Here is a 60,000-nt window from a genome sequence, read left to right as displayed (position 1 = left end):
GGAACTGTATTAACAATATTTATTGGTAGAAGTTCTAGTGGGCTTTTTCCTTTATGATAATGCTCATCATTTTGATTTCGAAACGATTCATCACTTCTTAAAAGGAAATCAATTTCTAAGTATGCCATTCTGTGCTCTATGTATGTACCTTCTTGGATGCACGCGTTACAACCAAAATAGGCGTTGTGCCCTTTCACATTAAGCAAAAATGCTTTTGCTGGTGCATCACATACAAAATGACGTATTTCAAACTTTAATAAAATTCCATCACAACATAAACCAATGTTTAATAACTCCAAAAGTTCAGTATATGCCTATAGGTAAAACAAATTTTGAAAGAACCTTGCAATTTGTAATGGAAATTAAAATTGGTCAAAGTTGACTTTTTGAACTTCTAGAAATAGGAAGTCCATCAATATTGATTCCTAATTTTAATGTTGTACTGGCACTTACCTGGCATTTAAAATGTATTAAAAGAGGTTGAAGCATGTTTTTTAATCCTAAATGTATATAGTTTTCATTGCCAATATTATAAATTTCATGAACTTTAGGTGTATTCATAAGAGTTCGTACATCATTTGGCAAGTTTAAACCTTCGGAGTTTAGTATACTTAATAAATTATTTACACAGTTGTGTGGTACTTAAAAATGCAGTATCCAAGATCGTAGTTTATCTTTGATTGTAATATCTGGTTTAGTTTTAAGAGATAAATGGTTAAATGAATCATTAGAGGCAGTAAACGTAGGAATGTCATGATTGATCTGATAAGGAGAAGAGCTCAAAGTTTCATCAGATAAAAAATTATTGGATGTTAAACTTGAATCAACATCATCCAATATTGTTAAAGTGCTATTATTTTGTATTGCTACTAATGGGTCAGCAGAATACTCAAGCTGTGATTGCTGTTTTGGGACAGTGTGATATTTCAACAGTTTTTGTGAATTAACAGTATGTCTGAAATATTTCGATGATAACTATCTCAAGCTCTTCTTTCTTCGACCGATTTTCTAATTTGTTATAAAAATAAAAGTCAAAAGTTATTTAATTTAATTATATTTTTACTCAATCAATAATTATATTTTTTTACAAAGACTTGTTAGTTAGGTATTTAGTAAACAAAAATATTGTACTTATATAATAATTATTAAGATTAAAAAATAAATCTATAATATAATAAAACAAACAGGATAATTAATGGCACTTTCTCTTTCTTTTTATAACTTATTTTTTACTAATCAAACTATAACTTGAAATCAATCTTTTTTTGTTCTACTTAATCGAGTGTTTGCATATCTCAACCAATCTGATACGACCTTCTCATATTTCATATCTGTATAAATATTTTTGTTGGTCGACTCTTTAACAACTTCTATTAAAATCACAAACAAAAATGTTACTTATTAAAGAAATATTATTTCCCTACATATTTATTACTTTTTAAAACATTTAATATTTCTGAATTTCCCACTTTTGTGTTTATAATTTTTCCTCGTCCAGTCCACGAGCATTTTACTGCAAATTCATCAGAGAAGATTTTGCTCAAAGCTCTATTAGTGTTATTAGTGTGATTCTTTTGATCATTTCCTCCAATGGATTTAAAAATATATGCCTTTAAAAAACACTAACTTAATATTTATCCGAATTATTCATCATGATTATTAATTGTTACGTACCAATTTATCAACAAATGCTAAATCATTCAAAATAAATTCATTAACTTCATTAAATTTGTCTCTGCTATTTATTGGAAAATGGTTTAAGAAATCTGTATCCAAATAAGTACGCGTATTTTGTTTAGTATTTCCTTCTAAGCTATCTAATTTGGATAAGATACGATTGTGCACTAATTTAATTTCAATTTGCTCTTGTGAAATGTGATGCAGTAAATCCATTTGACTTGTATTATTATGATTTTCTACACTAGAACTTTGACTTTGAATATCATCAAATAAATTGAATGTAGAGATATGTGTACGTGGACTCAACTAGGTATAACATTAATAAATATTATTGATTGTATTTGGTTAATTGTATAAGGTGTATAAAAAATAAGTTAATAAAGATTGGGCCTCCACACAAGCTTTTTTATTCTAATTATTGTACTATAATGATAATGATAATAATTAATATGTATATTCATAGGAATGAATTCAGGTATCCATGTATTATTAACTAACTAAAATATTAAATATATTGAACATTTAAAATTGATTATTACCTCTTGTGTATCAGCATTAGATATTGGTAAATAATTGTTATTCCCTTGTAATATAGCTGTAGCAGCACTGTTCTCTGAAATATATTTTTCATTGCTTGTAGAAGGTTGATTAAAATTTTGAAGTTCAGTATAATCTTTTGAATTCTCCACATAATTTTGACACTGAATATTATCAAATACATTGAATGCAGTAATATTTGTACGTGGATTCATCTAGGTATAACATAAATAAATATTGATGATTGTATCTGGTAATTATGTAGAATAACTAACAATGTTTATCATTTTCATAATAAACATTGAAATTAACACGTTCGTGGTCACTTAGCTTTTTAATATTATTCATGTACCCTCCTCAAAACTTAATAGGTAATACTTATACCTATTACTGCTATAGTAGTTAGAAATAGAATAAGATATATAAGATAGATTTAATAGAATAAAATAGAATTGTTTATTTATTTGTGCCTAAACAAATGACTGAACATAACAGGTCAGTCACATTTCTAGTTTCATCTAATACTATTGAAAATAGTACTGTACTGCATGAGCAGTAATGCTCGATTCCGTTAGTTTTGTAAACAATGATAATAATTAATATGTATATTCATAGGTATGAATCCCTGTATGAATTTAGGTATCCATATATTATTAACTAACTAAAACATTAAATATATTGGACATTTAAAATTGATTATTACCTCTTGTGCATCAGCATTAGATATTGGTAAACAATTGTTATTCCCTTGTAATATAGCTGTAGCAGCACTGTTCTCTGAAATATATTTTTCATTGCTTGTGGAAGGTTGACTATAATTTTTAAGTTCTGTATATTTTTTGTTATTTGCCACAGCCAACACAGAGAAAGTATGATTATCTAGTATAAAAAAAATACTTTATCAATATGAAATGAGAATTTTAAATTGTCTATATCATTATTTTAATGCTAAAGATAATATAAATAAACTTTAATAAACTTCATAGAAGATACAATAAGTAATCAGAATAATACATTAAGAGGGCAACCTTGTATGATTAATAAGTAATAATAAAACTAATACTTCCTTCATCAGAACTGTCTAGAATTTGTTGATATTTTTTCTTTTTAACGAAACTTTCCACTTCTGTAGAAGAACTTGCGGACAAATTGTAATCAACTTTACGATGCCAGGCTTTTTTAAAATTAACTAGAAAATTTTTAACATTAATTATCTAGTTGCATACATTGAGAAAGGTATTAGTAAGGTAAAGTCATTGAATTATCAAAATGTTTAAATCATAACTAGCTACAAAATTCAGAATATCACAATTAATGAATTATCCAAAATATTAGATATTTAAGTAAATTATTTTGAAACAACTTACAATATTCCTTTCCATCGTCTAATAACTTAACTTTGAAGGCCTTCCACGTTTGCAATGGATCCATTGCAGCACAGATAATATCGCTAGTGACATTTTGCAGAGGTGGCCATTTCACAAATACATTATCATTATTTTTTAGATGTTAAAATCCATTTTTAGGTACAACACTATAAGTATTCGTTTCTTTAAATAATGCCATATACCAGGACATACGGCGGATCTAAAATTAAAATATAATAAGCTTATGTTATATTTAAATTTAAATGAATTTAAAACATACAATATCACAAGCAGTGCATGATTTAGGGGGAAATGTACCTCTTCTTTTATAAAAATATTTTAGTGTACCCCTTCTAATCATATAATAATCAATAATAAATTTAGATTATGAGGTACACATCTTTTGCTTACATTTTCACATCCCCTTCTATTTTTTTTAGTTTTCAAGCACTGATCACTAGGCAGTTAAAATTTAATTTACATCATTTAAAAGTTTAATAACTTGTGTTTTCTATTTTATTTTAAATTTTATAATTATTCTAAAACATATTTGTTATGATTCACAGGTGGCCTCTAAGGGGGGATAATTTATATTATATTAAAAGATAATCTGATATGTACAGTTATTATTTAGGTAGGTAGTTATATAGAATTATTCATCAGATTTTCTAAATTGTAAAGTGATTAAAAAAGTAACATTATCCATAATTACCTAAGTTAAGATTTAACAACTTTATAAAATTAATAACCATCAAAGAAAATACAGTTTAACATATATTTAGAAATTATATTTATTTAATGTTGTACCTAGTGTGTAGGTAGTACTAGGTACATCTATTATATTTACACATGACAAAATAGATCTATTTTATCATGTATTTAAATATCTGATATTTTGATTAAGGGAGACTAGATATACCTATACTCACTAAGGTACTTATATAAATAATGAAATTTATAAAAAATTGTTATCTACTTACCTTCGATTTAGTTTCTGCCATGTTTTGATGCTAATTGTAAAAATAACGGCACAAAGAAAAACGATAATTCGATTAATCATGCAAAATCTAAGTAAACAGCGTCTTAACTCTTAGGAGCGTCAGTTTAGTAAGGCGGTTAGCCGGCAGTGTCCAGACTTCCAGAGTCAGGAAAAGGAAATTATTGGTGGCGAAAACAATAATAATAATAACAATGATAATTCTCGATAACCGGCTGTTCTGGATATTTTCTATAAATATCTTTTTAATTATATTTTGTTTATAATTATATTTAATGTTATTGAACACGACAATTGATAATGGTAAATTATCATGCATATCATATGGTATATTAATATAATATTGTGTATACAGATATTTATGGAAATGTGACTTTCCAATATTAGAGCTTAGACATTAATAAGATATGACACAATTATAATATTTGAATAATTATTTGTATCGGCTAAATAAATAAATTGCGGACCTAAAAATAAAAATTATAATTCTATATCCAACAAATACCTATATATATATTATAATCATATAATATAATATATTTTTAGCTATTTTGTAATTTTATAGTAACAATGAAACATTATAATTTAGTTATAATGTAATATCTTTTCTGTATTACATAATTAACATCTAGATAATGTTATTTATTGACATATAATAGTTTATTTTTATGAAACAACTAGCTGACCCGACACGGCGTTGCCCGTGTGTTACTTTCTTTTTTTGCATTTTCGTATGCCGTGTGTTAATTTTTAATTTAATCTTATTGATAGTGCTAATATTACGTCGAATTCACGACGAAAGATTTGTAATGTGGCAGTTGTGCCCACATATTTTAAAAAATTCTCCTGAACAGAACCGTCACCTGGTGATAGGGCGTTGTGAATAAAAAATAATTAAATAAAACATATATAATGATTTAAAAGTAAGTAGTTATAGTTTTAACTGTTATAGTTTTATTTAATTATTTTTTATTCACATGTCCTCAATTGAAATCAATGCTTCATTGTAAATTTCTTCACTGATTTGTATATTTGGATTTCCCATTCTATTCTGTATTTGATACAAAATATCATCACACATATAATCTTTGTACTTGATCCACAAATCAATTGGGTTTGATGGGAAGCATGTAGATATGATTATAGAAAACAATGTTCGTATTTGATGAGCGTGTGATGATATTACAGCATCATTGAGAGTTTGATCCCAATGAGCGTCATTTTCAAGCAATTGCAAACGTTGACAGGCTTCTCTGTAGGATACACACAATTCACACATCAACAGTTCGTAACTGTTGGAATGATGTTGGGCCACGTACATTGACTAATAGCAGTCGTAAGTAAAAACATTCATCATTGCTTGGATGTACTGAATAAATCCGGCCAATCGCATCGGTGGAATATACATCTGTATATCCTGGAACTGGTTTTCCTTGTTTCCGTCGTATAAATCTCCTTGAGGATTGATTCCAGGTATAATATTTTGGCATTTCAGAATATAGCAATGTTTGTGCGAAATCATCGTTTTGGCATGTCTCAAAAAAACTGGTTAATGTAGTAGATGGTGGCTGAGCAGCTCTTTGTACTGCGTTCTGTGCTGTAAAATACACTCTTTGTTCATTTTCTAAATGTACAGCTAAGTGAACAACAGAAGGGTGTCTCTCATGAATAGGAAAGAAAATATTCGCCAACTGCTTCATTACTACTGACATAGCGGCCCATTTGGTATTGGGTAACTTCATCATTGGAATTCTCTGCACCAATTCCAATCACAGCCATATCACTCCCTTTGGTTACATATTTGCAAATGTATTTAATAGATTTCACTGAATGGCAAGATTCAACGTTGATGTGTGCTTTGAATGTCTTTGATAAAATGGGTGAATATGGAACAATCCAACGATTATCTATTTCAATATCTTGTTGATTTTCCATTGTCTGCTGTCGATCTGCGACGATACAATAGATAACCGTCATTACCAGTAATTGTTTCCGATATTAATGTCCGTGGATATCGTTTTGAACATTTACCATCCATCATACACGGTGAATTTTGATTAAGAGTTCCACAGGGACCATGTATCATGTTTTTTGATAACTACCTCATGCAATCCAGGATCTACTTGTACATTAGGGATTTCAGCTGATATCACTGCATCAACTTCATTTGGCCTTATATTTTCAACCAACCAAATCAAAATGTGTGCATGTGGCAATCCTCGTTTCTGCCACTCCACAGAATACATCCAGCAGCGTGTCTCACCAAACACATTATGTTTTACGATGAAATCCATTAAAGATTTCAACTTTTGTCTAAAGACTCTGGCTGTAATATCATGACGATCAATGGGTGATTGCCCAGAGAATAACTCCTGATTGATTTCTATCCATTGCGGATTGCATGTAAATGTGATGAACAAATCTGCTGTACCATAATGACGAACATACGACATGGCATCTTGAGCATATTCGTGCATATGCCGAGGGCTTCCGATGTATGTTGCTGGAAGAATAGTCATCCGACCGACATTCTGTGCATTTAAATCAGTATTAATCGCATCTCGAAGGTGAATATACTCTTCAGATCGGAGTTTGGTTTGATTCAACCTGATGAATGTTAATCTCTCCGTTTCAATTTTAACATACATGTCAACAACATATTTGTGATATAATCGCCGACATTTCAATATGTGATTATCTTCATTTTCCCGAATCATTAGGCGGTATGAATAATAGTTCATTGAACTGCATTTTTTGTTGGTTTCAGAACCTGTAAATAGATTTTGTTTTAATAACATTCAAATATAAAATTAAAATACATAATATAATGACTGAGATATTATCGCCATAGCTAAACTAATATTTTAGTTACCTGCAATGGGATTTATCATTTTTATTGAGAAATCGTAGCCATCTTCACCTTGCCAAAATATAATGGGATATTGCAGTGCATCATATGAGCGGTGTGTTTCCTTTATACGTTGTAATTGATCATTCCGACGACGTAAAACAATATCACGGGATTCCAAGTTTTCTCCAACTACAACGATAGCAACTTCATCAATAGTTGGTGCATTAAAACGTCTTGTATGTTGACCTGCAGGTGTTTTATCAGCTCTGATTACAATTTTGTGATTATCGGATGGCGTCAGATCCAGGGCAGTTTTAAACAATATAATCAATTGATTGTGTTGATGAAATAAAGTTTGTAATTGTTCTACAATAGACCTCTTTACTAAATTGTTATGTGCACAACGCAGATCAATTTCTTGTGGTGAATTGCCCATAAAATAAATTTGCAGGAATTTGTTGTCGCTATCTGACACTGGTAACAGTGAACTGCTCTGTGATATATTTGCCCTTGTATCTGTAAATAAAAAAAAAAATATTATGGTGTGGTATAAATTAATGGATTGTCGGTGATCAAACTTAAATAATATTTGATCTTAAAAAGTATATATTTAGTTTTAACTAATATCTATCAAATATAAAATATAATTAAAGTGTCACTGAAACTGAAACACCATATAATATGATGACTAAGTGATATATTTCGTAATGATTAAGAAATTGAAGATTAGTGACACATCTTAACTTTGGTGACAGAAAATTTTGTTCGCTAATAATTATGAGTAACTGCTATAATACATACCTTGAAAGTTGGCATAAAATTTTCCCGAACTACATTTGTTGCCCCAAATGAAGTCATTTGAAAGCAATTGTTATATTGTTGGATATTTGTCAAAAAGTGTATAGAATCTGTTCCTATTCCTGAAACCAACGAGTACAATGGTTCTGGTGGTGGATCCAATGGTATCAATTTCACTTTACCATTTGCGCAACACAATCCATTGGCTTCGTTTTTGTATTTTAATGCCTTACAGTGTGAGCAAACCGAGTTCATAGAACCAATAACAACACACTGGTAGTTACTGTAGTCAATTGACACATCGTAACTGAAAGCAGCTCGATTCAAACTTGCGCGATTATTAGTTGAATTTCGCGTTCGCGCTTCACGCGTTTGTGATATCCGAATTCTTTCACGTTCATTTCGGTCGTCACGTTCTTGAGGACTTTGGTTAGATCGGTAATTAGCTTGGTTGGTAGCATTTCGGGTTATTCTACCTAGATTGCTCCGTCGTATAGGAGGCATATCAAATATAAATTATTATGTTTTTAAGGTCTTCCCAGGAATTTTTTATTATATTTTATTCAAACAATTAAATTGAATAAATATTGTCTATAATATTTCCATGGCAACACAAAAATATTATAGTTTTAATTTATTTTTTATATTTTGACGGTATCGGGTTCAAATCAAAACCTTGCTATAACATTTTAAATAAATTATTTATTTTATTTAAATGGTTGCCATTGACTACCAAAAATAATTTAGTTTACTATTTGCTGGACAGATGGCGCCTCTGTAATTTCATCACCATCTCGTCATATTTCTCAAACCTGATAACTTTTTCAAATTTTTCGTCCGTAAGAACCTTCTCCTGGCAATTCCGAACAGTTGAAGAAAAAAATCAGCCAAATCGGTCCAGGGGTTGTTTAGTTATGCGAATACCAACACATTTTGCGATTCATTTTTATATATAAGATTATAGAACATCGCAATGATGTTAATTAGTTGTGTTTTTTTGTGATCTAAATTCAACATCACCACAATGTTGTGTAACTCCCATTGCACAGTGGGAATGATATAACACTTGAAATTTCGTAGAAAGCAGTTCACCAACATGAAAATCCTCCAACTTTGAGGTGAGAGTTAATTTTTTTATTTAATGATGCAATGTAAGGATCCAATAAATACCGACAACAATTAAACAGTCTCTTTTTAGTCAACATTCTAGAATGTTTATTGTTTTAAAACAATGACCAAAAAGTTTTGAAAATTTAATACAAGGTTCCTTATGAGTTTTTTTTATTGTAGCTAAAAAAAATTAAAAATCGTTAGTCACAATTTTTTTTTATAAGCGTTTTTAGTTCAAATTTTTACGAAATCTGTCGAAAACTCGAAAATTTGCAAGTAATTTTGAAGTTGAAAAACATAAAATTTGTTTCTTTTATAACTAAGTTTTGAAAATTTGGTACAAGGTTCTCCATACATTTTTCTTCAAATATCTGTAAAAAAAACTCTACCGGATTCAGACAAAAAATTTTTATGAGTGTTTGAAATTTAAATTTTTACAAAAACCGCGTTAAATAACAGTTTAGCCTCAAACGATTTTTGATATTTGTTATTATTCAAAAAGTATAAGTCGTAGATACTTGAAAATTTTACCAGTTATTAAGATTCGCGTTTTCTTTACGTGATTTAAATTTCAAAATATTTTGAGTTTTTTTGAGCTATTTATAGACAATTGAAATTTTCAATTTTTCTGAAAAAATATTTTTTAAGTGTCGATAAAATTTTTTTGGCCCTATCAAAGTACTTGAAAATTTAATACAAAGTTCCTCATATGTTATTCTTATAGTGATTAAAAAATTATAAGAATACATAGGCACAATTTTTTTTTATTAGCATTTGAAGTTCAAATTTTGACGAAAATTCATCAAAAGCATGAATATTTGCAAATTATTTGAAGTTGAAAAATCATAAAATTTTTGTGTTTATAACTAAGGATTAAAAATACAACACTAAGTTTTCCATAAGTTTACCTTCAAGTATCTATAGAGAAAACTCGAAGCATCATTATAGGAAAAATTTTAAGTGCGTTTGAATTTTAAATTTTAACGAAATAGCGTAACGATAACGATTTATCCTCAAACGATTTTAAATATTTGTTATTATTCAAAAAGTATAAGTCGTAGATACTTGAAAATTTTACCAGTTATTAAGATTAGCGTTTCTTTGCGTGATTTAATTTTCAAAATATTTTGACTTTTTTTGAGCTATTTATAGATAACTGAAATTTTCAATTTTTCTGAAAATTGTTTTTTTATGTGTCGATAAAATCTTTTTGGCCCTATCAAAATACTTGAAAATTTAATGTAAAGTTCCTCATAAGTTATTATTATAGTGATTAAAAAATTAAAAGAATACATAGGCACAATTTTTTTTTATTAGCATTTGAAGTTCAAATATTGACAAAAATTCGTTAAAACCATGAATATTTGCAAATTATTTTGTAGGTATATTTCATAAAAATTTTTGTATAAGTAGCTAAGAGTTGAAAATTAATACAAGGTTCCTTATGAGTTTTTTTTATTGTAGCTAAAAAAAATTAAAAATCGTTAGTCACAATTTTTTTTTATAAGCGTTTTTAGTTCAAATTTTTACGAAATCTGTCGAAAACTCGAAAATTTGCAAGTAATTTTGAAGTTGAAAAACATAAAATTTGTTTCTTTTATAACTAAGTTTTGAAAATTTGGTACAAGGTTCTCCATACATTTTTCTTCAAATATCTGTAAAAAAAACTCTACCGGATTCAGACAAAAAATTTTTATGAGTGTTTGAAATTTAAATTTTTACAAAAACCGCGTTAAATAACAGTTTAGCCTCAAACGATTTTTGATATTTGTTATTATTCAAAAAGTATAAGTCGTAGATACTTGAAAATTTTACCAGTTATTAAGATTCGCGTTTTCTTTACGTGATTTAAATTTCAAAATATTTTGAGTTTTTTTGAGCTATTTATAGACAATTGAAATTTTCAATTTTTCTGAAAAAATATTTTTTAAGTGTCGATAAAATTTTTTTGGCCCTATCAAAGTACTTGAAAATTTAATACAAAGTTCCTCATATGTTATTCTTATAGTGATTAAAAAATTATAAGAATACATAGGCACAATTTTTTTTTATTAGCATTTGAAGTTCAAATTTTGACGAAAATTCATCAAAAGCATGAATATTTGCAAATTATTTGAAGTTGAAAAATCATAAAATTTTTGTGTTTATAACTAAGGATTAAAAATACAACACTAAGTTTTCCATAAGTTTACCTTCAAGTATCTATAGAGAAAACTCGAAGCATCATTATAGGAAAAATTTTAAGTGCGTTTGAATTTTAAATTTTAACGAAATAGCGTAACGATAACGATTTATCCTCAAACGATTTTAAATATTTGTTATTATTCAAAAAGTATAAGTCGTAGATACTTGAAAATTTTACCAGTTATTAAGATTAGCGTTTCTTTGCGTGATTTAATTTTCAAAATATTTTGACTTTTTTTGAGCTATTTATAGATAACTGAAATTTTCAATTTTTCTGAAAATTGTTTTTTTATGTGTCGATAAAATCTTTTTGGCCCTATCAAAATACTTGAAAATTTAATGTAAAGTTCCTCATAAGTTATTATTATAGTGATTAAAAAATTAAAAGAATACATAGGCACAATTTTTTTTTATTAGCATTTGAAGTTCAAATATTGACAAAAATTCGTTAAAACCATGAATATTTGCAAATTATTTTGTAGGTATATTTCATAAAAATTTTTGTATAAGTAGCTAAGAGTTGAAAATTTAATACAAGGTTTTTCATAAGTTTAACTTACAATTATTATAAAAGAACTTAAATTTTGTTGTATTCAGGCCATTAAAACATAAACCACCTTTTTCACCAACCACTAGAAATTATATCCTAGGCTGACAAATCATCTTCGTTCAGAATCGTTTTTCGTATACAATGATAACTATCATTGGATTCAAATTTAACACTCCTATAATATATAATAATGATCCATACGGCACCTAATATACAGCAGAGCGGTACTCACTTGCCCGCTTTTTTTTCATTATTTGTTCTCATAATAAATTGTATATGCATTCCTAGCTATGCAGCTGTACAGCGTAGCTGTTACATAATATAAATTGATTTGTCATTTATATCTACCTATTTTGTTTTAAGTACCTGTAGTATTGCTGGTTTATTCAATTTATTTTTATTATTTTTATTAATTTGTATAAGACATGTACGTAAAAAAACGGTAAGTAATTTATAATAATATTTAAGTATTTTTTTTACCTTTAATAATAACAATAATAACCATAAGATTTTAATTAATTTTGTATTTTGTATTTAGGTGTGTATTGTGTAGTGTGATAAATTCTTTGTTTTAAAATACAATTATCATATTTAGAATAATTGTATTGTTATATTGTGTCCAAACTTCGTAAGTACCTATATTTTCTACTAATTAAAATGTGTATTTAATATTAATTTATATTAATTGTTGTAATAATAGATAAATTAAATTGTCTATATCATTATTATGGTAAATACTAAATAATATCCAGAGCCGTGCCGTGGGGGGCCTAGGGGACATGTGCCCCGGGCGCATGGTTAAAACTGTTTAAAGGGGGCGCCAAAAAATTTTTTTTAGAACATTAAAGGGCTAATAGTTTTAATTTTGCCCCAGGCGCTAAATCTTAACGGCACGGCTCTGAATTAATATCCTATCAATTGACAATTATCAGAGTTTTATATAATGCATTAAAACCATAGAGTAATATAGAGGCGGCGTTATATTGTGATGCTGAAGCGCAAACGAACGAGATTTTTAAGACGTGTAGTTTTTTGAAAAATCAAAAATATTGTAGTATACATTTTTTTTATGTAGCGTTGTCATGAATGGAATGTTGACACCCCAGTTCTCCTGGAGTGATAAGAATAAAAAAACTGATATTATGGATTGTAATCAGCTTCTGATTTTGATATTTTACCACTGTCAACTACCAACGGTATATTAACGTGACCATAATTTATTTTCCTCAAAGCCCATAAAATAAATTTCAAATTAATCAAATCAGATTCATTATGTACCCAATTAGAGTCTCACTCAGAGTAATTCATAGTAGGTATCAGTGCCGTAGACACGGGGGGGGGTTGAGGGGGTTCAAACCCCTCCCATTCACATTGTATATTGTGGAAAATATAGGTACCTACCAATGTCTAACTAGTACTTTATTTTAAAGTACTGAGGTTTTTTTTTTTTTTAGCATTAGATAATATTATAAAATAGGTATACAGTCATTCCAAATATCATAACAAAATAACTGACAAGACATGTCATATACATATTATAAATTTATAATCACAAAACAGACAAATATGTTGCATGTAATCAGCTGTGGTTGCATTAATTAGATAAGTGTTTAGCGTTATCCATTGAACTATATGATAACCATGATTTAAGATAGACAGGTTGCGCAACGAACCTATAGATTCTGAGGCGCAACGTTTCCATAGGAGAATTGCCAGTAAGAATTACAACTAGCGCTCAACCGGTCAAGTGGCCAATATTTTAACTAAAATATTTTATTCTTCAAACCACAACGACGCACATTAATTTGATTAATTTGATATTGATAGTAATTTTTTGAAATAAGGATTGAAGATTTCAAATTTTAAAATAATATTAGTATATTAGTTAGTACTGTTAGATTTTTTTATTAATTCAAATTAACTTGCTACAAGTTTTGACAGTTTCTTTTTTGTCCTGTTGATTTTTTTTTCTTTTTGGTTCACTATGTATGAATATTGCCTCATACGCATCACAATATACATGGTAAAAATGTCAGTCACAATTTCATGTTTATGGTCAGTACATGGAAACGATAAATTTGTAAGATGCAGTAAAAATTCGTTATAAGTATTTTCAAACACATCAACTGAACTTGCATGCTTACAAAAACATTTCTCTAGAACTTGTAATATTTTAAATAAGTTGTTATTTGGATAAATTAAAAACCCTCTATTTTTAAGGTTGACTAATTCTGATTCCTTCCCTTTGTTGCCAGTATCATTTTTTATACTTTTAATGCATAACTCGCATTTGGATTTTTTACATATCCGCTTAGCTAAATACCTACAGGATAAAAAAAAAACAGTTATTTACTTGTTATTTATTTATTTAAAAAGTATTTTTACCCTCCTAAATAGTACACAACACATTCAAAAACTGAACTTTTGGAATAATCATGTTCTAAAAATAAGTCCTCACAGTCCCAATTGCCCTCTTCAATTAATAAATCTAATTTACTTTTCATATTTTTTATTTTTTCTTCTCGCAATGATGAATTAGAATTAATGAGTTTTTTAAAGTCGCATATTTCCAATACAGGTTTTTGATCTGTAAAATATTTTCAAATTCCCTTATATTTTAAAATTTAAACCGAGATTTAATAATGGCTCATGATTTTATAAATATAAATTATTTACCTTCATTTGTTATACAGTTACCACTTTTTGGTGGTTTTATTAGTGAACTCACAGTTAACATCCTATACAGTTGCAAAAATGTTGGCGTAGAAGGGTGATCATTTGGACCAGATACCTGCCTTATTATTCCAAAAAATTTCTTAAAATAAAATTATAAATTATGATAAGTACCTATTAGTATATTACGTATTTTAAAATGTATTAAGCTTATGTATTATACTTCTAATTTATCTTGATTCATTTTAGCTGTTAACACAAATGAAAAATTACATTCATCCAGCAAATATTTTGAAAGTTCAATAGTCGAATTGATTGTCACTCTAAGCCCTTCAGCTGTTTGCTGTGTCAAAAATTCATTTGTAGTTATAAGTTCTTTTTGGACATTTAACTCCCAAGCATCTAACCATTCCATTGATTTTTCTAGAACCTGCATAAGTTTTAATAGGATTAGAACATATATTTATGTAATAATAATAATTCTAACAATTAACAAACAATTAACCACAAAACACAAAAGCATCATGCGTCACAAATATTTTACACATAATATTATATTATACACACAAACAAACATACATCTCCAGTATTTTACAAAACAAATAATCTCTTCTTCACTCAAAATGTAAAAGGTTCACGAGGATCTATCTCCCATATTCCCCGTGGTTAGGTTCCTTACGGGGGCGTCTAATTTTTATTTTGCACCTGGGCACAAAATGTCTAAATATGGCACTGACCACTGTCTATTTGTGCCTTTATTTGTTAATACAGTCCACTAGATAATACTTAAAGCTCCAAGTAAAACAAGTATCTCATGCAAACAATCATAGAGATTTTTGAATATAAAAGAAAACCTCAAAATCATAGGAGTTTTTTCTTATTCCTTCTGCAGGAAATTTACGATTCAATGTGTCGAACAAATTATTTAAGACTAATGTAAACTGTTCGGTTTCCTCCGAATCTTTAAGGTTTTGATATCTACTCCTATAAAATTGTATAGCTACAGCCATTGAGTTACTGAAAAGCTGAACATTAAAGTTTAATATTATTATATATTATTTAATTTTATGAAAATAGATTTTAACTACCTATTTAAACAGAATTCAATATAATAATTTATTAATAAAATATATTCATATATTTATTATAAATATGAAATTGAATTACCTGTGTAGCATACTTCACTTTCATTTTTGATAAATTAGTTAAGAAAATATGATTTTTTGTAATTTTAGGACAAACTTTTCCTAATAAATTTTCTTCGATTTTGTACACTTCAGTATAATGTTCCCACTTTACAAATGATTTTGACGGATGTAACTAAATTAATAAAAATATTGAGTATTAAAATAGAAAAAACATATTGAAAGCTTATTCATATAAATAAATAAATGTATAAAGAATGATTATCATCATAAATTTAAAATTATACATACTCTTAAACATTTTTTATCGTGTAAACGATTGCGGACTGTTTTAATTAGGTGAGGTCCGTCACTAAATACAAATACTTTTCTTTTATTGTCAAATGGGTTGCAGAAACTGTTTAAGGTATTGCCAATCTTCCCTGAAATGCCTAAATTATTCCACATTGTCCTATTTGTGCTGGCTCCATCAGACGTTAATCCAAAACTTGGGCTCCAGCATTTTCTAACAGCATTATGGCCTTGATCACCAATTTGGTTAAATCAAGTCCTAAAAAAAAAAATAAATAAAAAAGGTACAATTTTTTTAATTTTACAGTACTCAGCATTTTTCTAATCAGTGATAATTGTTATACCTTTTACTGGGCCTTTGGATGCAAAAACTGCGATGGGCTGTGAAAAGTTATCAGCAGACTTGACCACATGAAAACTAAGCCATGATCAGCTTTTTCAGTTTCTCTACTAGGGAGTTCTCCTCCAAAATCCTCTAAACCAGTATAGGTTAAAGTACGACTGTTGACTGATATACTAGAGCGTAAGAATACTTCATCAATGAGTAAAATTCCTTTTCTCTGTTTCTCAGTTTTGCTCAACATTTTCTTTTTCAACAGTTTAAAAAAATTCATATCAAATCCACATTCATTGTTAATTGCCAAAAGGTATTTTCTAACTGTTTTTATACATGGAAGTGGAAGTATACTTTGGTCCCTGAGAAATCTATAACCACTAGGGCTTCTGAAAGGTAAGGTATTAACTTATATAAAGTATACAATTACAATTTTTTATTTATATAATATACTTACCTAATTTGCAATATAAGACATAACGACATCCAGTTATCACTATATCTCAATTGATTTTTGCATTTAACTTTAGAAGCATTAAATATTTCATGCACCAAGTTTGATTGACATTCAGTTAAGTTTGATTTTTGAATTATTTCATTGAGTGTAGAAGTTTTGATATTTTTCATTTGAATTTTGATATTGTCCAGCTGTTGTTTTAAATTTTCAATTTTTTTATGAGCTCTTAAACATTTTTGCCGTATCATTTTTTTTGAGTTAAGAATTTTCCCAAATTTTCTTCTCTTGCTTGGTGTTAAAGGCACTCTTATAGGTTTACCAACGGATAACCGTTTTAATTTTTTAATAATTAACAATTTCAGTCGCTTACACCATACACATAATTCACTAATCAGAAAATTAATAATCAACAAATATTTAAGTAACTTTTTTTTCAAATATATTTTTGATTGAAACTACCTAATATTTACAAAATGTTTTAAAATAATAATGTATAAAAACATAAATTATTAGTAATTATGCTTTAATAATAATAGTTTAATTGAATGTATTATATTATTATACCTTGTTCCAGCTGTTACAATATTTAAACAATTTGAATGTTTCCAGTGGCCATTTGATTCCACAAATTGGGGGCCAAAAGAAGACATTATATTTTTATTAGGTTGTACTCCGTGACATACTTTTACTTTGTCAAATTCAATAAGTATATATTCTAAACTTAGTGTTAAACAACTATCTTTTATTCCAACATCTGAAGCTTTAATTTGTGTTCCATTAATATAAAACTCAGGCTGAGAATCTACAGATTATTTAACAAATATTAGTAGGTACTAAACAATTATTTTTTATACAAATGTAAATCTAATTTTTAGAATATTTTTATACCTTTAAATAAAACAATTGTTTTTCTACTATTCTTTTGTTGTATAAATTTAATGGGCTAAGTGTGAAATATGTCTTGGCTACTATAGATTCTATATTTCTTGTAATGTCACAAAACCAATTACTGGGAAGAGTACAATTTTCAGAGTTAATATCAAATGTCATAGTACTCTGTATGACTACTTCAGCAATTTGTTCAGTTGAATTATATGGCACCTAATAAGTAATGATATATTATACTTAAATATGGGGACGCAATATCTTAATAAATTGTGATTTAAATAATTATAATTCCACCAAACCTCAATACATGCACGTTTAACTAGCGGATCTAATTTATCGCCTTCTAATTCATCACCATTTCTCTTCTCTTTAGAGTAGTTATGATCATTTTTGATACCTATCATTATTGTATCATTTACCTGATAAATTGTATAATATATTGGTAAAAAGTTTATTAAAAATTATAAAGTTTTATACAATATTATATTAATATAAAATATATTTGATGTACAACATCAACAAACAGACCTGTTCAATAATTGTATCAACTTTATTTAAGAGAGTGACAGGTATGGCCTCGGGCTTTAATCGTAATTTCCTTAACCCAATCTAAAAAAATAGTCTTGATACACTTATGAATTAAAATGACATATCATTGTGTATGTTTAAAGTTAAGTAAAAAAAATAGGTACAAGATACTAGAAGAAATAGCAAGTTATTGTTTTGATAAATTTTAAAAATGGATAAACTAACTACAAACCCTTTCTATTCTAGTGGAACATACCGAAATTTGGTTGCTGCCTTCCCCAGACACCCATGTGGAAACAATATCAGACGGTCTAAAATGTTTCTCACATACCCTGGAATGCCTGTTTAATGAAATACCTATGGCTTTTTCCCAAATATCATGGCCATTTTTGGGAATGCCGAACTTAGTTTTAGCACTGTCGCAGCAACCAGGAACACAACATTTATTCGACACCATGATTGTTTAATAAAGTTAAATAAATAATGCATAGACAACTAGACAAGGGAATATTTTTTCCATAGAGTAATACTTTATCTCTATGCTGTTTTCTACCACTATTTAAGATAGACTTTCAAATCAGGATGATTCTAAATCAAAAATTGGCGGGTTAATAAATAATGTAAAGAATATTGATAAGTGAAAATGATATAAAATAGAATAGTTTGCTATTCAACCGCTGGAGCGTTAACTGTAATTCTCACAGTATGGAACAGCTGTTTCTGTATTGGAAACATTGGGCTTCAACAAAAATGTGGTTTTGTATAGAGCGTTGCGCAACCTGTCTATCTTAAATCATGATGATAACTAACTATATCATGTAGTTCAATGGCCTTATCACACATTGCAAATTATTGTACTATCTGATGTAGTGTTGTGTCCTTGTTTTTAACGTTTTATTTTAAATAAATTGTTGCTATTCCAGCATAGTATTGTCTATTTAATATTATTATTAATAAATACCTACTTCATACTTGAGTTGTCAATTATTGACATTATTATGTATACAAACACTAAAAAAAAAGAGTGCTATAACGAACTAATTTTCAAAATTTAATGTTGATACTGATGCCATTAGTGATAGAAGTGAAATTAGTTCCCAACCATCTCAATCTGCTGAATTATCTACTACTGTGCAAAACCAAGTAAGTTTTTAAATTAGTTGAATATTAAAGGTAGTAAGTAGTTATTATATATTTAACACATTCACATGCTACTGCGAACATTTTATTAATTTATTGCATTGTAGTGTTGTACAAACAAAATCTTATAGTTTCTATTATGCTTATGATATTTGCTTAATAATTATGCTTTTCTAAAGGTTTTTGAGTCTCGAATTAATGATATTGGATTATTTGTAAATGTTAATTCTGCTAATTGTAGTTTGACTGACGAGCAAAAGAATATGGTAAGTAATAAAATAAATTAGTTACAACAAAACAATATTATATTATTATCATCAGCATTCAGCATTTGATTTTTATGTTCTGATAACCTTTAATAGATACTTACTAATCCATGGGTTCCACCTACATCATATACATTCCCAATATTAGAGCAAAATAAGAAAAGAAAATTAAGATTTCAGCACCAGTGGTTTATTGCTTATAATTGGTTGGTTTATTCCGAGTTAAAAGAAGGCGCATTTTGCAAATTTTGCTTAGTATTTGCTACAACTGGTGGTATAGGCAAACAAAAATTAAGAGCGCTGACGCTTAAACCTTTTACGAATTGGAAAAAAGCTAAAGAAGTTTGTTTGAAATAATAATTGAATTAATTATATTTTTAAAAATTATAATTTTGAAATTTAACAGATATTCAATGAACATTCAAATTTTGATTACCACAAACTGTCTGTGATTAAAGCTGAAGGATTTTTGGATATTTATTCAAAAAAAAAATATCTATAATTAATGTCCTAGATAATGATAGGTTAGATAATTTAATTTACTTAATTCATCAAAACAATTATTTTCATGCTTGATAGCATCATACATATAGTAATTTAATAACTTACATTACTTATACCTAATATTACTTCTGTACTTCTGTAGAATAAAAACAATTAAACAAAACAGAGAGAAACTTATTCCAATTATAGAGTGCATTTTACTTTGCGGATACCAAGAAATTCCTTTAAGAGGTAGTTATGATTTTGGTCCAATTAATTTTAAAAGTAAGTTAATGAATTTTACAAAAAAGTTTAATTATTATTATTATTATTGTATTTTTTTTACATTTATTTTAGATTTGACCCAAAATGAAGGTAATTTTCGGGCCATTTTAAAGTATAAGACTAAAGACATTGAATTTTTAAGGTTACATTTTGAATCAGATACGCGAAACAAATATTTGAGTCCACACATTCAAAATGAGATAATAAACATATGCGGAGATATTTTAATTAAAAAAGTAATTAATAAAGTTAATGAGTCTAAATGTTTTTCTGTGTTGGCCGATGAGACCACTGATGTGTCTGTTTCGGAACAGTTGACAATATGCGTACCTTACTTAACTGGTACCGGTTCTAATATAGAAATAAATGAAGATTTTTGAAATTCTTTGAAATCAGTAGTTTAACTGGACAAGATTTAGTATCTGCAATTCTCAATGGTATGCACTTATTATAAAATAGTTAATCATATTTATATTATATATATAATTTTACTTTTAGGGCTAAATTCATGTGGGATAGATTGTGATTTTTTAATCGGCCAAGAGTATGATGGTGCAGCAAACATGGCTGGTCGTTTAAAAGGAGCTCAGACAATAATAAGATCTAAATATCCAAAAGCCCTATACGTCCACTGTGCAGCACATTCCCTAAATTTAGCTGTATCCTCAGCTTGTAACATTCAGTCAATAAGAAATTGCCTTGGAGTTATTGAAAAATGTTATTGCTTTTTCAACTTTCCTAAAAAAAAATAATGAACTCTTTGAAGTGATTGATAAAAGCGATTTGGAACCTAAGGTTAAAACGTTGAAAGGTTTGTGTGCGACGAGGTGGGTACAGAGATATGACGCCATCAATGACTTTACTGAGCTATTTCCATGTGTTGTAACTGCACTGGATAATATATCAGAATGGAAAGATGGTTCAACCACTGATGCTAGCATGTTGTTAAAGGCAATGGATTCTGAGTTTCTTATTTCACTTCAAGTAATAAAAGTATGTAACTTCATCTTTATTTTTTTTATTATGGTACATTAAAATATTATATTGATTTTTTCTTTTGTTGAGTAGGTTGTATTTTCATTTGGGTTACCATTATGTAAACAGTTGCAGAAAAAAAACATTGATTTAAAGGAGATGATCACTTTAGCAAATTTAAGTATCACTGTCCTTGAAAATTTAAGAGAAAATGTAGATGAAGAATTTAAAAAAATGTTTGAAGAAGCTCAAGTAAATATTTATTATTTGATTTAAATGATAATATTTTACATAATATCCATAAAAACAATTTTTATAATTTTACATGCTACTAGAAAATGGCTGAAATATTAAGCATGGAAATATCTGTTAAACGAATAACTCACCGACAAAAAAATATATCTAACTATTTATCATTAAATAATGACTTAATACCTGAAGATTATTATCGAATTTCTATATGCATCCCTTTTATTGAATCTTTTATATCACAAATAAAAGAAAGATTTTTAACTCATCAGAATATTTTTAAAGGTATAACAATCTTAAATTATATTAGGTATCTACTATAAATATATTTATAATTTATATACTTAAGCAATTAAAACAATATTTCAGGTTTTCAATGTTTGTTTGATGATACAAATTCATCAAATAATGCAGATTTTGAGTCTTTAATTAATTTTTATCTTCCTCATATTGATATTACCACAGCTACCTGTGAGCTACAAATTTGGAAAGAAAAAATGAAGCGCATGGTAACCAAGGATGATGAAATGTTGCCATCATATGCATTACATGCTATCAAGCATTGTGATCCAGTTATATTTACTAATATATTTGTTTTATTAAAAGTTCTATGTACACTTCCCGTCTCGACTGCAACATCAGAGAGATCCTTTTCTAGTTTAAAAAGAGTAAAATCCTATCTCAGAAATAGTATGAAAGAGGTAGATTATAATTAATTAAATATGTTGATTTATATTATATTTATTAGACTCTTTGTTGAACAGGATCGTCTTAATGGATTGGTGCTCCTGAGTTATTACAGGGATATTGAAATCACACCAGAAGAAATATTAGATGAAATGGCCAAAAAGCCGAGAAAAATAGATCTTCTGTTATAATTAAATTATACTATAGCCATTTTCAGTAGTACTAGTTGTAAATATATCGTGTTAACATATAATGTTTTAAATATTACTTCAATATAATTATGAACCCCCCCCCCCCATAAAAAAAACCTGTCTACGGCACTGGTAGGTATATACAATTTAAAGCACCCACGAATAATATTTTTAAATTACAATAATATCACTAAAATTGATATTTTTGGTTATTAATTTGGTAATTTCATCCAAATTTTAAATTAAAATAACTATTAAAATAAACTGTATTGGAATAGTTTTTAGATTTTTTTGCAGCAGAATTAAATTGGTACTTAAGTGGAATCTTGTTTTTAATTTTCAATTCTGAGCTATACAATTTAAACTTTTTATAAATTTTTAACAACTGAAGAATTTGTAAATTTTCAATTATAAATAAATTTTGTCAAAATTCGATCTTTCAATACTTATTAAAAAAAATTGTGACTATTTTTTTAAAAATATTTTTTAACTACTAGGTATTGTGACAATATATTAGAAGCCTTGTATTAAATTTTGAAGCTTGCCTTTTTTAAGCAAAAAATTGTATGTTACAAATAAATAAATGATAATATACTAACTTGTAATACCTCCTTATATAACAATGTAATGGTGTCGTATTGATGTAAAAAATAAATTTAAGCTATAAAATGAATCAGGGACCTTTTATTATATTTTCAAGCTTTATGACCCAACGAACGAATGAAATTTTATTGACCTTTACAGAAAAATAACTAAAAAAAAAAAAGGAAAACTTAAAATGTGAGTAAATAGCCCAAAAAAGATCAAAATATTTTGAAAATTTGATGTGAATAAAATAAAATAAATAATATAAACATTTAGTGAATAGTGCAAAATGAATATTCGTTTCAGAGTTTCACCAAAATCCAAAACTTTTTTTTCCGCTGCGCTTTTTAAAACTATGGGGAATTTTTTAATTTTGACCTCCTGAATGCATCAACTAGATTCAATTTCCTACTGGAAAAGATACTGCTGGAGTTAGAAATCGAAGCACTATTTCTACTACTTATAAACACACACAAAAAAAACAACATTGTAAAATCAATACATTCATCACTCCGCTTAGAATCTAAAATATTGAAAAATAAATAGGAACAACATTTTGTAGGTACACAAAATATAAAATAGTTAGATAACAGCATAGTTTAGTTAGCTTAGTTCTAACAACTAACTTCCCCAAACAGCCCCCCCAAGTCCTCTCCTATTTGCTACAACGACTATAAGCAAATTATTTTTCTCTTTTTCTATCGTAAGTTGTAACTAGGATTATTTGTTTGATTATCATTTTTACTTTAATTTTATGAAGCTCTAGTATGTTTTGTTTTCGCCCATGGGAAGATAACAAACAAACAAATGAAGTAAATAACTTAGGTCCATTAGATTGTGATACAGTACAGACATTAGAAGGGTGATATACGAAAGATAATTGTGTAGACATGGAAAAAGATTCAAAAAACGCAATTATAAATGAAAGTAGTAATGTAGAAGATAATGATTTATACATAACTGATTAACAATAAACAAATTGAAATATCTGTGTGTGTGTGTGTGTGTGTGTGTTGTTATGGGCTATGGGCTATGAGATATCTAAAAGATATCTACGAGATATCAAGGCTAAGTTAGTATGACCATGCCTCGTGTCGAGGGTAATGCGGATGCTGCTATGACCATGACACGTGTCGGGATAGTAAGCGCACCAATAATTATAATGCACTAATGATGCATTTGAGATGTTATTGCTCATTCTCAAATTCGTGTCCGAATTTGCAAACAACTACAAGGACACCTGGTTTCACCCAGAGCGGCAACTCGACGTAACAAGAGACGCACCACAAATATATAAGGGAGCCCGAAGACCAGCAACGGCAGATGTACCAAAGCTATCAACAACTGAGCACTTTCACGTCACTCAGCCACTTATTTTGTTTGTTACATGTATTTTATTTATATGCAATAAGACATACTTCGTTATTAAGTTAACTTTCATTCAAATTAACCATTTGGATTCAAATATGATACTGGCACGCAACAATTTGGCGTAGTCGGTAGGATTCACTTTTCAAGGAGGCAAACTGTCAAAGGCTACCATCAACAAGGAAGACTTGATCATTCTTCCTCGTGATAACTCCAGAAGAGAAGACCATTCAATTCAACGTTTGTAGAAGTATCAGACATGAGACAACATCAACGAACATCGCATTATTGTGAGTGAATAGTTAATTAAATTATTACCGGATATATGTTACAAAAGTAAAAACCTAAGAAGTATCATTTAAGTAACTGAATATATTTAAGTAGGTCGTAAAGAAACTATTTAGGATTTTTTTTTTTTTTTTTTGATTATTAAAGGGCAATTGATTTATTTGAATTATTATTGAGAATTATTTAAGGGCATATATTATTGAGTTATATTATTATAGTTGATTGTAAAACGTATCAAATGAGTGTGAAAGCAATTTATGGAGAACATAGGTACCTGGTACATCTCCTTTGCAAATAGCTAATCCATCGAATAAGACGTCTTTAGAAACTCCAGATTTTGAGTTTAGAAGTATTAAATAAACCCACATTTGATTGATTTGGAAAGCCCTAGTTAAAGCCCTAGCCCTACTGAAAGCCCGAAAAAAACGCCTAGTCTATTTAGAAGCCAAGTGAACGCCGAGCGCGAAATAAAACACAGCTATCGAGAAGTTTAAGCTTAGACCCTAAAAAAGGATTTACACGTACAAGGTTACGGACGATTTTGAACATACTGAGTTAACGTTCTGGGAGAAACCGCTTGTAAAGAAAATTCGGTTACCATAAAATTAGAGGAAGCACTTAAAGCTTATACCTATGTGTAACGGGAGAAGGACGTATCTCCGTTCATAAATGCATGTGATATGGCAGTAAATTTTGGTTGAGAACATGCACACCGACTTTAGTTAAATTATATAACAACTAGCGTTGGCGAATACAACTTGAAGAATATGATTATGAGATACGATATAAACCTGGGGTGCAAAATTCTAACGTAGATGCGTTAAGTCGTGTCGTATACGCCGATCAAATCGTACATATAGACATAAACACACAACAGAATTCAATATTACACTTTAGAGAATCTAAGCCCTAAGCAGTGGCCGAGTCACACGACCACTCACTCTCTGGTCTCTCTTTATTCATAAAATCATAACCCTATATATATATATCCATATCTTAACCTACTTACACATATTTATTGCTTACATGCTAAAAGTTATTACAATTATTGTTCTTATACCTATGTTAATTATTGTTTAAAATAGTGTCTATTTAAAAATGTTTACGTAGTGTATGTTTATAGTTAATACTTCCTATGTTCTAATTTTTATATTATTACAATATGCCGTGACTACGAATTTACAGTATTGCTTAATACAACAGTCCCCGTTGTTAAGAAAAAATATGTCCTCATATTTTAAATGGAAGGAATATTTTGATTAGTTGTTATCATAAAATATGTTTATGTTGCGTTTTTTTTTGTGGTAGTTTCTGTCTGAGTAGGCTTGTGTTGTTGTCATGTTTTATTCTTGCGTCGTTCTTTCATCTGTTGTTGTCCATCATGTGTCCCAAACCTGTTGTTCGTGTTTGTGCTAGGATTGTTCGACCTTTACGTGTTCGTTGCCATTATATTTTCATGGACGTAAATGATTTACATGATTTACGTGATGTGATTATTCGGTCTCTCGCGGTGTTGGATTACTATAACGACGCCAGTGATCTTTATATGTCCTACGTTCGCGGTCTGTACCACGTGGACATTAACTTGATCCGTCTGCGGCGTCTTCGTGGGGCACTTTGTTAATAATTCTATTTTATGTTTGTTTTATTTTGTTAAATTTTTGTGTAGAGTTCGAATGATGATTTTTATTTGACTGACGACTTTACTGTAATTTCATATTTTGTCGTATTGTATATTAGTTAGTATATACATAAATAATTTTCATAACCTTATTACACTCTTTTTTTTTTTATTTTTTTTTTATACAATTTTCGTTTACATCCACATATTTTGCATACAATTGAATGATTCTTATAAGCTAAACAATTTGTTTGTACTAGTTGTGTGCTAGTTTACAAGTGAAAAATTTTAATTATGTAATAGTCTTTCATTATTATTACATATATATAATATATATAGTAAATAAATATAGTATTAATTTTGATACAGTGATTATATATGAATTTTTTTTTTCTTTTAGCGATTTGTCTGTGTTGGAGGTTGCCGCTATTGAATTTGTCGTCCCTGTCGATTCCTGTGGATTTAGTTTTATTATTTTAATTTTAATATGAAATGTATGTATTTGTATTAGTTAACGTTGTATGTTTTAAGTTTAAATGTATCATCTAAGTGGAATAGGGGGGGGTAATTGGTGTGCTGTCATCATTAATTGTACTGCTATTATTATTGGATATATTTTATAGATGGTAAATAGTATGATTATGGTTAATATGGATAGCCATGTAATATACATAATATCTCCCAAAAAGTCATTTATTAGTCTTTGTGGCATTTTTTCTAAAACATTTCTTTGAAATATTCTTCGGGGTCTTTTATTTGTTTGTTTATATGAAAGTTTGGGACGTTTTTTTTCCAATCATGATTTAGTATTTCAGTTAAATTTGTGAAAAACATTTTGTCCTTTTGTTCTTCGTGTATAATTTTTAAAGATTTTAAAGTGGTCCAAGATATTGGTAACACTCGTTGTATTGTTAGTGTGTTTGTATTAATTAACTCGCAGGGATACATTTTTGGGATTATTACCTTTTTATTTTGTAATAGTTCGTGGTCACACGGTAGCTTTACTTTAATTAGTCCAGGGTGTTCATAATTAATTTTTAGTTCTTGTATTTCTGTGTTTTCCCCGATCCCGTTTCTAATAAATAATGTTGGTTGTGGATTTGTAACTGCGAAAGTATGAATGCCTATTTGTTTAATTATTGTATCGTCATTTTCGTCTTGTGTTACACATTGGAAGTAACAGTATTTGTTAATTTCGTTTAGGGGTGAATTTTTGAAAATTGATTCGACACATTTTGGCGTTAGTGATATATCTGAAGAAAATTTTGGAATGTAACATAAATCTGTAACAGGAGGGTCACAGTGTTGTAGACCTATTCCTGAAATGATCCTATGTTCATTATTTATTTTATTTACCGCTACGTATGTTTTTTCGGAATATATAATACACGTTGAATTATTTGATTTAAAATGGGCAGGGATATATTGAAAAAGTTTCCAATTGGTTTTTATTTCTCGGATCGGTATTTTTACTTTTACTAAAATCTCTGTTTTAGAAAATTGACATTCTGTTATTGGGATGTTGTAGTATGAAGAAATGTCGTCTGTTGAGATGGCTAATTCATATCCGTCCTTTTTTAATATTTTTGTTAATTTTCGTAAATCGTCATATAGTATGTTTACGTTAATGAGTCTTGGAGGAATTTTCCCTATTTTGCAGTGTAAGTGTGTACTTGATTCCCTTTCATAATTTATGAATTTTATTAACATTGTAATTACATAAAAAATGATTTCTTGTATCCCTTTAATCTCTTTATCTATTTTTGCATTTTCTAACAAACCGTTATCCCTTTCTTCTTCGTAAAATTGTTCCAAGCTTTTCTTTAGAATCTCTAATTTACCCGCCGTTATTGTTGTGTAGTTGTTAAGTTGGGTTGTAATAGTATTTAGATCTTTATGATCTGATACGAAAACATCTCTAAGTCTATCGGCTTGTTCCTTTAATTTTCTTCGTTAGTGTAAAAATGTTTTATTTGTTTTTCTGTAGCTATATTGCAACAGAAATTGTAAAAATCCCCAATGAATTGTATTCCCCTTCTTGTTCTATAGTTTTTGATTTTATTGTTACTTATTTCTTCTAGTTTTTCCATGTTTTTTTTATTTTTGTCTATGTTAGAGTTAAGAGTGTTTAACAATGAAGAACATTGTTTTAGAGTATGACAGTAAGTTGTGTTTTTGTTTTTACAATATTTTTCTACTTCCAATAAGTCATTTGAAAAGTTGGATTCTTCTGTTATTGTCTTTTGAGTGTATATTAAAGGGATGCTCTTATCGTAGGTAATCGCTTCCTTGATTTCATTGAAAAATGCCCCTGATGATACAGTGATACTCAGTGGCTCCATTGGACTACATGTTCTCAGGAAGAACATACATATTATTGTGTACTGAAACATATTCTAAAACGCAAAATGATTAAAAAAAAGGTGTTGTTACGCTCTTATTATTATTTAGTTATTATATTATGCTATAATTATTGTTAGTTCTTACTTATATTTTTTTTTTTTTATTTACAGTTGGTTTTTATTTAGTTAGTTAGAGAATGGTTTTAATCTTTGAACATGTATAATATCTGTGGTTTGTTTTCCATTCAATATTAATTCTATTTTGTAATTTACATCCGATATTTTCTTTACTACTTTAAATGGTCCTCTGTACTTATGAGCTAATTTTTTTGTTTTATTTGGCTCCTGAAAATGAAATTTTACTAATACCTGTTGACCTGGTTCAAAGGTAATTGTTCTATGGGTTTTGTCATAATCAAGTTTTTGTTTTTCCTGTTCTTTTTTTATTATTTCTGGTATTTCTTTACGAATTTCTTGTAGTTTTCTTAACGAATCGTTAATTTTGAAATTGTCACTAGTTGGTATAATTTTATTATCTATTGGTTGGTTTGCTTCCATACCGTGTAGTAAATAAAAAGGACTAACTTTAAGTCTAGAACTTGGACATGTATTATATGCAAATACAATCATTTTGTAATAGAGTACCCAATCTTTTTGATTTTTATGAACATAATGTGTAAGACTATTACATATTATTTTATTCATTAGTTCGGTCATACCGTTTGTTTGTGGGTGGTAAGCACTTGAGAATACTTGTGTAATACCTAAAAGTTTACATGTTTCTTCTACTTCTTTATTTTTAAAGTGAGTGCCTCTATCACTACAAAAATATTTGGGAACTCCATATGATGTTATCAATTCCATTAAAAATTTTATTGTTTCTGCCCCGGTTGCGTTTGCAACGGCTTTTGCAAAAGCCATTTTTGTTGCATTACATGTTGCTACTATTAAGTATTTTTTTCCATGAGATGGAGGAAGTGGTCCAAGATAGTCAAAGGTTAACCGTTGTAATGGTTTGCCTGAATCTATTGGTATCGGCTGTAATAATCCTGGAGTTTTTCCTATCGGATTTTTTACTAATTGACACGAAACACAAGAGTTAATAAATTTTGTAGTGTCTTTGATCATATTATTCCAATGGTATTTTAATTTAAGTTTTGCAAGTGTTTTTGTAATACCGAAATGTCCGCTAAATATTGATTCGTGATAGGCTTTTAAAATAGAATTAATTAAATTTTTTGGATTACTATAAGTTTGATCAGTTCATTTTTATTCCATTGTTTATAATAAAGTACGTTATCTATCACACAGTATCTTCGTGATTTTTTTTTATATTTGTCACTGCCTATACTTTTAAGACCTTTTAAAATATTTGAACAGAATTCGTCTTTAGACTGTTCAGTTTTTAAAATTTCTATAGACATTTCTTTTTCATTATTATCAATTTTTTCTATTTCTGTTAGGTGTATGGGAAATCTAGATAAGCTATCTGCTGCTAAGTTAGCTGAGCCTGGTTTATGTTTAATTACAAAATCATATTCAATTAATTTAAAAATACTTTTTGTTATCCTAGAAGATGGAGTTTTCATGTTTTTAAAATATTGTAAACTAGAATGGTCACTAAAAACTGTAAATGTTCTGCCTAACAAGTATTCTCTAAAATAATTTATTACAAATACTACAGCTGCCATTTCTAATTCTGTAGTTGAAAAATTTTTTTCCCCTCCTTTTAATTTTCTTGACGTATATCCTATAGGGTGTTTTTTTCCGTTTTCGTCTTCTTGTTCTAAAATGCCTCCTAGTCCTTCTAATGATGCATCAGTAGTAATAAAAATTTCTCTCCCGTCTTTAAAATGTGCTAATACCGGAGCCGAAGTAATGGCTTGTTTTAAATACTCAAAAGCGTGTTCTTGTTCTTTTTCCCATTTAAATCCTACATCTTTTTTTGTGATTTCTATGAGTGGGTTAGCTATTTTTGAAAAATTTTTAATATATTTCCTATAATATGAACAGAGTCCAATAAATGCTCTAACGTCCTTGATTTTTATTGGTTTTGGAAATAATTTTACGCGGCTTCTATATTTCGTTCTAATGGTTTTAAACCGTTTTTTGATATTTTGTGTCCTAACAATTCTATTTCTGATTGAAAAAAATGACATTTATTAGTTTTTAATTTTAAACCTGTCTCATTTAGTCTAATAAACATTTGTTCTAAATTATGTAATGCTTTTTCGAATTCGTCAGCAAAACAACATATATCATCTAAATATGCTACAATAGACCTATATAAATATTCGCTAAAAGTTTGATTGATAATTCTTTGAAAAATAGGCGCTGAATTTTTCCAGCCTTGTGGTATCCGTTTAAATTGAAATAACCCGAAATCTGTTGTAAAAGCTAATTTTGAGCGGTCTTCTTGTTTTACCGGAATTTGGAAATAGCCTTGTGCCATGTCTATTGTGGAAAAATATTTTGCTCCTTCTAACGCCCTAAATATATCTTGGGCGCGTGGTATTGGATGTCTATCACTTATTGTTTGTTCATTGAGTTTCCTAAAGTCTACCAAAAAACGATATTCTCCCTTTTGTTTTTTGGGTATAAGAAAAACTGGCGCTGCATAATTACTTTTGCTAGGTTCTATTATATCGGCTCTAATCATTTCGTCAATTAAAAGTCTAAGTTTTTCTCTTTGCGCGGGTGAAACTCTATAAGGTGCCTGAAATGTCGGATTTTCCGAACTTAATTTTACTTCACATTCTTCTACCTTTGCACAATTTAAATCAAGTTGATCAGAAGTAAATAAATGTTTATATTTGGATATTAAAATCAATACTTTTGCCTTTTGTTCTTTTGTTAAATCGTTTGATATTTGTATTACTGTCCCTTGTTTATCGGTTATTTCATTTGGAAAATTATTTATTGTAAAAACGTTAGTATTTTGTTGTATTTCACCTATTACCGTGCCTTCATATATTTTTGTGTATAAATTTGAAAAATTGTAAATTGGAATAGTTGTTTCATTTTTCTTTAAACTATTTGTTTCTAATTTTAAATAATTTTTTGACTTAAGCGATTCACTGGATTTATAATCATTTGTTCATTGTCTATTTTTATATCCGTTTTAATTTGTATATTAGTTATTACTTTCGGTGGAATTAAAATATCTTGAGTTACTATAATTTTTCCTACTATATTTTCTCTTTCTTTTCCTATGTTAGTTATCCCATTGTATTCAACCCATATTTTGTCCATTTTAATACTATCTCCCGTTTTAAAATTTATTGCTTTGTTATCAAAGTCTATAACTAAATTATATTTCAAACAAAAATTATTACCTAATAAAAATTCGCATGTTAAACCTTTGATTACGTAAGCCTTAATTTCGTATTCCGTTCCTAATATGTTTATTTAGTTGTGTCGTACCCATATTTTCTAGAATAGAGTTGTCAGCTCCTGTAATAGTTGTTTGTTTTTCTGGTGTTATTAAATTTTTATTTTTTATGAAAGAATACTCAATACAAGATATATTTGAACCTGTGTCTATTATTGCTTGTTTTTTTTTATTTTGAAATTGTATTTCTATGGATAAAACCTGGTTTTTCTTTTTAATGTTATCTAATTTTGTTAATAATTCATTTTTATTTTGTCCGAGGTTGTTTTCAAGTTCTTTTTTATATTGGTTAATTTTTTCTATGTGACCTATTTGTATATTATCATACCAGTTTTTTACAAAAAGTATATGTTGTTCTTTTTCTTTATTTGCTATTTCAGTAAACTGTTTTTTTTCTTCCCGAGTTTGTTGTCCGATTTTTGCTTCAAACCCGGTCTCTCTTAGTTTTTTACATTATCACACTGTGTTGCATAGTGTCCTCTTCTCTCACATTTATAACACGTTATATTTTCCATTTCACCTCTCATTTCTTTTTGTTTATCTTTATTTCTATATTGTTCCGGTGTCCTCGATCTGCTTTGTCTATCTCGACTATCTTGTCTCTTATAATTATCTCTTTGTGATTCTCTAGTGTAACTTTGTTCACGTGAGTCTGGTCTCTCTCTTGAATATGATCTATCTCTATTTCTACGCTGATTATCTCTCGAAAAAGATCGGTTTCTATTATATCTTCTTGAATCCCTGCTTGATTCTCGCGATCTTCCTGGGTATGGACTTTTGTATCTATATTCTGGTTTCCTATAGTAATCTTTATTTCTATTATAATCACGGCCTCTTGTCTCATTATTTCTATAGTAACTCTTGTCTTCATAATCGTCATAATATCTATTTTCTCTAAAATCTACAGATCTATTTGTATTCTTTCCCAGCATATTCATTCTTTTAACTTCTTCCGTAAGTTGTTCTATTTTTAATAATAAGTTTTCAGTGTGTTCCTCGTTCTTTTTTATTTCTTTATTTTTATGAAACTCTTGTAATTTAGTCACTTGTAAATTTAGTAAGTCAGTGTAATTGTTAATTGTCGGGCCTCTGTTATTAATTCTATGTTGCATAAGTTCGTATTTTTTTAGATTTTCTTTTAATTTTTTTAAAGTTGTATTATCTTGCATAGAAATTGTATGTAAAATATTCTCTTTTAGTCCTTTTAAAATGTAAATGCATATATCCTCTTCTTTCATGTGAGTTTCAATTTGTCTGCACAAACTTTCGATCTCAGTCATGAAACTTGTTGCTGACTCTGATTCTCCCTGTCTCCTATTTTCTAAATTTGTCTTTAAAATGGTAGTGTAATCAATAGGTAGATATTGATCAATAAACGCATCCTCTATCTCTTTCCATGTCCAGTTTGTTTTTAAATTATTTAAATTGTCTAAGAAATTGCTCGCAGTTCCTTTTACAAACATTGGTAAAAATTTTAGTTTATCTTTTTCGTCCCAGTTATTAAAGTCAGTTATCATAGAATATTGTTTTAAGAATTTTTTTACGTCCTCATTGCCTGTAAAATAGTCGGGTGTCATTTGTAAATTTCTTTTTCTGTCGGTCATGTTTTGTAAAATTTTTAACTCGTTAGATGATTGTTTTTTTTTATTTTTATCGTCGAATGACACTTCTTTATTTTTTTTGTTGTCAGAAGTAATATGATTTTCACAAGTATTATTGCTAATTTTTAAAGTATTTAAATTGTTTTCTTTTTCTGAATTTTCTGGGAGAATATTCTTATCTTTGTTATGGAAACTTTTATTTAAAATGTTAAACCTATCGAAATTGTCACTACTGTTTCCTTCTGTGTTTTGTTCGTTAAAATTTAATGATTCATATATGTTGTCAGAGTTATTTATGTATTGATTTTTATCGTTATTTATAATTTTTTCGATTGTATTAGTTATGTCCTGAGCTTTGGTATTGATATTTTCATATAATTGTTTTGATTTCTCTACTTCCTCTTTCGTTTTTAAGTTATAATAGTCATTCTCTTCCTCTGAATTTTCCTCAAGCTCAATACCTTCTATTTTGATTCTATTTTCCACTGAGATATTAATTACAGCCTGTTTTTCTCTTTCTGTTAAAGTTTCTCTAATATCGTCAAGTTCTATGTTACCTTTAAAATATTTTGATAAACGAGCTCTCAATTCTCGAACTGTTCCTGTTGATTTTAAATTTTGTGATATACAAATGTCAATTAACTCAGGTTTTTTTTTATTGTAAATCTCTGTTAACGTTGTTATTGAAAATTCTAAGATGTTATTTTTGCTCATGTCCTTTAAAATTTAAAATTTTTATCCATTCGAAAAAAAAAATTTTACAGTATGAAGAATTTTTGGAATTATTTTTCTAGTATAATGGGTACTCTAATATAAAAAAAAAATATTATGTGTGCAACAACAAAAAAAAATTTTCTTTGAAGTAAAATTGAGTATACTTACCCCTGTTGATGTTCTCGATATCGCTCTGAACGATGTTGCTGTCGAGATTGACCGCGTTCTGGATTCAGGGAACTTCCTCTGCTTTCCGTCAAATGCTTCAATAATGTCGTTGAATTTGACTGTGTTAGAAGAAGAAAACGTTCTTCCTAGCTTGTTGTCGAAAATCAACTTCGAAAAAACTTCTCAAATCCGTACAGTCAATATATACAGTCAATCGTATACACAAATATATACGCGCAGACTTGGTTTCGTAAAATAACGAAAATAAAATGTTCGTATGTTCAGACAATTGTACACACAAAAATGTAAAAACACACACACACACACACAATTTAAACTTCGGTAGGTAACGAGCCTTAGTTGGGCGCCACTTTGTCGTATACGCCGATCAAATCGTACATATAGACATAAACACACAACAGAATTCAATATTACACTTTAGAGAATCTAAGCCCTAAGCAGTGGCCGAGTCACACGACCACTCACTCTCTGGTCTCTCTTTATTCATAAAATCATAACCCTATATATATATATCCATATCTTAACCTACTTACACATATTTATTGCTTACATGCTAAAAGTTATTACAATTATTGTTCTTATACCTATGTTAATTATTGTTTAAAATAGTGTCTATTTAAAAATGTTTACGTAGTGTATGTTTATAGTTAATACTTCCTATGTTCTAATTTTTATATTATTACAATATGCCGTGACTACGAATTTACAGTATTGCTTAATACAACAGTCGTGTGTATTCGATATAAGAAATTAAAAGCGAGTCCTAACCCAACATCGCGGTTTAAGATAGTACTAAATCTTTTTTTTAGATTCTGAACGAAGTGATGAATGTATTGATTTTACAATGGTGTGTGTGTTTTTTTTTTTTTTTGTGTCTGTGTACAGCATAACTAGTCGAAATAATGCTCCAATTTCAAACTATGGGGGTGGTTTCCGATGTAAAAGTAAATATCCTTGGTGCATTATAGAGTAAAGGTTAACATTTTCCAACAGTTTTCAAAAATCGAGAAAAACAAAAAAAATAGAAACAAAAACAAAAAAAATGACGAAAAACGGCAATTTTTCGCAAACCAGTTTTCGATCGACCAAATCGATTTTTTTTATGGTTGTAATTCAAAAACTAATCATTGAAAATACTTGAAATTTTCACCAAATGTTAATGTCAGTAGTATCCGTATATAGTTAAATTTTCAAAAAATTTTGATTTTTTTGAGTTATTTATAGACCACTGAATTTTCGATTTTTTTGAGAAATTTTTTTTAAAGTGTCGATAAAAATTTTTGGATGACCAAAAAGTTTTGAAAATTTAATACAAGGTTCCTTATGAGTTTTTTTTATTGTAGCTAAAAAAAATTAAAAATCGTTAGTCACAATTTTTTTTTATAAGCGTTTTTAGTTCAAATTTTTACGAAATCTGTCGAAAACGCGAAAATTTGCAAGTAATTTTGAAGTTGAAAAATCATAAAATTTTTTGGTGTTTATAACTAAGGATTAAAATACAACACTAAGTTTTCCATAAGTTTACCTTCAAGTATCTATAGAGAAAACTCGAAGCATCATTATAGGAAAAATTTTAAGTGCGTTTGAATTTTAAATTTTAACGAAATAGCGTAACGATAACGGTTTAGCCTCAAACGATTTTTGATATTTGTTATAATTCAAAAAGTATAAGTCGTAGATACTTGAAAATTTACCAGTTATTAAGATTCTCGTTTTCTTTACGTGATTTAATTTTCAAAATATTTTGACTTTTTTTGAGCTATTTATAGACACTGATATTTTCAATTTTTCTGAAAATTGTTTTTTTATGTTTCGATAAAATCTTTTTGGCCCTATCAAAATACTTGAAAATTTAATGCAAAGTTCTTCATAAGTTATTATTATAGTGATTAAAAGATTATAAGAATACATCGGCACAATTTTTTTTTATTAGCATTTGAAGTTCAAATTTTGAAGAAAATTCGTTAAGATTATGAATATTTGCAAATTATTTTGTAGGTATAATTCATAAAAATGTTTGTATAGGTAGCTAAGAGTTGAAAATTTAATACAAGATTTTTCATAAGTTTAGCTTACAATATTATAAAAGAACTTAAATTTTGGTGTATTTCAGGCCATTAAAACATAAACCACCACCTTTTTCACCAACAACTGGAAATTATATCCTGGCTGACAAATCATCTTCGTTCAGAATCGTTTTTCGTATACAATGATAACTATCATTGGATTCAAATTTAACACTCCTATAATATATAATAATGATCCATCGGCACCTAATGTACAGCAGAGCGGTACTCACTTTCCCGTTTTTTTTATAAATATATATATATATATTTTTCAGTCGGATAATGCTAATAATGGGTTCGATCAAAATGACGGGTCAGATTTTTTCGACACAATACCAATATCATCATCGACATACACTCATTACCCCGCAACAATGCGTAAAACAAAGCGTCGACTTTTTTAATAATTGTATGAAATAATTTATGTGAAAAAAAAACATGATATATTAAAAAAAAATATTTTTATTTATTAAATTAATATTAAGGTTTACAATATATTTACAAGATTATTTAATATTGAAAAAAAAAATATTTACAATATTTACAAGGTTCTCACTTCTCCATTAAATGGATTATAAGTTATAATTTGATCGTGTAATATTAAACAATAAGCTGAAGTGGAAGCGGGAAAAGCTTCATCGGTTTCAATTTCAATCCTGAGATCGACAGTTGGTGTTTTTATGTTATAGTTCTGTCTGCTCATGTCAACAATTATAATCGGTGAAAGATTTTTGAAACTCGGTGTATGCGTGGTATAATGTACCAATTTTATTCTTTGTAAAGTCGCATTGGAAATCTTCATAGGGGAATCCTTCAGCATTTAAATAAACCTTCAAGTTTTTAATTTTACAATGGTCAAAAAATGACATTGCTTTACTTGAACTATTTTTCCTTTCAGTTTGAAATCCTATGATAACATATCGTGGTTTTTCAAATTTGTTGGATGTTTTGACTTTCCATGAATGTGATGTGTTTTGAGTTAGAAACGGATATTCGCAAAACTCCCAAGATCTAAACGCACATGTTAGTGGCTTTTGATTGTTTACTACTTTCAACAATCTAATTTTTTCTTTATCACTAACTTTTACTATAGGCATGCGCCATAATATTTTCGTTATATTTATTTTAACGTCTTTTAGTTTAGGCACAACTTTATTATTTGAGTACTGCTTAATGGCATTTATATCTACCGAAGCTCTATTTAATATAAGTTGTTGGTTGAGTTTATTAAAATACGTTTATAATCTTCACAAAAACCGAACAAATCTTTAAGATTAATACAACCGTTAAACATATAACTGTCAATAAAATCTTTATTAACATTTTCAAAGTCATTATCCCAAGCGGCGTTATGGTGCGATGTAATATTCGATTTATTATAAGAACAATATCCTTTTAATGTAGTCGTTATACCTGGATTGGCGAGTTTTTGAATTTGAATTCCGTTTATCTCATATTTCATTTCGGAGAAAAGAAACGCCAGCCCGTTGTATATAAATCGGATGTCATCAGTAATATCTGCAGGCTTGGTTATTGTTCCCTTGATGTAAATATAACTCTCGCATGGTAGAGTATAGCATTCTGTGTTACGTAAAGCAATACGTACTTCATCGTTATTAGAGAGAGCGAATGTGGAATAAGGTAAAAACGAGTGATAATCAATTTGCGTTATTCTACATTCGTCAACGTATCCAGCTGTCACATCTAAATATGTATTGTCCATATTAAATAGCGTTTAACGAACGTAGAAACGCTAAATTTTCAGCTGTTAGACTTTTTCCAACTTGTCTTCGTTTGGAATTTTTCTTTTTCTTTTTCTTTAGAGTTGTTGTCTTGTTAGTGTTATTTACACGACTAACGGGTTTTACATATGCAGGCCTATATATATTATAAAATTGCAAAGCCATTTTATCACAAGTCCTGAATTAATAGTCGTATTGATATCGGTTCACCTCGTAGATCGATCAACTCACCGTTCTGTTTTTTTAAAATTATACTTGTATGTGTTATAGATGTAGAATTAATAGGGTAAAATACCAAATGTGATGGTATTTCTATTATTTTATAACCTGGAGGCACATTCGGATAAAACTCGTGTATTGTATGACACTGCTTTCCGTTGTTGAATGAGCCCATAACTAGGTTTGATTCGATATATATACAGTTTGTTTTTGTAATATTAACCACCGTATCTGATTCATGATTTACATTAGCTGGATATTTACAATTTTTGAAACCTAACAACAGACCTAAGTTATTAGGCATGGTAAAATCTACAGTTTCATTACAAAACATTGTACATTTTAGTGTATTATTATCAGCTTTCAAATCGAATCATATCTGTGCCATGTAATGCATATTTTATTGCCCTTTCAATTTCTGTAAACTCATAAGAGCCTGTAGGTATTGTATAGCTAACGCTTACATCATTACAAATAAAACCTATTTTATTACACTTTTCGTTTATATTAGGAATAGAACTATTTGTTTGAAAACCCAACAGACAGATCTTAGCATTTTTACTGACTTCTATCGGTGGGAAAAAGTCACAAGACAATTCACTCGAGTTACCGGTTAAGGTTATGGTGTACATGACAAAAATTGTAGGCACAAATGTCCACAGTTTGTCGTATTGTATTTTTGATGTCTGTCGTAATTATATTCGATATTACACCCGTTGAAATATTTTTGTATTTCTAGCGGTGGTGGTAAATTTCCAAAACTATCATAATATTTAACTTGTTTCCCTATTTTTTTATACGCTACCCAATGCGTTCCTGTACCGATTTCGAGGTCCAAATTAATTACCGCCGACTCTTTATGTTTAACTCTTAGAGGTAACTTGTCTCTTGAAAACACTCCTATGAAATGAGGTATTTTCAACATGTCAGCGTATTTTATAATCTCATAATCGTACAACACTCTATTGGGTAACGTAGAAATTAGTTTTTTTTAGTTTTCTTTACTGTTCCACCTTTGTAAGGCGACAAGTATAAACCTTTACCTTTGACAATCTTATAAGATCGCCCCTTGTGTGGTGAAAGATATAAACCTTTTCCTAGATGAATAGGCGTGTTTTTACCAGAATTTAATTCATTTACAACTTTTACTATATTACCGACGCCGCCGGTAAGAGCACCTAATCCCGATAAACCAGCAAAAATAGGTATTAAAGGTAAAACACCGCCCTTTTTCGATATAGTATAGGTAAATTCTCGGAGTTTTTTAGTTTTATTTTTTTTTTTTTTAGCAGCTGACAAACATGTTTTTATTAATTAGTTATATTCTTTTCATTCATTTTATTTTTGATCGATTTTTTAGCTGCCAAAACCATCTGTTTAAAACCACAACCAGCACCCATCTTGCGTTTAGCCTTCATAGCTGTAGTAACCAACCAGGACGCGGCTTTTTCCTTAATACCGGTGTTTCTAGACTTAAACACTTTTCCCAAGCTTGATTTTCTAATATTTCGTCGGCCCTGTGTCTATCGGCTAGTGAATTACTTTTTTCATAAGCTATATCATGAGTTCTGGCCAATTCGTCTAGATTGTATATACCTCGTTCACTGCGTGCCAATCTTTCTTTTAATTTTGTACCAGGACCAGCAAATCTAAAATATGTATACAAAAATTAGTATGATTTAATTATGTAATGTAGTAACTTACCTATAGCCGGGCAAATGTAATTCCACTGGTAAATGACTTATGACAGAGTTAATAAGACCGGAACACTCATTGTTGTTTCGCTTACGAACGGGAGACATCGTGTGACGCTTTCAATTACATGACATTGATATTTATAGTGAAAAATGCGTTTTATCGAACAAGAGAAAAAAATTCAAATTTATAACATTGATACTCCGGACGCAATACAGTTTAGGCATGGTGAGCTATTTCCAAACACCATACGTTCACTGGTGTTGGGTAGCTCCGAATGCGGCAAAACAAATTTGATATATTTTCTACTCGTTGATAAGAATGGCTTACGATTTGAAAACGTTTACATATACTCTAAAACGTTAGAACAACCAAAATATAAATTATTAAAAAGTATAATTGACGATATTGATGGTGTTAACATTTTTAAATTTTTCGAGAACGATAAAGTCATTTCACCAGAAAAAGTTTTACCAAACTCGATATTTATTATAGACGATGTTATCGGAGAACATCAGAATGTGATAAGGGAATTTTTTTGCCGCGGTCGTCACAATAAAATAGATATATTTTACCTAGCTCAGAGTTATTCAAAAGTGCCTAAACAGTTGATCCGAGACAACGCTAATTTAATAGTATTATTCAAACAAGATGAGACCAATTTAAGACATGTGTATAATGAACACTGTTCAGGTGATATGACATATATACAATTTAAGCAGTTTTTCGTTACATGTTGGAACCGAGATAGATTTGCGTTCGTTGTTATTTGTAAAGATAGTGAGCGCGATAGCGGACGTTATCGATTTGGATTTGATGCGTATGTAGTTATATAAGTCGACGCATCAAATAACAATTTTCATTTAAATTACAGTCATGAAGGATGAAGGTACTATATTAGACGAGTTGGTCAAAGCTAAAGAAAATATTAAACATAAATTCATCACATTAAAAACTGGTGAAGCTAATGTTCAAAAATTAATGTCACAAACTTTCAAACCTATTAACGACCCCCTAACTAAATATCGGATACAACTCAAACGACATCGATCGAAACAAAAACTATCAACGAATCGAATCTTAACGAAAACTACCAACAAGAAATTGAAAATTGGTTTCACTCTGCAGATTTAGATAAAACCTATGGCCCGAAAAAACTTTCAGATGGAAATATTATCTTGGGTGATAAAGAAGTGAAATTTATTGAAAACTTTATTATTCAGACATCGGCACATTTAACTTAAAAAAAAAAATTAAATTAAAAAATGTGGTGCTAAATATAAGGATATAATATGTAAATTATTTCCATCTGGTGGCCATTTATCTATGAAATTACAGAAACACAACTTAGTGTATTGGGATAATCCGAATGAGTTAGTCGACCGGTTACGATTACTTTTGGCTTCGAAAGCCGCAGGTAATACAGGTGTTTCTAATGAAATAATATCGATATTCGAAGAATTGCTTGAAGCTGGATTAATAAAACGAATACCAAATGTCTAAACGTGAAATCGCTATTGAACTACACAAACCGACACAGAAAAAATTCGTTAGGCGCAGAGTAAACGTATATGGAAAAAATGATTTATGGCAGGCTGATTTGGTTGAAATGATACCGTATTCAAAGAAAAATAAAGGTTACAAATATATTTTATGCGTGATAGACTGATTTACTAAATTTGCGTGGGCCGTGCCATTAAAATCAAAAAGTGGGAAAGAAGTCACAAACGCAATGTCTAAAATATTACTAGATCGCTCGCCTAAACTCTTACAAATCGATAATGGCAAAGAATTTTACAACACTACTTTCGACGCATTGATGGACAAATATAATATACACAAATATTCAATGTTTAGCATAATGAAAGCTTGTATTGTCGAACGATTTAATCGTACTTTAAAAGAAAAAATGTTTAGAGAGTTTACGGCGCGTGGCTCACACGAATGGATTTCGATTTTACCGTTGCTGCTTAATAACTCAAAACACAGAACTATAGGGATGACGCCAGTACAAGGAGATGCTGAACCAAAGTCAGTGGTATTAAGACAGCATATAATTAACAAAGAAAAAATGAAATTCAATGTTGGTGATAACGTTCGTATCAGTACACAGAAAGGAGTGTTTACAAAAGGTTATTTACCCAATTGGTCTACGGAAATATTCAAAATTAACAACATAAATAAAACATTACCAGTCACTTATCAGTTACAAGATTATAGGGGTAAACCAATCGCTGATTGTTTTTACTCTTGTGAAATACATAAAACCAAACATCCAAACGAATATCTGATCGAAAAAATTATACGTAAAAAACAAAATAAAATGCTTGTCAAGTGGCTTGGATTTGATAACACGCATAATAGTTGGATAAATACATGTGACGTTAAAATATAGTGTCAGTCTTTTTATAACTATGAACGTCTTTGGAGATTCTCAAGCTGGTGATACTAAAAAAATTATTTCAGATATTCAGAGAAGTTACAAAACAATACAAAATGAAATAAAACTTCAGCAGAAAGAAATTGATTCTTTAAAAAGTAATATTACCCATCTACTATCGTTGAAAATTCGCGTGTCAGAGCTGTTTAATAATTATTTAGAAACTAATACACAGCTTTCTTTTATAATTCATACAATAGACGGTGTAAAAACCGAAATAGATCACATAACAGGAATATTTGATAAAAATTCTTTACCGAATCATGGATCATATACTTCGGATTTAAATTCTCGTTTGAAAATCATCGAAAAAATTATATTAAAAAAAATTAATTTTTCTTTTCATACATTATACTTACTAAATATAATTTTAATTATGAATGTGTTTGGTGGTTCTCAAGCTGGCGAAACTAAAAAAAACTATTTCTAAACTCGAAGACTCTGTAAAAATTAAATTAAATTAAATTAAATGAAAAAATGGTTAAAATTGAAAATAACACTAAAACTCAAGTTGGAGTAATCGAAACAGTTATGAGAAAAATTCAAGTTTTCGAATTAAAATTATTAGCTATTGAACAATTAACCGAAAAATTAAAATTTAAAGTATCTGATCTGGAAGATAATGACAAGTATATGAAATCTAAAATATCAGACCTTAAGGAAAGTCATACAAAAAATACGGATTCTAAATAAATAGACACATGGAAATACTGGATTTATCTTCAAAAAAACATCAAAACTAACAAGTAGCTGGAACATAATTATTTCTTACAACTTATAATGTAATAATGTATATATTTATTTATTTATTTTTTTTAATAAACTTAATAATATTATAATTTAACATTGTTTTACTTTTATACTTACCTAATATATACAGCTTATACTACCATTTACATAAGTTATAAATATCTAGTACAAATTAACATTTACAACCATTTGTTACATAATAAACTAAAAACAAAACAAAAACAAAAAAAAAAATCTAAAATTTTATAACAGAGTATTTTCAGTTTTAAAATATTTAAAACTTAATTACAAAAACCAATGATAAAAAAAAAAAAAAAAACAATTGTTATAACATTAATATCCTGCATCATCCATCATTGCTACTAGCTCAGCTTCTATTCTTTCAAGTTCTTCAATTTCCCTACAAAAAAAATCAAAAAGAATTAAACAAAGTTAAATTAAAAAAAAAAAATAATATATTTATTTAAAACGTACTGTATCTTGTAGTGGCCATGCGCATAGGCATGTATATTATCTTCTAGCACTACTCTTTTGTCATCAAAACAATTATAGGTAATTTTATTGGTGGTAAGTGTAACTAATTGGTGACGAAATGATCGGATGGATACATTTTGCTGCCTACATGTTTCCAAGTCTAGTTCGCCAAAAAAACATCGTCGATGGTGATCGAATGTCATGTGGTTTTTAACCACATGACCTCGAATACCTTTCGCTTTTATTTTTTCTTCGCCATTGATTTTGTAGGCATAAGACTTGGCCCTCAGAGCGCAAAACTCTGTAATAATCAGCCCATCAGTTTCATCAGAAAAAAATCCTGGTACTTTTCTACGTTCAGCGATGTAACATGGATGGGTTGTGGGGAGATTTGAAGTATCCATCCTATCCAACAATATTGGGTTATTCACTAAATCGTTATAAAAACTATCGGTCATTATATGGTATACCAGTGAATCTAAAATAATAATATTAATTATTAACAGTATAATACAATTAGTATTGTTAGTTTATTAATTTACCGGTGTCGGTGTACATGAGATTAGCTTTATTTCCATACTGTTTCCGAATGACATTATAGTGGTAATCGTACATTTAAGTTTTAGATATATCTAATACTGCAAGACCTATAAAAATAATTAATAAAAAAAATGAAGCTATCGTCTTCGTGGTTATTTACTTACCAATATAAATAGGTTTATTAAAAGTAATAACTTTATTTTCTAATGATACCGCTGACAGTGTTTCATTATACGCCGTAGCATATTTAAATGTTGTCAAATTAATAAGTTTTTGTATTCTGTTTTCACTCGACACCAATTCCATTTTTATTCTACGTCGTACTTGTTCCATAGTTTTCCCTAAAAAAAAAAAAAAATATAATAATAAAAGAAAGAAAAAATTAACTAAAAATTATTTTAATGTCAATAATATAATCACCAAAAATACTATTATTCATCAGTTTGAAAAAATCCTTCTCGAAGTCATTCAACGCTTTTTTTCGCATTTCAGTATTCAAATTTATATAATCAGCTAACCACGCCGATTGGTTAAATTGAAGAACTCTATTCACCTATAATAGTAATAATAATATTGTATATTGTATCATAATATTTACTTTTTCGACTATCAACCCATTAGCTATTGCTTGCTGTAGACTGCGATAATGAACTATATAATTCTTTTTCGTTTTAAAGGTCGTCATCAACTTATTCATTTTTGATCCTTTCGGAATAGAATTCTGAGGCAAAAATTGTAAGTCATTATGCTCATCATGCAAGTTTTGTGGGTATGATATATCAACATCATATATTCGTCCTATCGGCGATGTATCAGCGAGATCGTTTATTCCTTCTAGTGAAGGTTTAACATACTTAAATCCTCCGTAAGGAATGTATTCAGACATTGCCCAACCATATAAATTATTACTTGAAAAAAAAAAACCATTTAAAAAAAAAAAAAATTATATATACATATAATATTTATACTTACAATCTTGATATACAATCCATGATTTCTCTTCCGCTGCGTCGTAATTTAAAGTTTCTTCATTATTCGCTTTAGCGTACCGTTTGCTCGCTTGAACTAATCCCCCTCGTATACCTATAGGAAAAGTTAAATTCTAAATATTAAAAACTTACCGTTTTCTATCATCAATAACATATCGTAGTCACTCAATAGCTCCAATTTTATTGATGTGTGTTTAAGCATGCAGTCAAAACTGAATCCAGGTGCCGTATAATAAAATGCTGGATCCAGATTATATGTTTTTAAACACAGATCAGGAAAATTTTCAAATACATCTAACAACAAGAGGATATCGATTTTTAAATATAAGTCTGAATACTCGCCAAGCGTCTGACAACCAAAGTTGTTCCATACGTTTTTTGCGTGTTCATATTCTTCATCGTTAACTTCAGACTCTGTAAGAGTACTGTAAAAATCTTCTTTTTCAGGTAAAGTAACAATATCTAATTTTTCCCATCCGTTTGTGTACTCGCATGGATAAACACCTTTACGTGTTACGAGTGACATATCGACGGTGGAAAAATGTTTAGCTGTCTCTCTAAACTTATCGTATCCTGTTGTCATCAGATTATTTGCGAGTGATGATAAGCTTGACGCCATAAACTTGATTGTATCAACGAATCTTATTGTGAACGTATTGCTTATATATTTAGAAAATGAAATATATTTTTCTTCGGTATTTGGGATTACATCAATTGTTTTTGTGTCATATCCGAGTTCCGTTACGATGAAATGCGCATCGTAACTTGACAGATTATGAAAAAAACAAGGCACAAATTTGGGTTGCTGTAAGGTTATATTGCATTTATAGCATAACGATTGGCGAAACTTTCCACTAAGGTGACAATAATCGAGGACTTTCTGTATTGAATTGAAACTCTGTTTACAGAAATTACAGTGCGTGTTAGCATTATGTCTACGCGTATCATCGTCACTCATAGTGATTGGTACATTTGTTTTTAGTAGTTGTTCAATTTTTCGAGAAACTTCAACAATACTTTTAACAAAATGTTTTGCGACATTTTGTTCGCCAATGTTGCCACGATAGATGACCGGTGAGGTAGGAATATTAAATGCAATAACTAAATCTAGTGGTACATCATCTGATACCTTAACAACAAACTCATAGCTCATAGGTTTATGATGCTGTATTATTTTAGAATTTGTACCTTTATTTTCGTTGGTTTTGAAAAGCAACGCCTCGAAGTCCGCATAGATCGTGAATGGATGACGATTCGCATTTTCCCATGATTTAAATTGAAGTGTTGTGCCGACATCAGGCATTTTGGGAAGTATCAGCTTGTGCGATCCACATATCAATCGATGTTGTTCAAGTGCTAACTGGCCATTTAGTTTGTATTTTAAATTATGTTGATCAAAAGAAGTAAAGCATCGTTTGCAGAAATAAACCACATGACCATGCAATGTTGATTGTGACCGTATTAAGCGAGAAAATTTTGATATTACATAGTGGCTCTTTTCCCCGTCATTAAATAAAATTATATCAAAGTGATCAGTTTCCTCGTCATCTATAACTCTTAATGGGAAAACGTGGTAATTTTTACATTTTGGTGTAGATTGATCTATTTTTTTTAATACCATAAAGATTTACAGACACATTATTATTATTTTTTTCAAAAATCTTGATCTTGTCCCACGGAGTTGGATATGACAATCCTTCAAAATTATATTTATTTTCATGACGATAATAATTATTTCCGACACGATATTTATTGAAACCCGTAACATGTTTTGCCAAAATGGACCATTTAAAACACTTCTGGTCGCTATTTTGAGGGTTAATTGTTGCTCGTTTCTTTTCAATATATGTAGGTAGTTTTATATAAGACGAACCACCAGTGGCAAAATTGTTTATCCCATCATTATCATTGTAATCTTCGTTGTTATCTTCATCATTATCATGATCATTATTATCAATGTATGCGCCCAACACTATGGGCCGAAGGACCACTCGGTACTGACCGAGAACAATGTAGGCCAAAAATCGGCCAACTCTGGTTCTAAACGCCGATTTTGTGGCTGGTAGGCAACCGAATATACTCGCGCCTTATATTTTGAAAGTAGGCAATATATGTGCGCTCGTCGACAACACGGCGGAACGGGAGAGAAATATATATATGTGAGAAACAAGGGAAGTAGGATAGTACAATTTATTTATTTAGGGCTGAGGGGCCCTGTGGTCGATCCGGTCTGGTGCAATGACCACAGGGGGGAACTATCAATGGGACAACTTAAAAACTACTTATAAATAAGGCAGGTGTTGGCGGGCTGGTGACTGGTTGGCTGGTGACGGGTACAACTGGACGACCGGGGCGGCCTCTCACACAACCCACAGTGGGTGCTGGCGGTCTTACGCGGTGACGCTCTCAGTGGTGGTACTGCCGTGGTGGTGAAGTCTCGTCACACAGTACTCGGAAGACGCTGGCTATGGTGAATGAATGGATGAGGTGGTGATATGGTGAAGAAACTTACGAAGTGGGTCGTGGTATGAGGGTGTTTATTTTGATTCTTCACAATGAAGATAGTCCGTGAGTGAAAGATCACGGAATAATAATAATACTAATGAATGGACAATACGTTATTGCGCTCAATGCGACAAAAAAAACATAAAAAAACGAAAACCGTACATAAAGAGTCCGTAAATAACAATTATAATATTACAAAAAAAAGGGCGTTGGCCGCAGAGTACAAAACAATAATGATAATAATTAACGAGTGACAAAGAAAAATAATACGAAAATATGATAATAAACATATGCGGAAAAGGCCGACCAATAATTTAAATAATATAATAGGAAAACAAAGAGAATAAATATATAGATAGTATAATATTAAGATAATTGACAATTAACACGTAGAGGATGGAGTGGAGTGAAGGAGACGGGAGAGAGATTAGGACGGCATCGTCGAGCACATCGGCTCGACAATAAGCGATTAGCTTTTGGCGCGAACAATCAATATCATCGTCACCTCCATTATTATCATTATTATCAATATAATCGCCACCTCTATTATTATCATTATTATTATCAATATTATCACCACCTCCATTATTATCATTATCAATATTATCACCACCTCCATCATTATCATTATCAATATTATCACCACTTCCATTATTATCATTATCAATATTATCACCACTTCCATTATTATCATTATCAATATTATCACCACTTCCATTATTATCATTATCAATATTATCACCACCTCCATTATTATTATTATTGTCATCCTCATCATTATCATCTCTAATTATGGGTAATCGAATGTCAAGTATGTCACCGGTGGGTGTATACTTATATACTGTTAATAATAAGCCACCGATACATTGAAACATATAACCAGATCCTTTACCTAAATATACTTCTTCCTCATTCAACTAATTTTCAACCATACGCGTTAGTGTATGGGCGTACGTTAGAAATACCGATTAAATTAAAATCCGAACCAGAGCCGCAATATAATTATGATGATTATTTATATGATTTGAAACAGAGTATGCAAGTGTCGCATAAATTAACAATAGAGAAGTTAATTTAACACAAAGTAAAAAGTAAGGACCGATATGACAAAAATGAGAATCCTGTAAATATACACGTGAAAGATTTAGTACTTATAAAAGATAACACATATAAAAACAAACTTATTCACTATGGTTAGGACCATATGAAGTAATTGAAGTAATAGGAGATGAAAATATAGTTATACAACGTGGCCGACGAGGCATTACCGTACATAAAAATAATGTAAAACGGTATTATAATGATAAAGCAAATGATTAATTAAATATAAAATTATAGTATAAATGAATAGATTAAGGAAATTTGTTAAAAAAAAATAATAATTAATGATATGTAATAAACTAACAAACCATATAACTAGATGTTATTAAGTAGTACTATAACGAAGGTATAATTTTTACTTTTAGATTGGTGATGATGGTTGGACTTAACAGTGCTAATGAAATAAATTCATCGGAATATTATACATATGTACCCTATGAACAATCCAAGGTTTTTTATTATGAGAATTTAGGCCTCACTAAGGTGATAGGAGAGATAACGGTATACGTATTTTTCACTTAAGGAGTATAATACAAAGTATGACTTATTAGGTTTGAAAATGAAAAATATAACAAATATATGTACTGACAAACGTCATATAGATTTGTGTGGGAAATATCAAATAGTAATAACTGATTTATATGATGAAATAACTAATCAAAAGGAACGATTGTATATGTCATTAGGAGGTAGTGTTAATCAAACCTATGTTTATCAAGAAAATAAACGAAACAAAAGGGGATTAATAAACTTTGTTGGTAACGCCATGTATACATTATTTGGTGTATGTGATGATAAATGTGCAAAGAAAACTAGAGAAGCAATCAAACAAACAGAGGAAACAGGAGCTAATATTTTACACATAGTGAAATCACAAACAAAGGTAGTAAAAACAGCAGTTAAAAAGATTGCTAGTTCACTAAATCAAACAGAGGCACTATATAAAGAAATATCAACTAAAGAACAAAAATTACATGAGATAATTACAGAATATAACTGATGACGTATTAGATTTACTATTGGCTGGCGAAGTCCATAATCTATACACTATAATAACTAATCAGTATGCGTATGAAACCTCAACGTTGGAACAGATAATAACAGCTGCAAGAGAGGGGTTAATACATCCAAGTCTTATGACACCACAAGAACTTGCATCAACATTGAAAACAACAGAACGAACAATTAAAAAACAATATGCCATACCTATGGGAACAGAAGCGTCAGAATTAAGTACATTTTTAAAAATAACAAAAATAAGCGTATACTATGAAAATGAACAATTGGTATTTATTACAAGAATACCATTGGTTGTCGATGTAGAACTTTCATTATATAATATAATACCTTTACCAATAAAATTTGTTGAAGATGGAGTTGACTCATGGTATATTTCCACAACTACATATACTTACGTTGCAATAACTAAGGATAGAAAACAATTTACTACCTACACGGAAAAAGAGATAAAAGATTGCATTGAAACAGCAATATACAGAATATGCTAGGCTACACAGCCAATGTTAGATAACAATGTGTCACGTAACACAAATAATATAATATATATTTAATATAAATAATAATAGGAAAAAGAAAAAAAAAGAACAGCGAAAGAAAGAGAACAACAACAAATGTATATAACGACAGAACGAACTACTATAATAATAATAATAATAATAATAGTACGCGAACTGTGCGTCCGAATGACAAGTATATATATATAATGTATAAATCGGAGGTACGAATAGACAGAATAAGAAAAGTATATATATATATATATATGATAATATATATAGATAATAGTTAGCAACTAATAAACAAAAAAAACAACTGTCGCGGAAAAGCTTAAAAGCACGGACTTTAGGTCGAACGGCGGCGGGCGGTGATCGATCGTAACGAACGGTTAACGATCGACAAAAACGCCGTAGAAGCTCTAGGTGGTCGTCACCCACGCCGCGGGAGCTTCGGGGCTCATCGCCGACTCAGAAACTGGTTCGATTAATCGCTCGGGTGTCCCGATTGATTATCGAACGAGTGGTGATACCTAGGCAAGGGGGTCTAGCGGGTGAGATCGCGGTATTCGTGCGACACGACCGTGTCAACTCTCCCCCCCTCCAAGCTGATAGACACCTTTGTCTAGAGCCGTGCGGTGCCATCGGGTGCCCCGGGCACCTACAGTTGCGATGGGGGAACTGGCGATTACCGCCCAGTTTCCCACTTGCCAAAACTATTCCCAGTATAGGGCCTCGATATCGACAAGGATGTCGTCACCGCCCACCACCATTGGTTCGTGTGGCACGACCGTTGGAGGAGGGGCCTGACAAGCATCCTCGTCTACGCTTGGGGTCCCCTCCCGGGGAATAGCGTCCACTGGAGTTTCCGGCTGCCGTTCCAGGATCGGGGCTGGAGGCGGTGGCTGTGTCCGTGGTGGAACGCTTGGCGGCTGGGCCCGCGGTTGAACAGCCGTCAGCTGCGTTCGTGGTCGGACGGTTGGCGGCTGTGTCCGCGGTCGGGCGGTTGGCGGCTGTGCCCGTAGTTGAACAGTTGCCGGCTGTGGCCGCGGCTGGACGGTCGGCAGCCTTCGGCGTTGTTGCTGGCTGGGACGTCTGTGCACCGGTGGTAGGGCACTGGACAGCGCTGGTCCCTGCGCTGCGCGTGCCGGTGGTGGTTGGCGTGCCGGCCGTGGTTGTGGCTTCGCCGTTGGTGCCGTGGTCGCCTTCCGGACCGTCCGCTGGGTGTGGCGGACTGGCCCCGGTATGGGCCGACGGTCCGTCGGTGCCGGTGGACTCGCCGGTGCAGCCCTCGCGGGCTCGCGCCACCCGAGCTCATACGCCGCCCACAGACGAGGGTGGGCCCGTAGCTCCGCCGTGTCCACGTCGCCGATCTGCTGGACCGATAGTCCTTGCGGTGCGTCCGGAGGGAACTCTGCTCCCAGCCCGATCAGCGTCGCCCTGGTCTGCCGCAAGAGGTCGAGTTGGGAGGTGGTCTGCCACACCAAGTCCTCCAGACTCGTCCGCATGTGGCCTCGGCTCGGCCGCCACCGGCTGTCCCGGCCCGTCAGCTGCTCCTCACCTTCGCGTGACATCTATACGGGGATAGTATGGAAACATAAAAAAAACAATAATCGCGGTTAATGGTGGTACCCCCACGCAGGTTCCGGTGAGCTACCGTAATACCACCTTTTGTTTTCACACGACTTGGCCGATTGCGGAACGAGTATCACTTCGGGTACGCGGGTTTCAAACTGGAGACGTGCACTTTGCGCGGTGGGTTCTGATCTGTCCAGAAAACCCCTTTCCCCAGTTTTTCTTTAAGTGTGACGGGACCCGTCCACTTCGCGGCAAACCCCGCGTGGAAACCCTGATCGGCTTTGGAGAGTGGGTATGCCTTAACGAAAGCCCGGTCCCCGGCGGCAAACGCTCGCCGGTTCTCCTTCGATTTCTCGGCAACCGTGATGATGTCCGATGTTGCCGGAACCCGCGGCGTACTATCGGACTTCACGATTAGTGCCCAATCTCCAGGACTTTTGGTTTCGTGTCCAAACACCGAAACTGACGGTGAAACGCCGGTCCTGTCGTTCTTCCGGTTGCGCAATGTAAACAGAACCACGGAGAGTTTCTGGTCCCACGAACGATGACTATCGTTCACCAGTAGTGCCCGAATGCCCTTTTTCAGCTCCTGATTACGCCTTTCTACCGGATTGGCCCTCGGGTGGTATACTGGGGTAGTCCAACCCTTCACCCCCCATCGGTCGAGTGCTTTTGTCCACACGTCCGAGGTAAACTGAGGGCTATTGTCGCTTAATAGCACCCGTGGGTAACCGAATCTCGCGAACAACTCCCTTTCCAAGGTTTGGGTAATCACGGCGGATTTTGCCGCCCCCAAGGGATACGCTTCGACCCACCTGCTGTGACAATCCGTGGCTACTAAGATGTTGGTCTTACCCCGACTTGTGCGCGGATAAGGTCCCATCAAATCGACACTAACCACTTCCCATTGTTGGGTTGGTTTTCTAGGACGTAACGGGACATGGATTTTGTTATTTAATGGTTTGGTACACACGCATATGTGGCAAGCTGCTACGTAGCGCCGGGTAGACTCCCGTACCGACTTCCAATAAAACCTATTTGTTATCGCCCTATATGTCTCTTTCCATCCCGGATGTCCTGCCAGGACGTGGTCGTGATAACGCCACAGGATATGCTCCTGTTTGTCAACGGGTACCACCACCATGTACTTCATCATATTATCCAAAATATTCCCTACTTTCCTTTTCTTAAGGAGACCCTCCTCATAAATCAGATTATCGAATTTTTCAAGTCGATTTAGTCGCGTGTTACACGCCGGACTATCTGACGTAAAGTTGGACACAATCTCTTGGATCTTGGGGTCCTCACCCTGCCAATCAATTAATCTCTGAAGGGAGATGGGACTCGAGTTACTCGAGTTCGAATGAATATGATAAATCTGTTCTGGTTCTCTACTTCCGACTACTATGTTACTCGTTGGAAAACCAACCAAATTTTCCTCCAACGCGTCCTCGTCCAACGTAGAACCGTCTGTCGGGAATCGAGATAACATATCGGGACCCTCATTCTGTACTCCGGGAACATGTCGAATAACGAAGTCTAGTGTTCCTAACTGCAGCGCCCACCGGGTTAGTTTACTGTTCTTATCTTTCGCCCGGTGTAGCCACGTTAGCGCCGAGTTGTCAGTATAAAATTCGAAGGTACGAGATTCCAGAAATGGTCTAAATTTATCAATCACCCAAATTAACCCTAAGCACTGTTGCGTCCCGACTAGGTCGATTCATGCATCAACGTACAAAATGAATACGTCGTGTTGTTCAAGTAATTGTTTATTAAAATAAGTCTTGCACGAATACAAATATTATAAGCTTAATGTAGAATATATAAAATAAGATGGTGAGTGGTGTTACGACCTGCCTCAGAAACTGATATCAAAATGACTTGAGTGGTGTTACGACCGGCCTCTGAGTGTCATAGATATCCCTATTCGTTGGTTATACAGTAACCGTCTGTCGAGCTCTTGTCTCGATCCCTCTTATATATGATTTCTTACAAGAGTGGGCGATGACTTCGTCATACGAGGGGTCCCGGAACGACTGCTTGTGTATTCTTACCCATGATTCTTATCGAATCGTTAAGACACCGAGTTTCGACTTTTGCAAAGAGACGTGTGAATTTACTTTAATTGTCAAATTATTATATTAATATAATATTCTACTCTCTCGTGTCCTGTACTCGTGTGCCTGTGGTATTAATTTTACAAGTTAGGAAATTTGACATTGTATGATCTTATGCATATAAAATAATCGATACGGACAGTATAGGTCCGTAACAGCACTCACACTCTACCGCAGCGTACTTGCGTTGCGTTTCGCTTAGCTTTTTACTGGCATAGGCATTAATTTTCTTATCCAGGTCACTACCTTGTTGGAATAGAATTGCGCCAACCCCTATCTCTAATGCGTCCGTTTGTAAACAGAATGGTTTCGAAAAATCGGGGGAGGGGGGGGGGGTTAATTTTGGGGAGTCGTATAACTTTTGTCTAATGATATCAAAAGATTCCTGCTCGACTTTAGACCATCGCCATCTGACACCCTTTTTAAGTAAATTAGTTAGGGGATTAATTATGTCGGCGTAATTGTGTACAAACTGATTATACCAGTTGCACACGCCCAAAAACTTTCGTAACGTCCGTACATTTTTGGGTAAAGGATGGTTTAAGATTGCCTCTAACTTTTCGGGTTGTTTGTTAATGCCATCCGCATCGACGATATGCCCTAAGAATGAAATTTGGGTCTGCCCAAAATGACACTTTTTCGGCTGACAAGTTAAACCACTCCTATGTAGTCTCTCCACTACTTTTTCTACGTGTATGAGGTGTTCTTCGAGATCGTATGAATAAATAACGATGTCGTCGAGATACACCTCCACAAAGTCACCTATCAGCCCCTTCAATACCTCACCCATCAGGCGTACGAAAGTCGCCGGAGAGTTTTTCAGACCAAACGGAAGTACTCTAAACTGAAATAACCCCCTTTGAGTTCGGAAAGCGGTATACTTTCGGGCTTCAGGTTTTAAAGATAGTTGCCAATATCCGGATTTGAGGTCTAACGTAGTGAATACACGTGCACCTTTCATACCGCGAACCATTTCATGGAGATTCCCCATTGGTTGCGCGTCCGAGATAGTCGCGTCGTTCAGTCGTCTGTAATCTACACACAGACGAAACGACCCATCTTTCTTTTTTGCGAGTACCACTGGTGACGACCAGGGTGAAATACTCGGCTCTACCAACCCCTGCTCCTCCATTTCCCGCACCATGTCATTAATATAATGCTGTTTTTCTGGTGGATATGGATAAGGACGCAGTGCCACCGGCGACGTATTATTTAGTTGAATGTCATGTTCAATTAATTTAGTCCTGCCTATACTTCCACTAAAAACGTTTGCGTACTTGGTCAGTATTGTTTTCATTCTCTGTTCGTAGTCGGGTTCACCCGTAAATAGTACTTCGGGAAAATCGGGAAGGTGGGTCGGTGGGGGGGTTGCCTTTTTTCCAGCACACGGATGCGCGCTGTCTAGAGCCCATATAAATCGTATACGTCGTATAATCCAACGATACTTGATTTTGGACTAGAAAGTCATGACCTAATAATACATCACTGAACAAATCATTTAGTACGGCCGCTCTAAAAGTGAATTCCAAATTCGAAATTTTAGTCTCAAACGAAGCTTCACCGCTCGTATTCGTTGTGCGACCGTCTGCTAACCTCACCACCGCAGTGGTCCTTGAACAGTATGTGCCATATTTTTCTACTACCCAGGGCTTCACGTAGGACTTTACAGCCTGAGAGTCTAGTAACGCAGTCACGTACCACTCGAAAATTCTAATTCAACCGCGGGTGTTGGTGTGTCACCCATACAATGTCCCGATGGAACGGTTGTTGTATTTTGATTCATAGACATTTTCGTATCTAAATCCGAATTCATAGATTTCGACGACGCGCGAATTTTCTATTATCAGAACCGAATAGACTGGAAACTGGTGGTCCGGTGACAATTGTTCCCAAAATTTCTCAGGACACAATATATTCACCCCCGGATAACCCACTCCAAGTGTTGTGACGTTGGTAGGCGTGTACATAGAAAAGGTTTTAACCCCTATGTCGGGCACAGTATCGGCCATAATGTCAGTGAAATGACTATCAGATCCGATCTTGCGTTCCTCCGACGGAAAAATGTTTACAGGCGCAATGTCCTGGTCCACACTAAAAATGTTTTCAAAATCGCAAATTTCTATTGAAAATTCCCTCCCTTTGTCCTCCCTCTCCCTACATGGTGTATATGTTCCTTGGTCAGTCACTACCAATGTCGGCGAGTTTGGGATAGAAGTTCGGCGTGATTTTCTATTTGAAATATTGCGCGTTTCTACCGATGATTTATCTTGGTCAGATTTATTCGGAATCGCGGAACTTAATTGAAAAACATTTCTTTCGAGTTTGGGGCTGCCAGGATTTATTTTCGGGACGACTTGTCGGTCTTTCGGTCGGCCCGACGGTCGTTTCCCGATTTTCTTTCCTTATTAAAATCGTTCGATTTTGCCTTATCGACGCGATTTTCGCAAACGTTCGCGTAATGCGGCCCCCTGCACTCATAACACACCACCCCCTTCTTAGGTGGGTGGGGGTCCTTGGGTCCTCCCGAAGGTTTAACTGCCAATTGCGACCTCTTCGCTGCAGTTTGGTCCGGCGCGGCGGTAACCGACCGCCGCGGTCCGTCCAATTGTTTTGCCACCCGTCGAAGGTCACGGAACGTGTGCGGGTTCGCGAGTCGGACAAGTGAGATAAACTCATCACGAGCGAGACTACCCACGATTTCCACGATATCCGCCTCCGGAAGTTGTAGCTCAATACGCCTAGCCAAATTATATTTGTAAATACAAAAATCTGTTAGGGATTGTTCCGGTCGCTGACGCACGGACATTAACTCCGCCATCAACTGCGACCGAATAGCCGGGCTGTCCCAACGGTCCGCGAATTCGATTAAAAATTCGTTCCACGATAACCCCAACGATTTTACCATTTTATACCAAGTAGCGGCGGACTCGCTTAACTGGTCTTGTATCAATCGTACCCATTCGGACGGTGGAACGCCGGAATTACGGAATACCGACTCGCAACTCTCGATAAAGTTTTTCGGGTCCTCGTATTTTTTTCCGGCGAACTGCGGTGGAGTTAATTTAAAATTAAAACTAAAGGTCGGATTTCGCGTACTCGCGAAAGTCTCCGGTTGCCCTGTACACCGATCCGAGTAGTGGGTTTCGTTATTATAATATCGATATTGTAATATAATTATTATTATATTTTTACCGTATTTAATTATTAATAATATTTAAATATTTTTATGTATGATAATAATAATATTATTTAACAAATATAATAATTAATTTATTATAATATTTTTGGTCTTAAAAAAATTGAATTATAATATTATATTATTTACTAAAGGTATAGTAATAAGCCGTTTTTATTACTTTAGCGGATGGCCACAATAATCATCATTTGTTGTCAGAATGTTAAATTTAAAAAAAAAATTAATATTTTAAGCATACCTAATTATATAATGTTATAAATAAAACACCGTATTATTCGGTATATGCGCTGAACTTGGCGGGCAGCTAAAAAGAGAATGAATTAAATATGAATATAACTAGCTGACCCGACACGGCGTTGCCCGTGTGTTACTTTCTTTTTTTGCATTTTCGTATACCGTGTGAGTTTTTAATTTAATCGTATTGATAGTGTTAATATTGTTACAGCAACTATTTATAAACAAAAATTCCATCGTAAATTTTAGCTGTCCCACCCGGCGTTGCCCGCGCAAAAGTCACCTCAGGTGAAAACCGAGATTTTTTTTATATTATATTAATAATAATAATAATAGCTGACCTGGCAAACTTCGTATTGATTACTTCATGTTTTGCACTTCGTTGCCCGTTAAAAATGCCAATTCCTTATGACTCAGACTTTGTTCAATACGTTATTTAATATTCGATGGATGATGTTCTAGATTTATCTTAAGTTTTCTGTTGCCCGGAATAAAAATTCTGATTCGCAGCAGTACATTATCAGGTAGGCAATCTACCTGCGGTAGATCGCGGACCTAGTGGTATTTGTACGTAAGTGTATGATTTAACTCTAATAAGGTATCAAAGTTATACTAAGTTTGACATAATACGGTAGATTAATATAATCAATTAATACATAATCCTAACCTAGGTTTTGATTCTCAAAAATCTTGAATAACCCGGCTTTGCCCTTGTACATTTTTTTGTGTTACCTACTATAACTTTTATTTTATCAGTTTTTATATTTATTACAGTCTGCTTTTAGATGTTATGTTGATCCTTGGTTGGCCATGTATTGTAATATTGTAATTTGTCGGCAAAAAATACTTAACACTATGGTGTTATAAAAACCAAAAAAAAAATATAATTATATTGAAATATTTTATTCATCTCAATAACTCTTTATAAACAGTATTTTTGGTACTACCTTTTGGGGCTAAAATAAACAAACTACTGGCAGAGCTTACTCTAGAACATGTGATATAGAACTGTCCATGTGAAAAACATTCTTCTCTCAAGTCAATCCCTGTCATGCTTAATGATTGTCCTTGAGACTTATTAATAGTTATAACAAAGCAAGCTTTGAGAGGGAATTGTATTCCTTTTAATTCAAAGGGATAATCAGTTGGAATTTTTTAATTCTAGGGATTAAAACTATATCTCCTCTAGCGCTTCCAGTGATAACTATAGCGTTTATTACATTAGAGCTTTAACTTGCAATCTTGGTTACTTTCTGATCCAAATTTTTCATACAGTTCATCATTGAGGTACACCTCAATAAATACCAACAATAATTGTCCTGCTGCCACCAGCTCACATTCGACAACCATATTAATTAGTTTTTATTAATTTGTAAGAATTTAAACAATTTTAGATAAGAATTAAAAATAACCGTACATAAACTGGGGTGCGCATATGAAGACGCATTAATAATTAATATTCGAAAATAATAAGTAAAACACCTTGTCCTCGTGTATGCGTAAATGCGTAGAGTATTTTACGACTTCATGTTATCATGTTTTTATACATAATAATTAGCTGTAATAATAAAGTGATAAATGTGTTAACACATAAATCAAGTTGTTATAGCAACCATTTATAAACAAAAATTAAAAACAAAATTTCCATCGTAAATCTCAAAATCCCCGTTTTAGCAACCCTTTAAAATGCGAATTTTGAAAAATCCTTTCTTAGTGCGCCTATACGTTGCTTAAGGAACCTCTGTACAAAATTTTAAGTCCCTATACCCAGCGGTTTGGTCTGGGCGTTGATGAGTGAATCAGGGCGGTCTCCTATATGTATATAGATAATAAGTGGTTGTCGTAGTGATCGGCCGACGCACGGCGATAATGCAAATAGACAATATGTAAATTTAGATATAACAATAATTAATAATAATATATAAAATAGTAAAATCACTACATTAAAAAAAATCATAATTAAAATAATATATTAAAAGAGCAGTAAAAAAGTAAAATTGTAAAATTAAAAACAGCTGGGTAGCTTTTTGCGTCCGAGACATTGTATTAGTACTATTTGCATTACTCTATGGTTTATA

At 31.5% G+C, this 60,000-nt stretch overlaps 3 protein-coding genes across 3 annotated transcripts; 1 reads left to right on the top strand and 2 right to left on the bottom strand.

The window, feature by feature from the left end:
• The first annotated feature begins 22,285 nt into the window (after positions 1-22,285).
• LOC126553898 (52 kDa repressor of the inhibitor of the protein kinase-like) lies at positions 22,286-22,666 on the top strand. The gene is made up of 2 exons (XM_050209009.1): positions 22,286-22,489; positions 22,553-22,666. The coding sequence occupies exons 1-2, from the start codon at positions 22,286-22,288 to the stop codon at positions 22,664-22,666; spliced, it is 318 nt and encodes a 105-aa protein (XP_050064966.1).
• Positions 22,667-44,010: 21,344 nt separating this feature from the next.
• On the bottom strand, positions 44,011-45,577 carry LOC126553903 (uncharacterized). Its single transcript, XM_050209016.1, has 5 exons — positions 45,290-45,577; positions 45,112-45,244; positions 44,856-45,032; positions 44,152-44,629; positions 44,011-44,077 (listed from the first exon to the last, which is right to left on the bottom strand). Exons 1-5 carry the CDS (start codon positions 45,575-45,577, stop codon positions 44,011-44,013), a joined length of 1,143 nt encoding a protein of 380 aa, XP_050064973.1.
• A 5,936-nt stretch (positions 45,578-51,513) lies between these two features.
• LOC126553902 (uncharacterized) lies at positions 51,514-52,371 on the bottom strand. Its single transcript, XM_050209015.1, has one exon. It carries the CDS (start codon positions 52,369-52,371, stop codon positions 51,514-51,516), a length of 858 nt encoding a protein of 285 aa, XP_050064972.1.
• Between the last annotated feature and the right edge of the window lie 7,629 nt (positions 52,372-60,000).

Source organism: Aphis gossypii, unplaced genomic scaffold (genome assembly GCF_020184175.1).
Source record: "Aphis gossypii isolate Hap1 unplaced genomic scaffold, ASM2018417v2 Contig00368, whole genome shotgun sequence".
In the NCBI taxonomy this organism is placed as follows: domain Eukaryota; kingdom Metazoa; phylum Arthropoda; class Insecta; order Hemiptera; family Aphididae; genus Aphis; species Aphis gossypii.
This window is presented reverse-complemented; position numbering and strand designations above follow the sequence as displayed.

Excerpts from the sequence above, each read along its gene's own strand:
- LOC126553898 (XM_050209009.1), top strand. The coding sequence starts at position 22,286 with ATGAAGCGCATGGTAACCAAGGATGATGAAATGTTGCCATCATATGCA. Across the intron at positions 22,490-22,552 it reads TCAGAAATAGTATGAAAGAG|GATCGTCTTAATGGATTGGT; the intron begins GTAGATTATAAT and ends TTTGTTGAACAG.
- LOC126553903 (XM_050209016.1), bottom strand. The coding sequence starts at position 45,577 with ATGTCTGAATACATTCCTTACGGAGGATTTAAGTATGTTAAACCTTCA. Across the intron at positions 45,245-45,289 it reads ATGGGTTGATAGTCGAAAAA|GTGAATAGAGTTCTTCAATT; the intron begins GTAAATATTATG and ends TTACTATTATAG. Across the intron at positions 45,033-45,111 it reads GATGAATAATAGTATTTTTG|GGAAAACTATGGAACAAGTA; the intron begins GTGATTATATTA and ends TTTTTTTTTTAG.
- LOC126553902 (XM_050209015.1), bottom strand. The coding sequence starts at position 52,371 with ATGTCACGCGAAGGTGAGGAGCAGCTGACGGGCCGGGACAGCCGGTGG.